This window comes from Perna viridis, chromosome 5 (genome assembly GCF_037379345.1).
Source record: "Perna viridis isolate PV_CMFRI_1.1 ecotype Kerala chromosome 5, ASM3737934v1, whole genome shotgun sequence".
Taxonomy (NCBI): domain Eukaryota; kingdom Metazoa; phylum Mollusca; class Bivalvia; order Mytilida; family Mytilidae; genus Perna; species Perna viridis.
The window spans coordinates 14,434,396-14,487,099 of NC_142449.1; the positions used below are offsets into that span (position 1 = coordinate 14,434,396).

General features: G+C 32.4%; 3 protein-coding genes across 6 annotated transcripts; 2 read left to right on the top strand and 1 right to left on the bottom strand.

Annotated features, from left to right (window-relative positions):
• The first annotated feature begins 8,808 nt into the window (after window positions 1-8,808).
• Window positions 8,809-31,520, top strand: LOC148616160 (sodium-dependent phosphate transport protein 2B-like). 4 transcript variants are annotated; one of them, XM_088582897.1, is made up of 9 exons: window positions 8,809-8,937; window positions 24,815-24,953; window positions 25,208-25,336; window positions 25,566-25,709; window positions 26,669-26,976; window positions 27,382-27,511; window positions 27,924-28,055; window positions 28,536-28,760; window positions 30,516-31,520. In XM_088582897.1, exons 1-9 carry the CDS (start codon window positions 8,929-8,931, stop codon window positions 31,160-31,162), a joined length of 1,863 nt encoding a protein of 620 aa, XP_088439023.1. In that variant the 5' UTR covers window positions 8,809-8,928; the 3' UTR covers window positions 31,163-31,520. The 4 variants fall into 4 exon arrangements, with proteins under 4 accessions (XP_088439023.1, XP_088439022.1, XP_088439025.1 ...); XM_088582896.1 differs by lacking the exon at window positions 8,809-8,937 and adding an exon at window positions 13,629-13,742; XM_088582898.1 differs by lacking the exon at window positions 8,809-8,937 and adding an exon at window positions 18,832-19,051.
• Window positions 11,163-17,197, bottom strand: LOC148616161 (uncharacterized). The gene is made up of 5 exons (XM_088582901.1): window positions 17,077-17,197; window positions 14,885-14,999; window positions 14,134-14,312; window positions 12,665-12,723; window positions 11,163-11,613 (listed from the first exon to the last, which is right to left on the bottom strand). Exons 1-5 carry the CDS (start codon window positions 17,129-17,131, stop codon window positions 11,524-11,526), a joined length of 498 nt encoding a protein of 165 aa, XP_088439027.1. The 5' UTR covers window positions 17,132-17,197; the 3' UTR covers window positions 11,163-11,523.
• Window positions 31,521-38,657: 7,137 nt separating the features above from the next.
• LOC148616162 (uncharacterized) lies at window positions 38,658-51,546 on the top strand. The gene is made up of 8 exons (XM_088582902.1): window positions 38,658-38,784; window positions 43,242-43,289; window positions 43,895-44,275; window positions 48,567-48,674; window positions 49,064-49,219; window positions 49,698-49,841; window positions 50,561-50,653; window positions 51,244-51,546. The coding sequence occupies exons 1-8, from the start codon at window positions 38,760-38,762 to the stop codon at window positions 51,366-51,368; spliced, it is 1,080 nt and encodes a 359-aa protein (XP_088439028.1). The 5' UTR covers window positions 38,658-38,759; the 3' UTR covers window positions 51,369-51,546.
• Window positions 51,547-52,704: the final 1,158 nt, after the last annotated feature.

Consider the following 52,704-nt stretch of genomic DNA (forward strand, 5'->3'; position numbering starts at 1 on the left):
TTTTACACTTTAATTTTCATAAAATACTTTGTTTTCATTCCATTTTTTCTTTAAAAAATCTTAAAAAGTTTGAAATTTTATTCAAATTTTATTTTTTTTTTGTACAATATCATATAAATGTTCTAAACTTTAATTTTTAGAAAATATTTAGTTTTTATTCTCATAAAGTTTCAAATTTTAATCAATTTTAGCATATTTTCCTTTATTCCAATAATAACATATCGGAACTTATTTCTTGTCAATATTTCTGAAGACACCTATTTAGTGCTAAACGAACAACACCTAAATTAACCCAAAACTAAAGTTGGATAAATGGGAATATGCAATTTTCAAACGTTGGATAAATGGAAAAACACCTTTCATTTCTATGAACGATGACTATTTATAATCTCGAAGGGTTTTCATTTCTAGCTAAACATCAAATGGTTTATTATGCGACTAAGAATATCGCATTTGTAGGCAACTTAAATATATCGACATATTTAATATATATAATGAATGGTTTATTCGAGTAAATGCTTAGAAATAAACAGGTACTGGTGAGGTTATAGAGTCAACTATTTTCAATTGGATCGTTGTTAAACCAAATCAATCATCATATTTTAGTTCGCACTATAAGTTGTTTATTTGGTTTGTTTATTAGCGTAAATAGCATAGAATTAAATATGATGTATTAGAAAAACATATAAAGTGGGCCTAACTATCTGCATTTGAACCTTAATAAGGTATGCCAGTGGGACTATTTTCCTGCAGTAGTGTAAAATAATATTCGATGCTAACAGGCTTTACAAATCCAAAGGCTCTGGTGACTGCTATATCAATTCTGATTTTCGATCTAAATTGATAAAAATTAAGTCAGCCTCATATCTTGACCTACTCTTAGAGATCGATGGTAAAGGAAAACTATTGACCAAACTTTACGACAAACGTGATGACTTTTCATTCGGACTTGTCAACTTTTTTTTCATTTGTGGCAACATACCTTCAGCACCTGCGTATGGAGTTTTTATATCACAACTCATACGGTATGTCAGAGCTTGCCGTAACTACGCAGACTTTTTGTATCACGCTACACGTCTTACAATATAGGCTTCTGGAACAGGGTTATGTAACTACAAGATTTAAGTCATCACTACAGAAGTTTTATGGTTTTCGTCATGAACTCGTGGGTCGTTACGGTGTATCCATCGGCACCATGAAAACTGACATGTTCGACGTGTCATAATTTTCCTTTCTTCTTTCGTTTATCTCGGACTTGACTTTTTATGAGCAACTCGGTGGGTGTTTCTAGAAAAGCAGAGGACTCTTGCCGAACCGGTGCACCTGGTCCATGCTCCCAGTTGTGTTTTGTCTGTTTTCCATGTCTGGTCTTTGTTCTTGGGTATATTCTTTTGATATTCGCTAAAATTGTGGCCCTCTTGATTACTTTTTGAAGAGATCAGCGGAAAATAATTATCATGTACGATTCAAAGCAGTAATTAAATCGAAAATCAATGAAAAATAACAATAAAGAGATTACAGTCTCCCTCCCCTTGATTTCCTGTTAAAATCCAACGTAACGGTTAATATTAGGGACAAACATGACAACAGCCATTTACCTTTTCTTACAGAATTTATTTTACTGTTGTTTCACATGCAATGATTAATATAGCTTTTACATAAAAGTGACTCATGTTGGAAAATATTTATTGTTTGTGTTTTTAAAAAACTGGCAATAAGATGTGTCGTAAATTGCTGAAGAAGTTGTGGTAGAACCACATTGTCATTGAAGTATCTTCATCTTTTAATGATAAAAAACTGTGTGGATGACTGTTAAAAACTAAAATTTAAAAACATTCTGACGAGTTAAATCGATATTTTTCGGTCTTTTTGCAAGTGAATTTTTATACTACTTTATATCCGAATTCCACCGGACTTAGTAGATACAACGTTTACGGATAAAGTCATAAAATAATATGTTAAATAACCACATACAATGTAACTACTTTATAAAGTATACATATTAATGTTTTACTCAGTCAGAATTGCCATACCACACTTCATAAAATCTTCAAGTAACAGATAAAACATATTTTTCTGTGAATGAATAACTTTTTTATTTATTTTTATAATTTTGGAATAAAAAACAAGAGGTTCCTATGGGCCTGAATCGTTCACCTGGTTCAACTTTTGCCTTTCAAGGCCAATAACTCCGACAATTTTGACTTTGGTAAGACTTATATCACAAGGATCATTTCAGCGCAATTGAATCTATCTATCTATCTATCTATCTATCTATCTATCTATCATAGTTTTCAAGATATTGGCTGAAAACTAAAAAAGTCATTTCTCACCTTTCAAGTGCAAAACCTCAGCGAATCATCCACTACTTTGATTACTTGCAGATCTATGTAGGCTTTATAATAAGGATCATTTCGGCAGTTGAAATAATTTGGCTAAACCTAACGATTTTGGAGATATATGCGAAAAACTGTCTGAAGTCTATTTTTATTTTAGTAACAGCACCCATGTTACTGGAATTTTTAATCGACAACATATTTGTCCAGTGTAGTGGACGTGTTTTTCGGCATTACAAAGGGAACAAATTGTGCTCCTTTACTTGCTGACCTATTCCTTAACTCTTATGAGGCTGACTTTATAGCTGATCGTTTTATATCGTTTGGCTAGATGCTTCAATCTCAGTTGCCGCTATATAGATCACGTATTATCTTAAAACAATCCTAATTTCGGGGATTTGATACATCGCATCTACCCAAAAGAACTTGAGATAAAGGATACTACAGACACTGTGAAGTCAGCCCCATATCCTGACCTACACTTAGAAATCGATTGCAAAGGAAAACTATTGACCAAAGTTTACGACAAACGTGATGACTTCTCATTCAGAATTGTCAACTTTCCTTCCATCTGTGGCAACATCCCTTCGGCACCTGCGTATGGAGTGTTCATATCACAACTCATACGTTATGCCAGAGCTTGCCGAAACTACGCAGACTTTTTGTATCGCGCAAGAACTCTAACAAATAGGCTTCTGGAACAGGGTTATGTTGCTACAAGATTGAATTCATCACTACAGAAGTTTTATGGTCGTCATCATGAACTCGTGGATCGTTATGGTGTATCCATCGGCACCATGAAAACTGATTTATTCAACGGGTCATAGTTTTCCTTTCTTCGTTTGTCTACCCCGGACTTGACTTTTTATGAGCAACTCGGTGGGTGTTTCTAGAAAAGCAGAGGACGCTTATACTACCGGTGCACCTGGTCCATGCTCCCAGTTTTTAGTGGAGTCCGAGTTGCTCATTTGCTTTTGTTACTTTGTATGTATGATTTTAATTACTTTATGTTCTTTGTGTATGTCTGTTTTCCATGTATGTTCCTTGTCCCTGGATTACATTCTTTTGATTACCGCTATAACCTTGGTTCCTTTGATTACTCTTGCGACGAATAAAAAAATCCTACATTATTTTTATGTAAAATACCCTAAGGAACTGTCACACCAAATATTGTTCTAATTGGTCCTCTAGTGTCAGAGTAGAAGAGTTTTGAAAAATGTTAACGGCGACGGATGACGACGACGGCGGACGCCAAGAGATGGCAACAGCTCACATGTCCTTCGGTCAGGTGAGCTAAAAACGAAACCTGGCTTAGGAAAAAAATGTTTCCGAAAAAACCGTGAATTTGAGTTTTCATTCTATAAATTCAGTACATTATCAATTTGTATAAACATTTCATTCCTTTTATCCTAATTTTCTCCCTTATGATTGAAGTGTTGGTATGTTCTCCCAGATATCCGGACATTCAACGAGTCACTTCATAACTACTACTGCTTTCATCAATCCAATTTTCTAAAGTATAGTGTTGTGCTGAATACGTTAAAATATCGTACCTACATAATCTGCATAGAAGTACATCCGAATATGAATATGAATAAAGATTTGAAATCTTTGATACTGAAGCAAACATTATACCGGTACTTGAAATAAAAAAGTGTTTCTCTTCATAATAAAAAATACTTTTGATGACTTGGTATTAAATTATGTAAGGAAATGGATCATTATTCTTCTCCTGTGATGTTTAACATGTCAACTTCAAAAGTAAAATCTTCAAAGAGTAATCAAGGGAACCAAGATTCTTGCGGTAATCTAAAGAATGTAATCCAGGGACAAAGACCAGATATGGAAAACATACATACACAACAAAGAATATAAAGTAACTAAAATCATATATACAAAGTAACAAAAGCAAATGAGCAACTCGGACTAAAAACTGGGAGCGTGGAGCAGGTGCACCGGTAGAGTAAGCGTCTCAAAATAAACCTTTGCCATATTAGCTTTATTCTATATTATTTTATTCTAATACACGAGTCAAAAGGTGTAGATATACAATGTACATCAAACTGGAAAATCAATTGTTACACACTAACTTATGCTGGGAATTTATAACTACGTACAAAATATACTTTGATTTTGTATAGGTACATTGGTAACCTTAAAATGATACAACAAACCATTGTTATCCTAAGAAAGACACAAACCTTTTTGAGTTTGTAAAAGGTTTGGCATTTTTACATGCACCCGATTTTTTATACTTGTTATCCATGGATTTACTTCCTTCATTAATAGTTTTTCGCACTATAGATAGTTTTCTCTCAAATTAATCAAGATTTGAAAGAGAGGATCCAGAAAGTGTCAAATTTCTCTGCCGTTCATTCCCTGGATGTATACGCTCTACTGCCACTGCCTTAAATTATCTAAATAGTCTTGTTCATTCTCCCCATAATAGAAATCTGTTTTATTTTAGTCTTATTTGTTATTTTCAATATATGAGATTATTAAAAAAATGATTTTTATTATATTGTGAATATGCATTTTTTTTTTTATTGTTGATCTAGTTAGTTTCGTAATTCATATCAAGGGAAGTCTTAATTTCTATATTACTTTAGGTATATTTCAGTTTTTTATATTATGTTATTCTTATAAGTCTATGTATATGTAAAAAGCTTAGTGTACAAATTAAATCAAAGACTGAAGTCTTCAAAGTCGATAATCGTCAAATATTCACTGTCACTGATTTTAGCATACTTGAAACATCCGAAATGGTACAAATGCGATATGTTCTAAGTGAAAATCGGATGACTTCCGCTAAAATATTGGTTCTCTTGATATTATTGCGAACTCTTTCGTAGCCGTTATGACCCGAATGACTATATATAGATTTCGGTGTCCTGATAACATCTATGACCTTTATATAATCAATTGTAACGAACGCCTGTGTTTGAATCGTAAACTGGGTAATATTACATAAACTCAATGCTAACCTTTCATTATCTTTTAATGTAAACTTCCCGTTCTAATACAAGCTAAAAAAAAAAACCACGCGTAGACATGTGTATGATATGTTTAAAAAAGGTACGTTGTAGCGATCTTTTGGGTCGCTCATGATATTGAGAGTGAACCAGATTATGAACCTGATTAAGCAGCTGGCAATGAATATTCATAAATATCGGGCGTGCTAATGTATAGGTCTCAGTCTTGTATTCTTTGCCCCATAGGCTTTTATAGTATATCTTAAATTTTCATGATTTTTTAAAAAGTACACGAGGAGTTTCAATCTAAATTTTAACCATGTTTTTCAATTAAGGAAATGTTAAAAATAATTTTTAGGTCCATTTTAGAAAAAAGGCACGAACGTTGGTACACCAGGACAGGTCAAACTAAAAATAGACTTTTTTCTACTTCACTTTTATTTTGAGTTCATAAAATAGACCCCTTTTCTAAAGCATTATTTTTCATGAAAATACTGTGTTTCCTCAAAAACAAGTTTATTGTGTCATAGCTTGATATTTACGCTGTACTTTTGATGAAAATGATAGCCATTTGCCAAGAATCAAAAACAGGAAAAGGCAAAAAGGAAACGCACTATATTTTTAGCCTCCATGTTTTGACGTACACCCGCTCAGGAATATGCAATACAAGACTGGTACCTATATGACCTATACAGTCTTGTAACGAGCCTCAGTGCCTGAATCGGAAACTGGGTAATGTTTAAAGCTAACCGATCATTTCAGGTAAAGATCCCGTTCTCGTACAAGCCCGAAACACACGTAGAACACAGATGTATAAAACCTAAGAGGTAGATTTTCGTATGAAGCTAGAACTATGACGCTATGGTGGTGAACACGGCGAGGGTCTGCAGCATTCAGTGGCGTACAACTACATATTAATGGAAATCACATGCCAATATTATGAACAAAAAATTCGAGTGCAAAAAGTCACTATCAATATTGGCGACTTAAAATCTAGTATTGCCATTGCGTTGATATCGTGGACTGAAATCATACATCGTAGTTCAGGATAAATGGAACCACCCAAAGAATACAAAAGATATGTGTGGGGTTTATTACGTTGTGACGTATTTTTAATCGTATCTTTGGTTGGTTCTATTCATCGTGAAGAACGTTGTTTGTTTCTAGTATGGGAAGCTCACTTCACGCAATCAACGGCGTGGTCTCACTGAATTTTTTGTTGTTGTTGTTGAAAGATTGATGCAAATCATTATACCGAAGATGTTGTCAAGATGTTTGAAGTTTTGATCACCAACATAAGTGTTCAGTGTAGTGGATGTGTTTTTTTTTTTTTTTTCATAAGAAAGTCGGAATTCCAATTGGAACAAATTGTGCTCCGTTTTTCCTTTGCTCTTATGAGATTGACTATTCGTGAGAAGAACGTTGCTTAGGAACAATCTTACATTCTAGGATTTTATACATCACATCTATCCAACAGAACTTGAGATACTACAGACACTTTGATATCTTTTTCATATCTTTGCCTACTCTTAAAACTCAATAGAAAGGGGGAACTCATGACCAAACTATACGATGAACACCATGACTTCTCATTCCGTATCGTCAGTTTTCCTTCAGCGCCTGCGTAAGGAGTTTCCATATTCCAGCTCATATGTTATGCCAAAATTGGTCGAAACTACGCAGACTTTTTATACCGTGCCTAACTTCTTACAATAAGACTTAGAACAGAATTATGTTGCTACAAGATTAAAGTCACTGCAGGAGTATTGAGACTGTCATGTCATCATAAACCTGTGGATTGTTTTGGAGTATCCATTTGCACCACGAAATCGATTTGTTTACCGTGTCATAGTTTCTTTTTCTCTTTCGTCTACCCCGACGTGACATTGTATGAGCAGCTCGGCAAGTGTTAGTAGAAAAGCAGAGAATGTGTACATTTCCGTTGCACCTGGTATATATGAGTTTTTAGTGGAGTATGTCTATTTTCCTTATCAGGTCGTTATCCTTGGATAAATATTTGGTTCGGATCATGGTTCCCTTGAATATCTTGCTTAAACAAATTATCAAGTCCTTTATTTACAATTTTATCTCTTTGATAGCGTATTCATTAAATATAAAAAAAGATATTGATCCGTTGAAAATTAAAGATGTTCTGTAAATCGCCATAAAGATTTTTTTTATTACTATTCTAATATATAACCTTAATTTTTTTATATCTTCTTCCTGCACTTCATTGCCCGCCTACGTCACCAACAGGCTGATCGACTTGATGCAAATTTCCGCTTTTCAATAATTTTAGGGATTCGAATTGTGCTGTCTAATGTTGTAGTGGTGAATTTAACATGTGGCCTCAAAAAATTCGAATTCAAATTTAGACATTTTTGCATAACAATTCGAATCATGGTACATGCATTTAATTAGAATGGCACTTAACTCAATGGTGTCCTTGGAATCACATTTTGTTTTTTTGTTTTTTTGTTTTTTGTTTATTTGTTTTTTTGTTTTGTTTTTTGTTTTGTTTTGTTTTTTGTTTTTTGTTTTTTGTTTGTTTGTTTGTTATAACCCTTTTTTTCTTAAAATGTCCACCAAAAGGTCGAAATATTAACTTATCTGACTTGCATCAAAATAAATCTCATGAGGTCCGAATGGTACAGAGTCCGTTTGGTTGTTACTAAATATTTAATGGTTTGCTCCTACTCCATCTGTGTTTCCTTTGCTTTGTAGTAAAAAGTCAAAAGTATTTCTGGGATTTTGAATTGTGTTATTACAAATCGTAAACTTCAGCTTGGTTTGATTTTAAAGTAATTAAGCATCAAAGTATTTGAGGAAGGTATCTAATTTTGAGAAAGTGTCTGTTTTTTGTTTAGGAAACTTATTGTTTTAAATTTTTACTTCCAACAGATACAGTATTCACGTTAATACGATACATAAAATATCTTTGGTTTGAATCGTAAAGTAAATGTACAATATGACTATAGATGTGACCACTTTCTGGTTATTTTATAGAACCAAATTATAATCGTTATTATCGATTGGACCAAATCAAACTGCTCAACAAATTCACAAACTTACCTTACTGATTAAGATAATGTTTTTCTATTATTTAATTTTTCACATTTTTTTTTTTTTTTTTTTTTTTTTTTTTTTTTTTTTTTTTGCTTGTTTGTTTTAGATATTTACATCACTATTACGTACTGAATTGTGTAACCATCTTAGGTTTATTATGGTATTGTATCACATTTAAAAAAAAAATCCTCTAATAATCATATCATTTCATAACAACTTAAACATCTACTCATTGTGTATGAACATTCACCAATAAAGAGCAAAGATCAAACTGTAATAAAATGATCTAACGACAATTAATGTGCAATTAGAATAGACTCTTTTACATTCCCCTTGTCATCCATATACCAGACATATATGATTTGACACCTTGTATGTATAAATTGACCCTGGACTACAATATACAAGATAATGATACCTTAGACGTTTATTGTGTACATGTGTTGGTGTTTCCCCCTTTCTGGTTTGCTCTGTCAAACGAAATAAAATTGACAGGATATTATATGCAAACAAGCTTCCTTTTGATAACATATTAACGAAGGAATAACTGCATTATGGATAATGTAAGTAATTACATCTTGGAAGATTTCATTCAATATTTACTAATTTAACTTTATGGCAGTAGAGTTTTTTTTTAAATAACTGCCTTTTCAGAAAATAATGTTGTTGATATCCGCATCGTGCTTTAAACTATTAACAATTTTACGTATTTCCCTTGTATGAAATGCTTTGCTTATATAATGTTAATCACTATATATATATATATATATATATATATATATATATATATATATATATATAAGGGTCTGAAAAATTCCCAACGATGTTAGAACTGTCAAATTTGCGAAGCAAATTTTTGTCGTTCCCTCCGCGGGACTCGAACTCGTACCGCTTTGACATCTATGGCAACACCGCCTGCACAAAGTCCAGCGTCCTAGACCACTCGGCCAGTCACAGCGGTACGAGTTCGAGTCCCGCGGAGGGAACGACAAAAATTTGCTTCGCAAATTTGACAGTTCTAACATCGTTGGGAATTTTTCAGACCCTTCTATAAGTCTACGTTATCTTCCCTGTATCAATTTGATCCGATGGAGCAGTGTAATTATATATATAAATAATTACTGTTGTCAGACAGGGTTATCCATCGAAACACTGCTTGTTAAAACAATATAAATGAAAATATCAATGAATTACATTTATCTTTACTAATATATGGCTTTAATGTCGAACAAATGCATTGAAAATGCGTGTTTAACAAGAAACGTCGTATTAATCTAAATATGTTTAAGTATGCACTAAAGATAATTTATAATACTAGTTCATGTACATATTAGAGACGATCTAAACCAAATTGGTCGTTTCGCGTCATCTTTCATCATTAATCTCCATTGAAATTAACAACTGAATATCAAGAAACATATAAGCATCTTAAATCATCTCAAATGAGAAGGAAAAAAACGAATCTTAAGTCTACACTTTAATTCTAGATGTTGTGGGAATGTCAATGAAAGATTTTTGATGTATACTATATGAACTTTATTAGGGTTTACTAAATAATCAAGTAAATGAACTTGGGCTATTTTTTTTTAATTATGTTTCATTTCATTGTACCCCAATGTGTAGTCTAATATGATGTTCTTGTCACACATGTTTCACACTGTCAACATTATGACGTTAGCTGTCACAATAGTACAAATTAGCCGACATATTTTGTTGGTTAAGCTATGAATAAGGTAATTTACCATAGACATAGTCATAAAGTTACTCGTGTTGTTTACTCTTACCCAGTGCAGGTCCAGGTGTCAAAAGAATTGGCCTGCAGCAGCGCTAAGCTTGTCGTAAAAGGCGACTAAATAGTGCTCAGAAACCTAGCCGGGGGCTAGGGGCTCTGCCCACAGAGTAACTGGGATGTGTGCCCCAGGTGGTGGAATGGGGTACCCCTGGCGTGTTACATGCTGGGGTTGTCAGGCTATAATACGGAAAACCTGACCGCAAACCATAGTGGTGCACCGTGTTGGGAATAATGCCACGTTCCTCGCACGTTAAAGAACCCTGCTGTGGTATTCGATAGGAGTAGGATTTTTTGCGCTCCGCCACAGGAGGCAAAATTGCCCGACCTTACCAATCCCTTCCTTTTATCTTGTGGCAGTCAAAATTTATCGACCTTATTATTCTTGTGTCCCATCCCTTTTTTCATTTCATTATCATTATTTCATGTTCATTTTATCATCCCTTTCATGTTCATCGCCTGAATATAGCTGAAATATTGCTGCTCGGACGTTAAACCCCAACAATCGATCAATCAATCATTACTTTTTTCTTCTTGGTTATCCCTTTGCTTTACTGTCATTTTCTTTTAAACCATGTTTTAAGTCCCAATAAGCAGTGACATAGATGTTTCCGTTGTTAATATGTTCAGTTTTTTCCTCAAATCTTCAATTTCAAGTTATTTAATTGGTCAAAGTTTAGTTGAGAAATAATTTGAGGAAACTATCAATTTCAGATTTTTTAATGAAACCGGGCCACGATTATTACTCATTTTAATTGTATAAAAATACATAATAAAAATAATAATTTACTTTCAGTTGTATTTGCCAGAAGCGTCAGGCTATTGTCAAAACATATCACACCTACCGCTTTTAGTGCACCAACCATTGGCAACTTCCTCCAAGTTATAGTTGTCATATTATTAACAAGCATCAATTTTCTGCTTCGAAAGTTTTATTATGTGCCCGTGTGCATGTGTTCATGTTCTTCGTATTTATTAAAGTGCATGATCAAATACAAGCAGTCTACATGTAATTTAATATGATTGTTCGTACAATAATCGAATACACATCTGGTGATAGCTTCAAACAAAAATTTAAGAGAAAACTTAAATGCAACGCTTGAAGACAGACAATTGTGTTGTACTTTGAGTAATAATTAGTAACTTATCCATTCAATTTATTCGTTTATATTATATAGTATAATACAATGATATAATTGCCCCTTAGTTGTGCAAGAATAAGCTGTGTGGTTACACATCTACATGTCATTACTGATAAAGAAACACGTTTGTGTACTGGGACATGAAATAGAAAAGCCAGTGTCTGTAAATTATCTCCTGTTTCACTTATGACGGCAGATTTTCTTGGACATCTTTAATGTTATGATAATCTATCTACCACAACCATTTTCTCCGGAACAAACGTTTTGACTGGTTCCTTGTTTAGCAGATCACTATATCCGGTATCATTCTGTGGTGGAATTGAAATAACAGTCAAGCTTTTGTATGAAGTAAACAATCTTATAATAAGTACAAACATTGAAACATTAAATTTATCGACTGTATACCAACAATGCTAATCGGTTGGAAGAATGCAAGCAGCTTTTTCGAGTTGTCACCATAGAAATCAAATTTCATTTGTTTTTATCTTGAAAAATTATTAGGAAAAAATGGATTTCGTATTTAAATGTTGCAAATAATATATTGATCATTTAATCACTTTTCTGACAAACTGATCCCAGTTTTCTTTAATTTTCCGGAAAAACGCTACTAACCACGATTAGTCTCCCTTTATCAAGTTCTTGGATAAATTGTAGCAATTAAAGGGTTCATTGTCTACATTGCGTAAAAGGAAACTACATGCTTTCAGTACAGTATAAAAACAGTTGTAATAGAAATTAATTAAGCTATTTGAAACTATTTTAAAAGTACAGTACAAAAAAACATTAAAGACATGTCAATCAAGATAGTAAGTATAGGAGGTAGAAGTTCACGTTATTACATTAATTAATTGATATGATTCAGTAGTGTTATAAATGAGTATTATGTAAGTTTTAATTAAACGTCACTAAATTATATATGATTTATAGCTTTTTAAGAGAACCCTAGATAATTATCATACCTAACTACTTACAATTTTGATAATTGTGGGGGAAAAAAAGAAGATCAAACCGCTAAACTTCCTGTGTAATTATGTGTACTATATTTTGAATTTAAGATTATTATTTGTTACTTAAACGAAACAAACAAGTTAACCCAATTTTGACTCGGAGAGGGGGACGCAAGTAAACCCAATTTTTACTTTGATGGGAGAGGGATTTGTGAATATCTGACTACTGCCCTGGGGTACAAATCAGCATGATCTAGTGGGATTTTTGGCTAATCCGGATGCCCTACGAAGTCCCAACCCTGAATTACAAGTCGTCAACTCAAATTTTCAGCACTATGACCAAAATACTCCTCTTTATAACGGTACCTTATAGATTAAATTTTTCCCTATATTAGTAAGACAATATACTTACTTCTTTGATGTTCCTGGTGTGATAGTAAATGTCCGCATTACCGGAATTAACACCATAACCTACCGAAAGAAGATGGAAATATACGCTACAACAAAAACAAATCATTATTCTTGGACGAAGGAAGACTTTAATGATTATTTTTGTGAGGCTTTATTTGTTTCTCTTTGTAATAATGAATCACTTTGAAGGGAAATGTCGGGAAAAAGTTTGACACATTGTGACGAAATTTTTATGAAGTGTAATCGAGGGAACCATGCAAAGTTCAAGCGGAAATCAAAAGATTCATTTTATTACAATCAAGGGTTAGGATATATATGCTATTAAAGTTTAAATTGGAAACCATCCATCAGTTCCGTACAAATCAAGGGAACTGGTCTTGGTACGATTTCACGGGTACACAATGTACAGGTGTTGCGCTCAGGGAGGTACACCTGTACGTTACAATATTTGATTGCTTTATTTTTTTTTCTGAATATATTTATTTGTGTGATTATTTTCCAATGAGTTACATCAGTGTTTATCCTGCTTGGGTGTCAACTTTAGTTTCTCTTTGTACAGAATGTCTGAAGGATATATGGGGCCTGGGCTAAGATAAAAAAAAAAGGCAACTAGGATAATTTTTTTTTTCAAATGGAAGTCCATGAGAAAAATTAAAAGGCATGATCTTTTTTTCTGTCCTTATTTTGTATTAAAAACATTTCGGCGCTCTACAACAATTTAAATAAACTGTTATTGTTCGATATTGTCAATATAGTGGTGTGTTTGTTGAATATTATTTTTGTGTTGCTTCCAGATTTTGTATAATAATACGAAATTACAAAATTATAATTTTTGTGTTACCACTACAAAATGCACCAGGCGACAGATGAATGAACACTCAAATAAACTTTTCTGGAGGTCATCACAAAATACCTAACCACTTCAGGGAATAAAAAGTGGTCACATGATTACAACATGTTTGATGACTAAATGTATATAATATTATGAAATAGGGAAGGACCGAGAAATAGGAATATCTGACAAATTAAAGATGTGAAAATTCTTCTTAATATAACATGTGATTATGAATGGTAAAACTGTGAGTAGCTGGATTAATTGTTTTTATTGCATCACATTAAGATAGTAGGGATCTAAGTAAAGATGGATACAAATAAAAATATCTACATGAACTATAAGAAACCTTAATGTTGAACTTTTAACATTAAATTGTATTAAGACAGCAAACCAAGGCTGCGGGGGTATATGCATATAATTGGCATGAATACGTGATGCAATGATGGTAATGCATCTGCACACCAAATATCATTGACTTAGCATATATAATAAGGGGTTCATGTTGATATGAACTTATCAGAAAATTAACTTAACATTAAAATTTAACATCATTTTTTTTAAGTCAACAGAACATGACTGCAGGAGTATACGCGTTGAATTGGCATGAATTTGTGTAGCAATAATTGACATCTTACCTTGATTCGGTGCCGAAAGGTCGTGTTTAAAGACATAAGGAACAGAATTAAGAGTACTTGAAAAGTCAGTTAAAATCTTTCTCTGTGATTCTTCAATGGATTTACTATATTTTGATGGTAAACTCTGCACGATGGATTTGACGTTCGTTTCTGGTTTGATGTTATCAGTATCTAGTTCTCTAGAAAAAAATGAAAAAAAAAAACATTTCCTGCAAACCAAACTAATAAATTATCGAACATTTTTATATTATGGTGCTTTTTCCTCCTCTTTCATGTTTGGTTTATGAAGACATAAATAGAGTGATTTAAATTTGTGACACTCAATAAAGCCTTTGTTGTCAATGAGAAATAATTTTTGATGTATTACGAAGTTTTTTTGTGTAGTTGTGTTAACGTTTTTGTACAACTGATTTTCGATTCCCACCAGCACAATGAATTAATATTAGAGGAGACATTGTCTTAGTCTCTAAACCCATTCATCGATAATACATCCTTTCACTATGCAAGAAAACGTACAATTATTTAGTATTGAAATGTTTTATTCGTGATAGTAAATATTAATAGTCCCAGAAATAAACAAACTTCGGACGTTTAATGAACGTTAATTAATGGTTGTCAAGAAAAAAAAGACATTGTGTGAACCAGCAGCCGTGCGTTCTTATAGCTTGGAATTGAAGGTGTTGATCGGCACATTATTATAAAATATTTAAAGCTATTTTTCCACTTTTTCGTGTAGTTATTTATAACTCACCTTAATATTGTTGTAGGTATCTTTCGGATATCAGCGAAGTCTTGAGTCATTAAACGTTCATTTTCTTCTCCATTTGCGACAGAAGTGACATCGCTCTTTGTGTAATTTAGCAAAACTGTTCAAAAGCATATAGATAATAATTACTCTTAAGGCAAAACCTGTTAAGACGACATATAAACTAACCAATAAACGGTTATCACTGAGATGTGTCTCGCTTGTCACACATAGACACTGTTAATCAAATGTTGATAATAACATTGTTGCAGCTGGTATGTATCATGTATCATGGACTATTTCTCATATCCATAAACCCATTAAAGAGGATGTCTATGTAAAAACCAGGCAGTGAGTTGCACATCACAAATTTTTTTTTCACAAAAATTTCATCCATTTTATAGAGTTAATGCACAAAGTTTAATATTGGTTATTGATAAAGAGAAAAAAAATACATGAAAGTATTGAAATTCATTGAAACGGGAGATAAGGCTTTACTTTTATGCAAAATTTCGTTACTTTGTTGGAGAACTTCAAAATCGCTTTCCGAGCCATCGATTTTCGCATTAAAAAACTTTTTACTATTTGACATAAATATGAAATAAACATCACATTGGAACAAATAATTCATTGGAATAAAATTTATCATGTGCCAACCATATCACAAGAACTGCCTGATTGCCTTTTAACACACCAAAGCGTACATATTCCTAAGGAATAGTCTATAAACGACTTAACGAGATTAATACATGATTGTCTGGTAGTGGATGGAGGGCATCAATAAAACATATCCGTCAAATTATAGATATTTATATCCCCTTTCCGTAACGAGAGTGATTCAAATCGGTTGTCTTCATTTACAACCATTGGTAACAAGCACAACTTTCGGCGTTTCAATGTATAGTAATGCAACTGGATTTCATCTCATGTCATTTGCCGGATCTTACAGAACCTAGTTAAAAAATAAAAATCGCTGCTTCTCCACTCACTGCCTTGATTTTAGAAATAGTTGTCGATAAATACGTCCCAGCGATTACATATTCGGTCGATAACCCATTATACGGAACTTACCATAAAGCCATGCAAAAGCCAAATGGACTGATAATAAGAATTAACATTTAAGCAATACAATTAATAAAAATACAGTAAACAAAATTATGCTGGAAGAAGATACTAACTTAATACCCTGAATCCTACAACCAGACTATAAGTCGTACATTAATTGTTAAAGTATTTCAAAGAAAAACTCTAATGTATCACGAATCCTTAAATGGTTTGTGATATTGGCCCCACATTTTGTCAGAATCCAACAGAAATTGACCAACCTCCTTTGTTAGCGTAATTTGTGTATTTGAATGAAAATGTAAACATACAGCAGTGTCGAAGGAATGGAATTCCGTGAAAAGCAACACAAACAGGATTAAGAGCAAAAAGTACTCACAAAAAAAAAAAAAAAAAAAAAAAAAAACGGATAATGTAAAGCAGTTTTGTAGTAACAGACAATATGTTTAACTGGTTACACATGAATATATGGTTAAGGTGCAACTGTTTTTTTCAATAATAAAATGTCTTTTTTGACTCAGTTTTTAAGCACTTTGTCTTTAAAACTATTTGAATAATCCAGTTGAAACTTAACCAAGAGTCTTCCGCACTAGAGTCTGATGGACGGGTCCCTAGTAGATTATACTGGTTTATATTGTTTAGCATTTTTCGAGTTTGTAATAAAACAGAAAAAATAAAAGCATGAAATGAAAACAGTATACAGATAGCTTCAACTCTTGCAAGGCTGACGATTTGTTCAATCACAGTGGCGTGCCCCTATCCAATATATATATGCAGCCTGTCTCATTCATACATACTTAGTTGTGTTACAGTAACCGGATGTTTCCTTTATTCTAAACTTTCCTTTTATTATAATTTTTTTCGTACCAAATATCACATTTCAAGAAATGTCAGATGTAGGAACGACAATCATGATCTATTTATACTTAGTGTTGTTTTTATTCATTTAATCACAGCAAATCACTTCTCTACTGATAGTCAATATGCAGCTACCTAATGAATATACCTAACAACCCACAACATTAATACCCTTGGGAAAAGATATATAGCTAATGGCACCGATGACACCCTGCTACTAACTTAATTCAATTGCTTTAAAGAAGCAGATTCAACATGAGGAGATCATGCAAACAAACCTGTCCTATTGGTGGGTCCAAAAGGATTCTTCAAGAAACTTTCGTAAACATCCATGTTATATCAGGATTGAAATGTATATTGAAAACTATATACTGAACTGTATTCAAACGACTTAATCGACAACCGGTATGATTAGATAATAAAAAGTAGTCACTCAAACTGGTAACGAGTACCGAATAATAAAACAACGCGTTTTCATAAATGTGAGAAGTTTTTTAGATTGTTTTATGGTATATGAAGCATTTCTTTCCTGGTTCGAAAATATAAAAATACATAAATTTAGTTTTAAAATCATGCTATTTTTATCAAAGATGCTTTAATATCACTCGAATGAATAAAATTCTAACAAAAGTTAGCAGTTATATAATCTTAAGTAGATTTTACAGTCTGTTCAGTAAAATCAAATTTCGTAATTTTTGTATTGATCTTATGTTTGTACTTTGGCAATATCTTTTTGGAATGTAACAATTGAGTAGATTATTTTATTCTGATGTGTGGTCGACACAACCTGTTCCTGCCCTGATAAGCTTGTAAAGCTTTGGATGTAATTACGAAGTTTTATTTAATTTAAAGATGTTTTTTTTATCTGAGTAATAAGTCGATGTCCAGTTATTTTGACCTCCTTAGAGTGGTATCGTGCTCGCCTCGGGTACGGGGGTCATTGGTCCAATACCAATCTCACTACTTCTCCGCCGAGGAGATAGTTGGTCCGAAGTCAGAAAAATGTCTAATTAGAGTGAAATGAATACGTGCGGATTGTTCCCTCTTTAACAGGTCGGGAGTTCTACTGTAGAAGGTCATTGGATATATTTACACGTATATGAGATAACCCGGAATGACTTACCGTTCAAGTTAATGAGATACCTGAATACGTCATTATTGCATGTTTACTATCAGTTGTTCTCACGTGTTTGAAAATAATTTTTAATTGATATCGCCGCCTAACAACTTTCATTATAGTTTTTTCTTCGACCTAGAATATTAAATTTATTACAGGAAGTAGTATTTCCATGAACCGATTGACCGTCAGTACATTATTCAGTTGTTTAAGGTAGATCATACCTTATGCTTTCCATATATTTTCTAAAAGATGACATTGAACAAACATACTGTAAAGTTTTCGAGTAATTAATCTTTCTTGTTCTGAACTGCATAATATAACTGTTACAGTAAACCAAAATCAACCTATCAATCCAGTTGCGTTCCTTATTCTGGGATACATCCATTCAGTGGTTGCGTTCCTTATTCGTGGTTACATCCATTCAGTGGTTGCGTTCCTTATTCTGGGTTACATCCATTCAGTGGTTCATTGTTGGATAGGTTTTAAACAGTTAAATACACAGTCTGTTCTTGACCCGAATTGATATATTCAATGCATATGAGTATATAGAAAATTATCCTGTTAAAATAACTGAAGTGACGTTTTTGACGACAGGACTTTTATTTGGTATTCCCTACAGTCTGACAATATGGATGCCGCAAAAAGTGTTGCAAAATCAACTTTTGATTAGTTCATGAAATATGAAAATAAATGCATTTCTCTTCTGGTTGTAGAATCTTCCTGCAAGAAATTATTTTCAGTGCGATTGTCGCTGATTGTGTTGTAGCGACTTTTGAAGCTACCAAGATATCTTAATACGGAGACAAACGCCAATTTAACAAATAATTGAGTTTGGAATTTTTTTTTACGATAATGATGTTATTTTGGTAATTCACTTTACATAACAAAATATACCCGGATGCATGTTTGGGACTTGAAACAGAATTACATAATATGTACTTTAATATTAGAGGTATCCGTATGATTTTAAGTCGCAGCAGAAACGTCTTATCTTAATTCAATAACAAGAATATAATACTGCGGATTGAAACATCTTCATGTTGGTGTTTTGGATAGTACTCCAAAATCTAGAAATAACGAAGGCCTTTATAAATAACTTCAGGAAAAGTTGATAAAATTTTACACGAACAATGGTACGTATATTGTATATTTTTATTTTGATCATGTTAAACCTACTACCACATACAATGTAAGAACGTAGAATTACTTAAAATCATAAGATGAAAAGAATATATATAGAAAAACAGTCGTAGACCAAAATGAAGTCCTTTATATTCACACCCTTTGTCAGAAATCCTAAATGATGATAATGGAAATATCTTTACGCGTCTTTAATCTTAGTGACATTTCAACAGATTTTGTAAAGACAACTTTTGGTTGATATTTAAGAAAAAATAAATACGGAATTATTTCTTATTTTCTTTCAGTAATCCCTCATACATATGAAAGCCAATACGTGCCACAAGAAAAAATACCATGTAGTGTATTATGTGGCATTCATTTTTAGCTATCATTGAAAAATATGTTATTTCTGTAAAGGTTGTTAGGCTATGTTTACTACTACATGTATTATAGACTTATACTTTCAACCCGTTATATATTTATTCCACATGTGAGGATTTGTCTTGTATACTTTGGTATACTTACAAAATAGTCAAGATAAAAGTTTTTTTTAGAAAATTAGAAAAAAATATAGTGAATGACGAAAGTTAACACAATCAAGGTTATAATGCACATAGCTATTGTCCATATTACAGTATTATTGCCTAAGGTTTTCCATATTGGCTTAGATGTTGGTCCGAGGCTAGTCATATTTGACTGAGGCGTAGCCGAAGTCCAATATTTCTAGCCGAGGACCAATCACTCGGCCATTATGGAAAACCTTCCGCAATTATACCTTTATTGAGTTATTAGTCCAATACGCTAGGCCAATATGGATTTTAACCAGTCCAATATGAAGTATTGGACGGATAAATGCCGTATTGGGCGGCTAAATCCCATATTGGACGGCTTTATCCCGTATTGGCATATTTATGTATTTTTTGTATTGGCAGTTTTTATCATATTTAGGCCAATATTCGAACGTTAGTCAATAATACCTTTTTATGATTGCCTTTGATAATGAGTAAACAAAAAATAAATGCTGGTTGTGTAGCTGTGTCCCATAAGATAGAAGACACACATATTCTTACGGCCAAGGCCACGCTTAACCCTTGCGTACACCGAACGTGAACAACCAAGGACGATGGTCATTGTTTACATTCATATCTATAAAGTTTGACATATTGTATATATTTGACCGGACATGACTCTAAATGGTCATGGTGTTAAAGCAACGTGTCACTCTTTTAACTATTATCTGCAATTTAGATTAATTGATTATTGGGGTTTAACAGATTCCTATATTAATATATGTTGATAAATATGTAATTTCACATTGGCCCTGTTATAGGTTTGAGGTCTGGTTATATTGGTCCCGAGGCATCGCCGACGGCCAATACGGCTGTCGAGGCCAATATGATTGACCGAAAACTATAACAGGGCCAATATGAAATAACATATTTATTGACAATTTTATTAACCAACTCAACTAGATAATTTGTAGAACGGTTGTTTTCGTGTTTTACCAAAAACATGTAGGTTTATTGTGCATTAATCAGTCTTATAAATATCTTTTTTTGTATAAAATGGAAGATCTTTTTGAGTTCATGAAATCCAATTCTAACTCAAAATGGCGGTTCCAAACGACCGGTAGTTATGATGCCGTATTGGCCCTGGTTTGATCCATATTGGCCCCGTATAGATGCCCTTTTGAATTCATATCAATTGGTCAGTTTTTGACATATTTTAACTTATTATTGGGTAGTTGGTTAATAATGGCACATAATATAGCTGTGCCGCAAAATACTACGGAATATTTGATTTACGATGCCAAATGAACATTTTTTTATCTTGAACTTATATTTTGAACAATGATTATCATTTTATAAGTTATATGTTTGTTGTCTTCGATCAACTACGTCATGTCGTGAGTAATGGAGATAACAGGAAATTGGACGGAACAGAAATTCACCTTTATTCACGAATGCATATAGAATAATAGTAAAAACACCTTGTAAACAAAATCGTGACTTGAGGCAGTTGCATTAACTATAGTGTGTGTAATACTATGTTTTGGTTTTGAAGTTACATAATGTACATTTAACGTAACAAGAAGCAATGTTTCAGGTCAATTTGTTTCACCACTTCAAAGTAAAACTTAAGTTAACGATAAAATCTTCGAGATTTTTGTTTTGTTTTGTTTTTTGTTTTTATTTCGTTTTGTCTTGTTTTGTCTTGTTTTCTTGGTATATTACTTCATAAAAATACGATATCCTTTCACTAATAGCAATACTTACTTTGTGGGAAAACGGTAAGTCTTCAGTATCTAAGAACATATTGTCTGCGGCAAGTCTTGTAGCGTTATTGGTTATATTGCGACAATAATCACTGAAAAGGTCATATAAATAACATATACCTAGCGGTGACAACGGTTTTTCGGGGTAACAAACTGCTCTATCACCCCCTAAGCTACATGTTATTTATTTTATTATATTCTATTGTCATTCTTTTTCAAAGTTTCTTTTTATGTTTGTCTTACATCTTAATTTTCAATTAAGTTTGCATTCATTTGAAACTGTAAACTATGTGTCACAGCCCTTTAGGTGATGAACCTTTTTTTCTGCTCACAAACAGAAATATCAACAAGATTTTGTTTTGTTTTGTTGTTGTTGTTGTTGTTGTTTTCGTTTTTTTTTTCAAGTTTTCTTGCATATAGTTATTTAATCCAACTGTTGCTGGAGGTCTTTACTGGGCAGAAATAACAACAACAACAATAAAACGAAAACGAAAATGTTAAGAATTCAGCGTAAACCTATGGAGATTTAACAACAATGACATAAATTCTCATTGGAACACTTTCTTTTCCAGTTCCAACATCAGCAACTAGTTTATTTGACAATACAATTAGAAAAGTTTGGGTACAGATTCGTAGTAGATTTGGCATCATAACTACAAAAATATATACGTCTGATGAATTGTATTTATTGAGCGATGTTATATCAGTTATTGATATGGACTCGGCGGGTGTTTCTAGAAAAGCAGAGGACGCTTACCGTACCGGTGCACCTGGTCCATGCTCCCAGTCTTTAGTGGAGTCCGAGTTGCTCATTTGCTTTTGTTATTTTGTATGTATGATTTTATGTTCTTTGTTGTGTATGTCTGTTTTCCATGTCTGGTCTTTGTCCCTGGATTACATTCTTTTAATTACCGCTGTAACCTTGGTTCCCTTGATTACCCTTTGCGCAAATTGATAACTGACTACAATTGAACTGTTATCTAATATTTACTGGAACTAGTTAAGCTTTTCATGAGAGAGTAATTGACGGAAAAAAATATCACCCTCTGAGACATGTGACATAGCAGAATATTACCCTCGTATTGAACCAATCAAAATTCAGCAAATTGACATGAACTGTAATAAAACAATATAACTGGCATATATTAATAGTTTCCCAGTTCACTCTACACGTTCCGTCCGTGCGAGACCCGACAGGGTAGTCAAGGACGTTAAAACCCCGCTTAGTAGTACTATACACGTTGACGTACTCCCAAATAGTTAGAGTGTGGAGACGCTCTCGTACCCACGTGGGTCTGGGAGTAGCCCTGAGCGTCAACAGAGCAGCCCAGCCGCTAGTAGGACATTCTCTGACTGAGCTTTACGGTCAGGCATCCCGAAGACTGGGCTCTGCTACCACCAACTACGAACAGACTTTAAGGATAGTCAAGACCGTAAAACCCCCCAATCATTAGCGTTTCCCAGTTACTCTTCATTTTAAATGTGCACTAACTTCACTCGTGTTTGCCACGGTAAAATTGTCGATTTATTTTGATAGCGCTGAATACACTTGTGACTGATCAGTGATATATTCTTACGCCTTATTTACTGCGATAAGCAGTGTTACAGACGCAAAATATATACAGAATGATTATCTGCTACGCACAATTAATTCTGATAAATAAAAGTGCCACACAATTACTTTGGAACATACTATACTGTTGATAATTAAAAAATCAGGAAAAAATATTACAACTATTATTTACATGCCAGTATTATTCTAATATACATATTTGACACCAACTTTTATTTTCATTCTAGTTTGTGACTTTATATACCATCTGTACACGGCTAAATAATTTATCAAATGTTAAACTATTTAGGTTCATAAATTCTTAACCACTTCAGTCATATATAATCACAAACTTATGTGTAGATCAGTGTCCTTTTCATTTTTCAATCTCGTCTTTTTCTGTTTTATTTTCTAAAAGCGTAATCAAGGGAACTATGACTTTAGCGGAAATAAAAAAAAATATAATCCAGGGACAAAGACCAGACATGGGAAACAGACAAACACAACAAAGAACATAAAGTAACTAAAATAATACATACAAAGCAACAAAAGTAAATGAGCAACTCGGACTAAACTAAAAACTGGGAGCATGGACAAGGTGCACCGGTAGGATAAGCAAACTGTACCTTGAAATATTCGGAAGCGACATCTGAAAGCTGCGATACCTTGTGTCCAAATGATTTTTTCTTATTTTATTACATGTATTCCAACTGACGCACAGTGCCATTTACGAGATTTGCTCCCGCTATATTTGTTACGTCCAATATTATTGAAATTTCGATACATTCGCCAATGCAATCCTCTCAGGACCAGTTTTAAACATTTTAATTGTAATTATCGTACTTTTTAATGAGTTCATTCATCTACCTTGGTCTACCAAAAGTACAATCTACTTAACCATCTCTTTGTTGAATGCTCTTCGGGTACTATATCCCTATAAGCATAAATTTTTATTACTTTTATTATTATTAGTTTCCCTATTGCGTTATTACAGTGGGTTCCACTTTATCCCATACCTGTCCTGCATAGGATCATTTCCTGTCTTATCCATATAAAAAAGCTATAAATAAAAAATTCCTAATAACTGCATTTATTTTTTTTTTATAATTTAGTGAAAATGTTGATCCTTGCCGTGCAAGCTATATATCTACATAGTAATGCATTAGCAAGTAAAATAGTAGAGTGGCTACATCCCATTAGACTCCTTAGTGTAAACATATTTATTCTAGTATACAAGCATAAGTAAATACAGTACACACATTTTCATACAAAACTAATGGTAGGATTCGGAAAGAAGCTTTATAGCATATACAAAGTTCAGTGTTCTTAATAGTAAACTTGCAAGAAGATGCTTATAAATACAATGCATGTGGAATGATTTTGTTAACTGACTAGTAAGTAAGAGCAATAAATTGAAAAAATGGAATTACAAAATTAGTGAAGAAATGCAGAACTTGGAAGTCAAGCATTTATAAACCTTTTACTTCTGATAATAAAGTTCTGCACTTAAAGAAAAACTTCTACATTTTGTTCAGCATTTAGAACATTTGAGCTATACAACAATACGTTTACTGTAATAGGTACATCAAGTGCCATAGAAAATATTATTTCATTTCGTAATAGAGTATATTTGGGACAAAAGAGCAAAAAATGGGAAGTTGATTCGACATGACCTAAGGTACAATTAGGGGACTTTACAAGGTTACGATTGAACAGACGTTCGTTGAGTGAAGCACTGTTCATTCGCAACCTGACATATATATATGTATATATCCTTGGGAATTTTTCAGACCTTTCTTTTTAGAACTGTCAAATTTATATATATATATATATATATATAAGAGAGATACCAGTGTTTCCCCATATGTTAAACGTATTGATGTTCACGTAATCTAAAGCATGTATCTTATTACTAATAGGTATTTTTTTTCTCTCTATTATTTTTAGATACCTCCTGCATACGCAGATGTCGAGCCACTACCGGCCAATGGGGTAAAAACACCCGAAAATGAAAAACCTACCGATGAGGAATACGATCCGTGGTCCATTAATACAAATAGCGATGACGAAGGGCCAGATTGGAAAGGTACATTATGCACTTTGAATTACCAACGTTCAGCTTTCGTCCCTTTTTTTCAATGATTTTACAAACGTAAGAAAAAAAATTAAAATGTATAAGTGCAATGCTCGGTTGGAGGCTGTGCCTGATTCATATTATTTGTGTTGAAGTTTCAATTTTTATTTACGGCATGTTTACACCTGTACATGGCGACGATATCAGAAACCAAAGAATATTCGTGTAGTATGAAAAGATGAAGTATATTTTTGTATATTCCACAGACATAGGTTGCTGTGAAAGGTTTAAAACAGTCATTTCTATACTTCTGAAGATAGTGTTCATCTTTGGTTTCCTATACCTTTTCATCTGTGCCCTTGGATTCCTCAGCGATGCTTTTAAGCTTATTGGAGGTAGTTATTGGCTGCATATATTACTTTGACTTGGGATAAAAAAAGAACGCCTTTGTGTATCTTGCTTAAACATGCTTAATTTTAATTTTCTATATTAATAAGAATATTAATGCGTGCTTATTGGAAATTATTAAAGTATCCTGAGTTTTTATGTTTCTGTGATTTTAAAAATTCATGCGATTTGGTCAAATGTTTAGAGGCGTAGCTTTGTTCACGTTCTTCGTTGTAGGTAAAACAGCTGGAAAAGCGTTCAGAGAGAACCATATACTGACAAACCCTGTAGCTGGGTTGATGATGGGAGTTCTGGTTACTGTTCTGCTTCAGAGTTCGTCTACAACAACCTCCATCATCATTACTATGGTAGGATCAGGAAGTAAGTTATTTCTATTACACTTTTAGAGATTTAAGAGTTAAAGGGTGTATATATATAACACATTTAAAAAAAAAGATAAAATGCAATTAAACTACCTATTCCAAAACTAGACGACTATCATTTTAAGATGCATGCTGTCTATTGAAGATCATAATAATATAATATTGAAACTTAAATTGCAGAGTCTCTATTAACGCAATCTTCTTTGATCTCTCGAATCTGTGCAATATAATATATACTGAATATTACATGTCAAAATCTGCATCACATGCTATTTCAACCAGAGACTCCTATATCATCCCAAGGGCAATCGGCCCGCAGGTTGATATAGGTCGAGGGTTGATACAGCATCTGATACAGATTTTGACATGTCATGTTCATTATATCATAAAGTTTAATCATACTTAAAGTATGGTCTGTGAAGGTTTGTGATATAAGGTATGCAATATAGATCTAGAGGTGTGATGTAGGGTATGGGATATAGGGTAGACGACATATGGTTTAAACATACACTTTTAATGCATATGCACACATTTTTTTTAAAAATCTAAATATATGACATACGCGAATAAATTAATTTGAGATAAATACTGTTATCTAATTGGTTAAAATAATTTTGTTATATCTCAATGGATAAAAAAATATTGACACGCCCCTATTCAGTTAAATTCAGAGCTACTTTTCTCATGTTTAATGATAAAAATATGTTTTAAAATTAATTTATAAGAATTGGCTATGATACAAATTTTGTCTATTGAAAAATAACATAAATTTTCCATGAGCATATTTTGTTTATTGCACTTCGCGTAATAAACAGTATGCACATGGAAAATTTATGCTATTTGTCAATAGACAATTTTTTTATTATTGCCAATTCTTAAATATTGATGAAATACAATAACTAAATATAAGATTTGTGTATGTTTAAAGCTGTATCAAAACATTTCTAAATCTTTCAGTAATTCCGATTAAAACAGCTGTTCCCATGGTGATGGGTGCTAATATCGGGACCTCTGTTACCAACACTATTGTTTCTCTAACCCAGTCTGGTGATCGCGAGGAGTTCCGAAAGGCGTTTGGTGGCGCTACAGTACACGATATGTTTAACTGGTTGTCAGTAATAATATTGCTACCTATTGAGTCAGCCTGTCATTATCTTTATCACCTTACTGATATAATTGTCAATAGTTTAGAGCTGTCCCAGACTGGTAAAAAGAAAGATCTACTTAAAGCCATCACGAAAGATTTTACAGGCCTTATTGTGAAGGTAATTAACATGTAAACTAGTGTCTATTCAAAAGTATAATGGATTTGTTGGATACTGAACGACATTATTCTGAGCCACATAGATTTTTGACCATTATCAACATGACGGCATTACACTCCATATACATTTTTTTCTATTAATGATACTTTCATCTGCTTACTACGAACGTCTTAGGTTGTTCACTCTTACACGGGTTTTACGAGACTTGAATTGTTTTTCATTTATTATGAACTTAGCATTTTTTACGGTTTTGAAAATGTTCATTTTCTTTTGGTTTAATTATGATTTTGTTCCTGTGCCGTAATTGTCATTGTCTGTCTAGGCTGCGGTTTGAAAAACATTATTACCTTAAGTCAATTATCTTATCACTTTATGTGATTTACGCAAATTCAATTTTGTCTACAGGTTGATAAGAGTGTTATCAAAAACATAGCAATAAACAAAGAAGGAGCCGAGGATGGTTCAGTGTTACATCGATGGTGTAAATTCAGAGAGTTACCTTACAACGGTACTGTCAACCATCGTCAACCTTATAGTGAGTCTGATATATCTTTATATCATGTTTGGCGTGCAGAAAAAAAAAACAAGACTGTTAGAAACGCTGGAATCCTCAGTCAACATTTTTTCTTTTGTTTCAGTTTAGTATAGATCCTTTAAGGTATGGTAAGTTGATGAGCATACTCAGTATATACTTCCGAGGTAGGCCTTTGGTGGAAGTGTATATTGAGGAGCTCTTCGATTATTCTACAGTTGGCACAAAAAAGTATTTTTGTGCATCTGTTGTAATTGCATTTTCTCAGAATGGTACAAATGTGGACTTCAGTTGTTTTTTTTTTCATAGAAGGAATCAATTCATAATACGCACGACAAATCAATTCAAAGTTTTCAACCTTCCGTCATGGTGTTTAATTTTTTATAAGATGAAATTTACGCTTTAAAAATTTCAGATTCCAGCTTGATACAAGAACTTGACAACAGTGGAACAATATATTCATTAGAAAATGTTCCTAACAGAAATTCTTCATTCATTAACTGGCAAACAAACGAGACTCTTATTAGAAAAGTCAACGTAGAAAGATGTGAGTTTGATTTCTGCACTTAGTAATTCAGAGGGTCTAAATTGTTTCAAGGTTTTTGATATTGACTTCAAATCATGGCAGTACTCTATTGTTTTCAGAATAAACCTTAATTAATTCTTATTCATATTGGATTTTCCATTCGTGATGTATTTTACTAAATATTTTTCCTCTAAGATACAACTTTGTCACTGTTAATTATTGCTATCAAGCGTGTACAAAGAATTTCCTACAAGTTTGATTTTTTAAAGCAAAGACAATGTGGTAGATTTTTCAAATCGATGAAATTAAAATGTTCATGAAAATTAAGGTAAAAAAATAAAATTCAAAAGCTACATGAATAAGTGAATTATCTTATCACTTTATGAGCCAAGCAGGTGGAATCGACTTATTTATTTGAACAGATTAATGTGTTTATAATAAATATTATTCTTCTTTGGTCATGCAGTGAAGTAAACATACATATATAATCTTTTTCTACAGGCAATAGTCTCTTCGCTCTGACAGATTTGTCGGATTCGACCGTCGGTATACTACTACTTGTCATCTCTCTCCTCCTTATCGTTGTTTCACTAATATTTATGGTGAAACTGCTAAACTCATTATTGCAAGGATCTGTTGCTAAAGTCGTTAAAAGATTCATCAATTCAGATTTTCCTGGAGTCTTCAGATTTCTCACTGGTTATGTCGCTATACTTGTGGGCGCAGGTAAGAATTTATCAACAAAAAAAACCAAACAAACAAATAAACAAACAAATTGATTACAGCAAGTTTGCCCATGATGTTTGAAGGGATTAGAATCACCTGAGAAGTTTATTTCAATTAAGTAAAATACTTGTGGCAGTTTATCGGTTAGTTGTCATTTAATCAAGATTTAATCAAGGGAATATCAATTCGTCGCTAGAAATCATCATTGTACATGTACGTGCTGCAAAGTTTTAGACTAAAGACAGTTACCTGATCAGAATTGTTTAATAATATATAAATAACATAAAGATAAGAGGGTGATAGAGCAGTTTGTTATCCCGAGAAAATCGTTGTCACCCTGAGGTGTAGCCGAGGGTGACAATGTATTTTCAAGGGGTAAAAAACACTCTCTGTCACCCTCTAAGCTATATATTATTTATTTTATTATACTGAATGTTCCATCGTCATTCTTTTTCAAACTAAGCCATAACAATAGTTTTTTTGTTTGTCTTTGGTCATAATTTTCTTCAACAAAAATTTGTGAATTTAGTTTACTTGTATATAGTTATTTAATCAAAATCTTCAAGTTGGTCTTTACTTTCACCATCTGATACCTGTGATAGAGCAGAATATTACCCTCGTATTGCGGTGATCAGAATTCAGTAAATTGACACGAAGTATAATAAACAGCATTGGTATCGATTTAAGGAGTAACATGGAAAACAGACATACACAACAAAGAACATGAAGTAACTAAAATCATACATACAAAATAACAAAAGCAACTCGGACTCCATTAAAAACTGGGAGCATGGACCAGGTGTACTGGTAGGTTAAGCGTCCACTGCTTTTCTTCTAGAAACACCAGCCGAGTTGCTCATAAAAAGTCAAGTCCGGGGTGGACAAACGAGGAAAGGAGAACTATGACCCGTTGAATAAATCAGTTTTCATGGTGCAGATGGATACACCATAACGATCCACGAGTTCATGATGACGACCATAAAACTTCTGTAGTGATGACTTCAATCTTGTAGCAACATAACCCTGTTCCAGAAGCCTATTTGTTAGAGTTCTAGCGCGATACAAAAAGTCTGCGTAGTTTCGGCAAGCTCTCGCATAACGTATGAGTTGTGACATGAACACTCCGTACGCAGGTGCTGAAGGGATGTTGCCACAGATGAATGGAAAGTTGACAATTCTGAATGAAAAGTCATCACGTTTGTCGTAAAGTTTGGTCAATAGTTTTCCTTTACCATTGATTTCTAAGTGTAGGTCAAGATATGAGGCTGACTTCACAGTGTCTGTAGTATCCTTTATCTCAAGTTCTTTGGGGGAAGATGCGATGTATCAAAATTTAGGATTGTTTAAAGATAATACGTCATCTATATAGCGGAAACTGAGATTAAAGCATATTTTTATTTCGAATACTCTTTGTCTTGTCTTGTGTGGGACGTGCAACCGGGTTGTGGAAACAGACATAAAAAGTACTAAAATACATTAAATGTGGTTTTAACAAATTGTATAAAAAGTAGATACTAAAAATGATCATATCTGATTAAATCCAGAATGTTGTTTTACCGATGATGTTGCTTAATTAATGTCTTAAATCAACACACACTGTAGATCTAACCTGTTCATCTAAAAATATTTACAAGCAAGTTTGTTAAGAACAAAAAATACATATACTTGTTTTAGGTTGTGGATTACTGTACAAGTTTCTCGTTCCGAATTTGAAGATGAATTTAATTCCTATTAAGCTGATATGTTAACTTGTAGGAATGACAATGCTGGTGCAAAGTAGTTCCGTATTTACATCGACACTTACTCCTCTGGTAGGTGTAGGAGTTGTCTCTCTTGACCGGATGTTCCCATTAACACTTGGTGCTAACATTGGGACATGCCTTACAGGAATACTTGCCGCTATTGCCAACCCAGCGAAAGCAATTCCCCTTGCACTGCAGATAGCCCTTTGCCATCTGTTCTTCAACTTATCCGGTACTATACTGTTTTATCCGATTCCTCCGATGCGTAAACTGCCTATAAATCTCGCAAAAGGACTTGGTAATATAACAGCAAAATATCGTTGGTTTTCAATTTTATATTTGATTGTCATGTTCATTATTTTACCGGCTTCTGTTTTTGGACTGTCCCTAGCAGGAACCGTTCCTTTCGCCGTCATTGGTGGTACTGTTTTTCTTTTCTTTGTCACAGTAGTTATAATAAATATAATTCAAAGAAAATGTCCAACTTGTCTTCCAAAGATGCTAAGATCATGGGATTTTCTTCCTTTATGGTGTCACTCTTTAAAACCAATGGACACTGTTATTACTAGGGTTATAAACTTAGTCAGATGTAGGAGGAAAAAAGACGATACTATAGATAAGGGACATGAAAACGCTGTTTTTACATTATCATCATTGTAAAATGATATCAAATTAAAGGACCCTTTCCTTTGCATTATTATTTTCAATGAACAATGTATTAGAATACTCTACATAGTAATGAATCTACACTAAACAGGATACCAATTTTAACAGACATTTCTTTTTTATCTTTGTAAATTTTTTGTATTTTTTTTTCGTACATTGTGTTGGCGTGTAAATGTATTTTGTGAGTTTATTGAGGAAACATAATGTTTCGAGTTCAACACTGTCGCATTTGTAAGTATACTCAGATTTTCATTTTCTATCAGTCACTGATGTGACGTAATGAGTGTTCATTGTATAATGTTAAATTATGTTTTAAAAATATGCCAATAAATGAATAAATTCATAAGAATAACGCTTCGTTTTTGGTCTGTCATTTTCGCGCCTGTTGCTTCCTATGCTGTATTATTAGAATCCAAAAGTACCCAACAGCGTTATAAGACCATGTGTATTTTTTTTTTAATGTATTTTTAATTTTTTATTGTTTTCAAGAACTTAGAGATCATAATGACCAAAAATTCCTTAATTTATTATGTAGTATTGTACAAATACGTTTGTCCATATAAAGGGTGGTGACAGAATTACCGGAATTGACAGGTAAATTCTAGGCAACAGTCAAAAAGAATAATCAAAACTGCAATGGGATTTCTTATGGAAATGGTAGGTTAAATCAGGTTTTGTAGAAGGCTATACCACAAGCTGCTATTACGATTAATTGTTTACGGCATATGTATTGCAATACAAGTTGGTAAAATCAGAAGTCAAAAAGTACAGATGATATATTGATGATGATATGAAAATCCATCTTCTGTAATATTTTTATTAGAATCAGAATATTTCTCAATTAGATCTTAATATCGAAAATAGAACTTTTTCAAGCAGTGTATGAGGTGTAGCTTGTATAATCTTGGTCCAAAAGTGTGCCTAATCAACAACGACGCATTTAGAAGTCGGAATATTGGCTACTAGCTGTGAAATACATGGAACTGGGGTGGATGTAGTCGTTTCTATCGGACAATAGTTCCGATCTTTACCTTTTATTTTCTGCAGTCCGTAGAATCATAAAGTCATAAACTAAAACTCTAAAACTGAATATAACACAAATCGACAAAACATATAAATAGTACAGACAGTAAAATTAATACAGATCAAATAAACGACAAATTAAGTAATTATAATGTCTGTAGCAAGTTGTAGCATGTTGAAATCAGTAATAACAATTTTACAACAAAGTGAAATTCCACAGTCAATATGTAAATGCAATTAAAGAGATAAAGGATAATTATAATAGAATTATTTCCGAGTCTTAAACTATACATAAATATAAAAGTTCAAATTCTAAAAATGTCGAAATAAGTAGTCACCGATCTATTTCCATAGGGTTATATACAACTGAGAAGTATAAAAAACCTATTACTGAATATAAAAGGGGAAAATATGATTTAAAAATGAGAAATCGCTTGGTTTGTCATATATTTTTGTACTTAGATGACAATTGTCGCCGAATTAGAGTATGTCGGGGGTTAGGGCGCTCTGCCAACTGACCAACTGGGTTGAGTGCCCCAGGCCCCAGGTGGTGGAATTGGGAACCCCTGGCATGCTACACTGATACACTGATACGTTATCTTCCCTGTATCAATTTGATCCGATGGAGCAATGTAGAGAATAGAGTCGTCACATTCTGAGACGTAGTATAATATTGATTTGTGTGACATGCATTATTAATTTGAACATCTCTCCTACATAATAACACCTAGATGAACTGTTTCGTACTACCATACATCGTGTACTAAGTTACAGCCCTAGATTAATCTTACGAGGAGGAATGACCCGACCAGCGAAAGCTATATTTTATATAGCCTAGCTGGCCGAGTGGTCTAGGGCGCTGGACTTAGTGCAGGCGGTGTTGCCATATATGTCACAGCGGTACGAGTTCGAGTCCCACGGAGGGAACGACCAATAACTTGCTTCGCAAATTTGACAGTTCTAACATCGTTGGGAATTCTTCAGACCTATATATATATATATATACAACGTCTCAGAATGTGACGACTCTATTCGCTACACTGCTCCATCGGATCAAATTGATACAGGGAAGATAACGTAAACTTATAGAAGGGTCTGAAAAATTCCCAAAGATGTTACTGTCCCGTACTACCATACATCGTGTACTAAGTTACAGCCCTAGATTAATCCTACGAGGAGGAATGACCCGGCCAGCGAAAGCTATATTTTTATATAGTCTAGCTGGCCGAGTGGTCTAGGGCAATGGACTTAGTGCAGGCGGTGTTGCCATAGATGTCACAGCGGAGGGAACGACCAAAATTTGCCTCGCAAATTTGACAGTTCTAACATCGTTGGAAATTTTTCAGACCCTTCTATATCTACATATATATATATATATATATATATAGATATATATATGTATATATATATATATATATGTATGTATGTATATGCGTGTGTGTGTGTGTGTGGTATTAATCATTTCAGTTTTGTAGATGGCGCATCAGATAAGGACACATTTGCTAATTTCTTTTAACATGTATGAGGCGGCAAACAGTGTTTCTGAAAATGGGTTTTTAGCTCTGGAACCAGGGTTTCTAGTTATTGATGTTAGCTGTCATGTTCATCACTTGCACATGTTTTTTTCTGATTTACATGAATGTTGGCCACATTTTTTATCTTGGATAAGCCTTCTTAAAAATTAAAGGAGAGGGTTTGACGTCGAAGGGGCAGACTTAAAAGTTGCTATTGGATAGGCTGTAACAAAAATTCGAAACTTAAAGGGATTCGGCAAGACAATAAGATGTTAAAATATCAGTGATATAATAATTGTAAGATATCTATTTCGTTCTTATTTTGTATTAGATATCATTCACAGAAAGGCTTTGTGTTGCGATTCGTTTTCTGCACGTATATTTATCGTTCATTTTTCCCAGAATGTAGAAATGATTCCACGTTTAACTGGTGCAAAATACATGTATTGAATTTAGATGTGGACCACGTTTGTAATTTACTTTGATTTATTTTTCACTAATGGGGACATATAGCGATTACAGTTTTTTCCTGTCCATTGCTGTTCGTTTGGTTTTTTTTTCAGTTCTGATTAATTTAATTAATTTCATCTGTTTTCAAGTTCACTACGCCTCTTTTTTCTTGTTTCCAAGTAATATATATTATTGATGTTTTTCAATTAAATATTTTTGTTATTAACTATTTATTAAAAAAAAAAGCCTTTCCAAGAAAATTGGGTAACTTGTTTTTATGGTGTGGGATTTGCTCTTCATTGAATACCGTGGGGTGATCTGTAGAAGTTTATTTGTTCGTTGCTTTGCATTTGGCGGATGACTCATTGGCAATCATATCACATCTGTAATTTTTTTTATAATTAATAATTTTTAAAAAAATGAGCTTCAAATTGCTGCTTTGTACTGATATTCCATATTTTTACCAACATGTTGGTTGTTGATTTTTTTAAACAGGATATATTTGGTCATCGATATACATTTTGTCATTTGTTTACGGTTATGTGTAGACTATAATTAGCTCATTAATGGTGTGTTTTAACTGAATAATCTGATCGGATGTTAGCCGATGACCAAACTGACGTAGTACACGCCCCGACATTCGATTTGGTTCTTTAAATGATCTTGTGACGTGTAACTTATAATCTTTGGATAATTTCATTCATCGTGAGGTACAATTCAGATTCTACATCTGGGTAACTTACTTCATCCAACAATGTAACGGTCACACTGAATTTTTACATGTTGTAATTTGTCCTGTTTTGTTTTTGTTTTTTTTTTTTTTACAATTGTGTAATCCTCTAAAGCAAGTTATCAATCAAGTGATAGTGGATCTATTAGACGAATTAGAAGGTGTTGTAATCGGAACGAATTTATGTTATTGTTTCCTATTGGTCCCTGTAAATTCTGTCTACTAAAATGTTATCTATCTCATTCCGTAGAGAGGAATAAATAGATGTTATGCAATAATTAAATAATCAATCTCTAGTTACTTGAACATTTTTATGAGAAAATTAGAAAATGGCAATTTTTAATTGACGTTTCGATCTAATATTTTTTACCCAGAAATGTTATATTTATACAAACCACCATTCCTATTGTATGTACATAACATTGTCCTTTTAGAAATTGTAGAATGTCCTTACTTTTGATATTTCTTATGTAAATGTTTTCAAAAAGATCTTATATCATCGTATAGAAACGAACAAAATATAACATAACTGTACCTTTTTCGGTGTCTAAGGGTTATTCACAACCTAAAAGCATGTAAAATATTAACATAAATTTACATGAACCGTACTAAAATACAAACTTACTAACAAATTTTATAGTAAGGATATATTGAAAAAAAAAGTTACAAATACTTGCAAATGTCCCTGAGGTAAGCGATCTGTTTGGCTATAGCAAAAGCAAAATTGTTATATTATCAGACATAAATCTTGCATTCGTCAGTAGAATAAAATATAACGAGTTAAATAAATACAAATTTTGTTTATCCCAGATGCTTACTAAAATGATTGACTACTATGTCTTTGAAAACTGAAAAGTCGTGTCCCGAGGCTCAAAGAAAGGTCGACCATATGAGTAGTTTTTCTTTTTTAACGACAATTGAAACTTAAATGAAAACGAACATTTGGTTAACATCTTAAGCCATTAATATATTGATTATCTGACGTGTAGAATGAGAGATTGTTTCAAGTATCTTCCATTTGCAGTATTTATTACTGTCAACATTTGGTAATAGTAGATAAAATGTAAAGGACTGATTTCCCTTGCCTCAAACTATTGCATGCAAAAAAACATTGCTTATAGATCTGTTCCAGGAATGTACTGATAACTATTACTTGAGATCTAATGAAACTAATCTAAAAAAAAACAACTATGATGAAGCATAAAGTAGAGTACGACCAAACGAAAATATTAATCCGTAAATCTACCTTCGTATAATATTGACGTTTTGTTACTGTAAGATAATGAGACGAAGCTAGGAAGCCAAAGAAACAGTGACGAAATACAAATGAAAAAAAGAACGACACATTAAAACAGGAAACTATTTCTATAAAAGGGAAGTTTTTGCAAGAATCAGGCAAAATGGAAATTATCAGATACATAAATGTCAAAAACCCACTGATCTGATAATTTAATACCATTAAAGGATTCTTTGAAAAAAAATTTATTCTATCTCTGCATCACTGGATTTGGTCAGAATTTTTTTTTATAGAATTTTAGAGAAAAAAAAAGGTTTTTTGGCAGCGATATCTCCCCTTGGAATGTTCAGTCACAGTTTATTTCAATGAAATTATAACTCAATTTACCAAAGTGATATAGAAAATCCTGCCTTCTTTCCTTGATTCAGATGGTGCAGACAGGCAAATTATTTTTTTCAAAATCGGGTTTTTTTTATACCATGTTTTATCCACTGCCTTGTTCTTACAGAGACTGACACTTAAGAATCATTTGGATTCTTTGTCTTCGTCCACAGTATTCATCTATAACCTTGGTTCCCTTGATTAATCTTTCATGCAGTTAACATGTGATGTAATAAAGTAATACCAACGGAAATAAGATTTTTACATGGGCTTTAAGCGTTTTATTTGTACTTGAACAGACGTAGGATTAACCAGGAAGAACTATTTTTGTCCAATACTACATGCAAACTCATTTCATACCAACGAAATAGTAATTATTAAAATAACATCCAAGAAAAATAAGCTATGTGGCATTGAAAGGATGAGTTACACGTTACAGGGTTTTTTACTTGAATTTTATGGTTTTATTTATTTCAATTTCATCAAATTTAATGATTTTCAAAGATTACAATGGTATTTTGTTTCATGCATTTTTATAGCTTTTTAATATAAGTTCTAAATGCTCATTAATTTTGACGTAGTTACTTTTCATGTTTTAATGACCTTGTTCATAATGTACAGAAATAAACATAGTAATACAGTATTGAATATAAAACAAATGCTAGAAAGAAAACTTTTTGTGATCTACATGCATGGGAATTCACGTTTGATTTGCCTTAGTACTCAATAAACGCCAATTTAGCTTAATTTGTATAACTGAAATCTTTTTTTCTGTCACAGTAGAAAGCTTTTATATACGCGAAAAAAAAATTTGTATACAAATTTATTTTAATGTAAGAGAATGATGTAACAGCTTAAATGAGAAGCCTTCAAAATAGTGGTTTTTTTTTTATTCCGTCCATAACAACGATTTTTAATAATGAATTCAATGACCAGTAGCCCCCCTTTTTTTTACGTTTTTGGTTGAATGCTGCCTGTCAATGGGTTGGGATCAATAATTACATTTTCAAAACTTTTGTGATGAAATGAAGGGTTACAACAAAATTGACGAATTGATAACATATAGTCAGTATTAAAATGGAATAGTCAAACAGTCCGTATTACAAATGAAAATAATCAGGGTAAATATCGGAAAGTTGCAAGATCCTGACTTCGTATAGACATTTCCAAAGTGAAATTTGGGTTAAACCAAATTTTAAAGCGCTAAATCTCCGCTTCTATTACGGTTCATTTTTCCGGTATTTCTTAATACAGTTTGGCAGCATGTAATTGCCACCAGTCAAAATCGTTAGAATCAGTAGTCAAACAGTACAGAGGATATAAATAATAAATAAACAATAAAAAACTAGTACAAGCAGTAAATGTAAGACACGAGATTAAAAAATAAATCTTGAACTATGTGTGGAAGGTTTGTCAAGTTCAAAAATGAAATAATAATATATCAGTAAAAACTTCAGAAAAGTTATTTGTTTACATTATGAAAACCCATCATCTATAATCTGCCAAGGCTGACCGATAACAACATGGCGAAGGACAATAGAAAAGGAGATGAAAATGACATGGGGTTAAGTTCTGTCAAAGAAACGTACTGAGTGAAAAGACTGTTTTGAATGTATGCTCGAAGCGAAGAGAATACGTAGGAAGGTATAATCTGTCTATTTTCAATATGATATGAACGTTTTAAAACTTTTTAAGACAGCGTACGAGACGTATTTTCTTTTAACCTTGGTCCAAAAGCCAGTTTTTAATGCAACGATTGCATCTTAAGATAAGCACTGCGTGTATTTTCAAAAAAAAAATAAATCGGATCATTTACTCATAAATCTGACACAAAAATCCATCGAAATTTTAATTTTGATTTGTTTTCTCTGTGAATGGTCTTAATTAAACACATCGATCAATTCTAAAAAAACAAAACAAAAACAAAACAAAAACAAAAACAAAAAAAAAACCAGTAATTAATCCTATATTAGTTTACAGAACCCAGTAATTCTGAACTTTACAGTAGATATTTAAACACGCTTGAAATTCTATAACTGCATTTGGTTGAAGTATTGAAAAATCGAAAGAAACGATGTCTCAATGGACTTTAAAATAAAAAAGACAGGCCTGTCTTGAAAAATATTTACACAAATGACTTTATCACCAGTTTCCACATACAGTTAATCAAACCACACACCTACAAGCTATATCTTACATAGATGGTAAACAAAACAAATAAACAAGAAGGTTGACAAGATAAAAAGTGCATAATTAATGGATCAATCATGGTTAACTATGGGTATGTTTTTATGATTTGTGTTTACAATACATCTTATTACATCGTTTTTATGTGCAGCACGGGGGTGTTTTTTTAAGCAGAGGACGCTTACCCTATCGGTGCACCGGTCCACGAACCCAGTTTTTTAGTGGAGTCCGAGTTGCTCATTTAATTCTGTTGCTTTGTTCGTATTATTTTGGCTATTTTGTGTCATTTGTTGTGTGTATCTATTTTACAGGTTTGGTCTTTGTACGTGGATTACATTCTTTTGATTTCCGCTAGAATCTTGGTTTCCTTGATTACTCTAAGAAGTTACGGGTACGCGTTCCTTGTGCACAATGAAAACTTGTCCGGGTTAAAATCACTTATTCACTATAATAATTTCTATGACATTGTTTCGTTTCGATTGGCTGTGGATTTATTGTTAAAAATAAAAAGCTTTCATCTATGTTCATAGGTTTTACCATTAGTTTCATTTTATCAATTGAAACTATAACAGTTTTCATAATCTAAATAAATGGTCTTTTGTCTTCAGAACAGAAGAATAATTTTATCAAATAACAGTTTTTTCCTATCTACTATTATTCTAACATGCAAGCTAAAACCACAAAAAAAAAAACATGATTTTGTTGTTTCATGGGCATTACCATTGAATTTGACAACCTAGAAATGATAATAATTCCATCAATCAGAAGTTTCTATCCATCTGTACTAGTTATCAAAGATTTACGCTAAAATATCATTGAAGTCGACCAAAGAACTTGCATAATTTACTTTATACTTATTCATGTTGCCACAACGCCTTGTTACAAACGATGGGGGTGACATGTTATGTAATAGCATCTAGAAAATGTCAGAAAGTCTTCCATGCAATAAAATTATTGGAACGACATCATTTACTTCATTGCAGAAGTACGAATCAATGAATATTGAAGCATCGTTATGTAGTTTAATGACAACCAATGCTATTACATATAGTGATTCCCTGCAGTATGCAAGTATGTTGCTTGTCACAACCTCTTATTCATAAATTAATAACTTCATTGACAGAGTGGAAATTTGCTCGTCTAATATAATAACGAACAACTGAGAAATTGAAACTATAATTACCCAAGTAGCAATCAGTCATTATTTTATACAGAGAATGTCCTTATCGGTTTGCTTTTTTCTAGAAAAGCAGAGGACGCTTACCCTACCGGTGCACTTGGTCAATGCTCCCAGTTTGTAATTGAGTCCGAGTTGCTCATTTACTTTTGTTACTTTGTATGTATGATTTTAGTTACTTTATGTTCTTTGTTGTGTATGTCTGTTTTCCATGTCAGGTTTTTGTCCTTGGATTACATTCTTTTGATTACCGCTATAACCTTGGTTCCCTTAATTACTCTTTGACTACCGCTATAACCTTGGTTCCCTTGATTACTCTTTTATTACCGCTATAACATTGGTTCCCTTGATTACTCTTTGACTACCGCTATAACCTTGGTTCCCTTGATTACCCTTTCTGAAACATTCGATTTATTTCTTGCTGTTTTGTTATTGGTCTACGGACAATTTAATATGAAACTTAATATCGTGCTTAAGATTGGATGAACAAGTAAAATAGTTTCCGTGGCTTGAAGCATTCGCTCCGAACTTGTACAGACAAAATGTGAACCAGAAAAAAAGGGTTTCCTGTTCCATCATATTAAAGAGTGTTTATCATGGAGTTTTATACCCGAATAACTTATAACATGTGTAAGAAAGTATATAATTCTCTTAAGAAAGATAAAAAATGATTTATATACATGTGAAATTACATACATGCACTGAATTTAAGTAATACTTCCCTGATTTTGTTAAAGCAGATACTTTTTTTAACAAAACCTGAAAATAGTTTATTTTAAATGGAAATATCATTAGGGATCTATTTTGAAAAGAAACCAATTTTGAAATTAAATCAAAACTTACTGTAGAACAAACTAATGACGAAAACTTTTGAGTACTAAATTTTTATTTATGGAAAAAAAAATATAGCTCGTATATGTAGAATTTACAACTAAAAACACGCGTAATTCTGAAACTTTCCTCTGTTTTAAAGAACAGCTTCCTTTATCTTCCAGACAATTATCAATCATAAAATGGCTCTGATCTTATTCCAGAATTTAAAAGATAAAAAACTGAACACCTAAGCAACGAAATGTGATTTTTTTTTCTATATCAATTTCACTATTATCAAGTAAAGATTCTCGTGATAGAAAAAAAACGGATGTGGTGAAACGTAACAAATGCACCAGCGTATAACTTAAATACATGTACAAAAAATCAAATACTTTCAGCGATCACTAAAAGGTCTTCAGTAAGTGAAAACAGGCCTTTGAGTAAGCTCTGGAAGACCCCGACAACAAAGTTAAAAATTACACTGTAATCTTCAAAAAAGTATTAAAATGACACAAATACACATTAATGACCAAATGTCGTGACTGTGGACAAGCGCATAAAATGTGTGATGGGGTTTCATTAGTTTTATAAGGCTTTAACCATCCGTTTATAATGTAAGGTCCAAAATGAACTGAAACAACAAGCATTCCATAAAATTCATTCAATAATAAATCCCAATTCTCTCCATTGAATACCACAACATTAACCATAGAAACAAATGAGATATCCACTTAAAGAACACTCGCAGTTAGTATAGCTAGCTTAGAACATATTTCAGAATGACAATAGCATCAAAACTATCAGCATTAGAAGTAATGACAGCTGGATAATCACAAATAACAAACATAACTAGTTCTTTCAGTGTTACCATGGTACTGGTCTCACATTAGTTAACCAAAAATCTAATTAAAACCATATATTCTGCTGGAACCCATATCAGAAAGTAATATAACAAGTTCCACTTCACTTATAAGGCTTTATTTGGTGATACTGTCCTTAACCATCCCAGTTTGTTTATTTGTTTATGATGAATTTTCTCTCAACCCATCAGAAATGTATGATTTCGACCTTTAAGTCGATGGCTATTTATATACTATAGTGAATTTCAGTTCTATTTTTAATCGTTACAAATAACATTTTCACTTATTCCAAGACCTTCAGAATCTGATGGCTAGAATAATACGGAGTTTTTGTCTTCAATGTTCTTCATTAATTACAAAGAACGGAGTCAATTCTATTATTCATATGTGGAAATATGATGTCAAATAAGTGTAATGACTGGATGACATGAAGTACAATATAAAAATTACATTGGCTTACATTGAGACGTCTGGACAAAATGAGTGAAGTAATTGTATTTAATTCTTACGGCAAATTACCATGTATATTCGACAAAAGATCCAGTCTTCAATAGTCTTATCAACAGTTGGATTATTGCTTTCTGTTCTGAATTCTTCTGTTTATGTGACTCAAATAATAATCTTTACATTACAAAAAGATGATGTACGTTAGCCATGGGCCTGTCTACTACTTGACACTGCATCGTAAACAAGCTGTTTTTGCTAAACAAAAGGATACATCTTCAACATTTATCTTTTCAATATTGACCTGCCCATTTTCTATGTTTTGAAAACCTCTATGCAGCGGCAGACGTTCGATTCCTCTCTTACTAACCACTTCAGACAGGCCTTTTAAATTCTCGGAATTTTTTCAGATCAAACGTTATTTGACAATTGGACAACTCTTTGTAAAATCATTCACTTTTTCCCAACTTTGCAAGATTTTGCATTTCCTGAGAGGGCTGGTTGTAGCCTCTAGAGTGAATTTTGAAATCAGACGTTATTCGGAGCTTGATGTTTTGTCTTGTCATCGAAATTACGGTAAAATTGGACCACTTTTCATTAAAATTGACATTAGTAAAACCATTAAGATATAAAACTCAAAAACTGTAAATTATCTTATAATCATCTTTACACTCCATGGGAGCACAGGAAATAAGTTAACTTTAAACACTATCAGGAGAAGCATACACAGACATCTTCAGATATAACTCAATAGAAAATGGAAAAGTGTTGTCAGTGAGAAAATGAAGTGCTTTAAATGTCAATGAAATGCTGAAATGTTAAAATGAAAAATTCATTACGATTCAGATGGAACTTCAGATATAATTTTATTACGTATGCAATCATGTTTAAACTGCTGCATGATAATCGATTAAAAAATATGATGTCATGCAGTATTGTATGGTATTTATCACATCAAACACTAAACAGTTTTGTTCTAACTCAATAGATTCCCATCGCCAAAGACAGATAGAATTATAAACTTCCTACAAACATCGCCTGAACCATCCACCTCCACCAAGCTGGCATTTTTGTATGCTCCATAAATTCATTGTATTGACTTAGCGATTTTTCATTCAATTGTATTATATCGTATTAAGGATGTTGACTGTTTCTAAGTGACACTGTTCTGTCAGGGAGGAATTAGTCAATTGTCTGATGGCTTATCATTCAGATTGATAATTGGAACTGATATGAATAATTACTTTTGTTTTCCAGTTCCTTCGACGTTAGTATTTGTTGGAGTTTTATCTTTTGTACAAAGTGGTAAGTAAAAATATATTTCCCTTTCCGACCTTATTTTAAGTTTCTGTCTATAAGTGAAAGTAAAAAAAAACTATGTTATATATTAAATTTCATATGTTTCAGTCGTTGCTAAACAGTTTTATTGGTAATGGAAATTTTTATCTTTCAACTTTCAACATTCTAGAAACTTTTGCTTACTATAATAATGTTAGTCATTTGACTTGGTAGAAGCATAAGCTAGAAATTGTGACAATAACTGAAAATCTAAATACCATTTTTTATCATCAGGCGCGGATCAAAGGAAAAGTGTGCCGGGCGTATGAATCCCCAACCTAAAATTGGGATTTTTTTGCATGAAATCTTGATTTTCCACATATTCTTCCCAAAATATTATCTTGCCTCGCTTCGCTCGGCCTGTTTCTTCCCCAAAACCCGCAATCCTGAATGTGACCCGATAATTGTATCCTTCGTGTGCGTTTCTTAGAATGACAATGTAAATTTTAGAAAGCTGTGGTAGTTTACGTTCATCTTTCAACAAACTATTATTTAATATAGATGAGATGAAACACAAACTTGTTTTATAAAAGCAGATAGATACAAATAAATAAATGTTGCTTTTGTTTCAGACGTGTCTAAAACTTGTGAGAACCAGGAAGTTATTCCTAATGGCAGTACCTACATGTTGGAATTTACATCAGGAAACCTTGGCGCCGACATATTTTCACATCAATTTTCATCTTCTTGTAAAATTTTCCTAACACAACGAGGACTCCGTTTGCGTGCAAGTATCCTATATAAGCCATCTGAGCCAGGATGTGACAATGGGTATCTTAGTATCGGAAATGATAAACATCATTTAGACAAAAACTCCTTGACAGCATATCAGTTCTGTGACCACACTGAGGACGAAGAAATTGTATCTAGATCAGATATACTTTGGATAGTAATTAAAAGACATTTTAATCATAACGTTTCCGGATATATAAAGATAGAGTCTAAACCGACAGGTAATGTCTACATTATGCCAATTAAAAAATGAAAAAAAAATACCAAGGAAATGCCACCACAGCATGCATAAATCTGCTAAAAACATGGCCATAAATATAACACTATAACCTTAAATGGCATACGTATTGATTAAACAGTAGATAAACGAGTCCCAAATGGTCCAAAATCATCATGAATTTTAAGGTAGTTTGGATTCATATAAATATAAAATTCTCAAGAAACCCATTTATTGCTCCCTGTATTAACTATAGCTAAAATGATTATCAGTTATCTTCCAGTGAGTACATGAAATTGCACTAGTTATCATTCCACTTTTAAGTACCTTTATGAATATTAAACAGAGGTGACTTCGTGTACGTCACAAACCCACCAACTTTAATTTCAATTCTTATTCAGAAACAGTTACATACGGCGTAACAAGATACCAAGTCTTAGTATTGCACTTTTGAGATAAAAATTACATAGAATATATATATAGATGGAAATGGCACTTTGCAAGAAAGAGCATAATTGTTATTGATTTATTTGATCATAGAACGAGAAGAGTGAATGTTGTTCTCCAAAATACAAATATACATACAACGAGGAATATATTAATGTAAATATGGCGTATGGAGATTGAAAAAAAAACACTGCTTATTGCTGTTTTCCTCTCTACCATTTTCGTCTCTTCCATTTTCATTGTCTGGATTCGATATGTATTGGAACTTCACTGAATACGTTCGTTTTCTTCTTGGTGATGGATTTGACTTCCTACTTCTGTAGTTTTGATTTTGACTATTTCTTGTATATAATTATTTTATGTGTTTAGATCTTCCTATATATTTTATTTCAATGCTGCTGATGAAAGGTTATTCATTAAAATACGTTTAAAACATATCGAAATGCGCAATGTAAATGTATATAACTATCTGATTGGTATTTTGTATTTATCATTACTTTCTGAAGATTATTTGCTGTTTACAGTTGCTTCTCCTCAACAACTTATTGTTGAAATTTTATTTGAAACAAGTTTTTGATTGGTTGGTTTCCTTGAGTATACAAGTTTGTCTTTGTATAACCGAACCTGGTACTATGACGTCATTAACATCGATTGGTCCGCATTAACGTGTGGAGAACGAATTGATTATTCACTGTCTTTCATTAGAAATGAAATTATAAAGCTGTTTTTTTCAGATACGTGATACACAATAACATGGCTTGGGTCATTATATATATTATGTGAATTTGTGTTTTTTTTTTCAAGAACAGTTCGCAGTATTGTGTAGTGAGACTGGATGTTCAGGCATATATATTTAAACATTATTAACAAAATTATATAAATGGACAAATTAAGACAAAACATTGTTATTCAATGGGGCAATTATGTTTTTGTCCATTAATATATTTTCATTATCACAATTACATGAAGTATTTCTTTATTTCTTATCACCATATTACATAGGTACAGACATATTATGCGTAATATGTACAATATGTACAGTATTTACAACATAGTGCATGTGTTTCGCCAGGAGGGCACACATTCTTAATAATAACACGTATAAACTTACATATTTGGATCAATTGATTTTTGTTATGTGAGGACATCAATTCATTAAACAACAAAACATTCGGTCTAGTATAAAATGTCCTATGGATAAACTTTTTTCGATACTCTAGAAAAAGGAACATGTCATTACATAGTGTACATTACCTATTTTCTTTTAAAATGTTGTTCAATCGACCTTGTTCTGGCAGTCTAGTTAGTGGTTCGAAATTGGCAAAATAAAAAATAATCTTCAACATCCAAAATATCAAAGTATTTCTCAATTACAACATCTCCCCTAAAAATTCAATAATTTACAGCTTTAGCACTTTTATGAACCGTATAATTCCACTTTTTTTTGTTGAAATTGATCCAATAAACATGTTTTCACCGCCGCCTTTTACCAAGCATCACAACAAAAAGTCTGAGTAATCCATACATAAGAAAGATCAAGTAACTTTTTAACATAAAGAAGCCATAGAAATGAAATACCACGGTTTGATTGTGTCTTGTACTATACTGTAATGTACGAATATTTTGTTTGCCTTCCAGAAACAAGACTTGTCCAGTATGTTACCATTCTATGTTTTACATCTAAAAGTAATGGATGACGACCCAATTCACTATAAACCATAACACTTGGAGTTGAAGACTTTAAACGTAGCAAAATTTTGTTAAATTTTAGATGAACTTTTTCCATTGGTTCAGTATTTTCGAAGCCCCTAACTTCTGAGCCATATCATAATATAGGTTTTACAACCTTATCAAACAGACCTAGTTGACAAGAAATCGATAGGTTATGTTGTCTACCTCTCTTGAGTATCTTATAGATAGCCTTCAGTCCCTTTTCTGCCTGTGAGTGTACTGCTTTCGCAAATTGTCCACTCTTTGAAAGGAGAACACCTAAGTAATTGAAATCTTTGACAATATCGATATTTTGGTTATTGAAATTAAATGTTAGATTGTTGGGCAATCTACCATTACAAAAACAAAGAATCTTAGTCTTGTTGACATTAACTTTAAGTCTCTAAGTTTCACAGTACTAGATATCTAATTGATTTTGTAGGTCTTTTGGCGTTTCAGCCATCAGAGCTGAGGCATCTTCATATAATAAAATAAAAAAAATTCATATATAAATTTAACTCATTTTCTATCTCATCACATATTGTTGACAACCATAGTGCATCATGTCTACCAGTAAAATCTTCTACATCATTGTGAAAAAAGCAAACAAAAAATGAAATAGATTTTCACCCTGTCTGACTCCCATTTCATATCGGAAATATTCAAATGCACCTTTGTTATAAGTAATATTGGATTTAATATTCTTATACATATTTTTTATAACATCTAACATTTTACCATTTATACTATTAAGAATACATTTATACCAAAGACCGTTTCTCCAAACTTTATTGAACACCTTCTCAAAATCAATAAATGCTCAATATAATTTTCTCTTTTTTTTTGTCTTAAAAATTTCGAAAAATGAATGTAAAGTAAATATGTTATCAAAGGTAGAACTTTTTTTTGTCTAAAGCCTGTCTGGTTCTCATTCAATATCAGAAATGTATCTGAAAAAGTGTTCAGGCGTTCGCTTAGTATAGCCGTAAAAAGTTTACCCAAACAGCTTACAATTGTATTGGGTCTAAAGTTTTTAGGGTCATTGCTATCTCCCTTATTCTTGTATATTGGAATAATATTACCAATTAACTAGGTCTCTGGCATAGAACATGTATCAAAATTCAGATTAAATAACTTTTCATAAACATCTATAAATTTCGCTGAAGTGCATTTTATATACTCATTAATATCATCTTCATCACAAGTTTTGTTATTTTTCAGCTTGTTAATACATTTCAAAATTTCCTCATTTTCTATATATTTATTTAAATCGTAGCTAATTTGAATGAATTCATCATTTTGATCATTTGCAAACAAGGGAGTGGAATCCTCATCATTTTCAAGTAAAAGTAATTGTATTAAATGTCTCTTTATTTGACAGATTGTTGCATAGCTTGTTACTTTTTCGACCGAAGCAAAGATGGAAAACGCTTCGAACTATTCAGTGATCCTAAAAAGATCGGTTGTATAAAAGCAGGTCAAAATTGTGTGCGTTTTTGTTGTTTTGTTGTTTTTTTTTTTTTTTTATTATTATTATTCTTTTCTTTAATTGTTTTAGTGGTCCATAGCCTTAATACTATTTCTTAAATAGGATCCACATACAATTGAATTATTTTCTTTGTTATTTTTCACAAGTTTTCTTTTTTAAATCACATATCAATGTTATACTCCCATCTGAAAAATCTTAAATACCAATCCACACAAAATCCAGACACTGCCTATGGTAGAAGTGATTCATGATGCATTAATATCGACGATGCAAAAAAAAACGATGCTTTTTGGGACTACATTTGTCTTATTTTATGGAACTATAGTCATTTATGCATACGACTCTTGCAAGGTGCCTCTTTCACACACAATCTGTAAATATTTCTCAAAAGCGCAACATCCGAAACTTTGATTGATTATGTGATCTGTAACTGCTTCTGAATTAGAAATAAAAGTAAATTTGACGGGTTATTGACATACATGAATCCCTTCCTGTCTGATTTTTTATATATATATATAATTACAGCTACTTATCACTCGAGTGAGCAAAACTGGCAATTAGATAAAAAAGACTCTTTTCAGGCCCAATAAATGTAAACTATAGTCTTTTACATCAGTTATTTTTACGTGGAAACAATATTTTTTTTCAGTTGTATGTAATTCCACACAGTTCCGTTGTTCACCGATACAATGTGTTTCAGCAAAATCTGTATGCGATGACGTCAGAGATTGTGAAAATGGACGAGACGAGTACTGTGGTAAACGATATATTTATTTCCTAATAAGAATAGTGACTTAAACTATATCTTATACTTATTTGTTCATACAGGGCATGTGTCTTTGTTGTGAGGCATTTTATTTATAAAACATATTCTATTTAAAGACATTTTTTAAAGACAATTTTCCGAAAATAATAAATTGTATACCAAGAAATTCACTAACTGAATGTCTTATACATAAAACAAAAAAAAAAGAACACAAACCAAAACAAACAAAAAACAAAAACAAAAACAAAAAAACAAAAAAAAAACAAAAAAAAAACAAAAAAAAACGTCTTTTACAATATTGTAATTATTTTATTTGGTTTGTCTGTGTAAATAGATATGGCTCTGTCGCCGCCCTAGTTGTCTTTTCTATATTTCTGTAGGTTCTTCTAATAGCGATGCTAGATGCTTTCTTTGTGATGATGGAAGTGCCTGCATCTCACCAAAACTTTCAAAATATGATTATAAATGGGGTAAACCTTTATGGTACATATGTGATGGATTTCCACATTGTTCCGACAGCAGTGATGAACAGTCAGGTATTCATATTTTAGACTGATTTTTTTTAAATTTAAAATCAAAATGAATATCATTAAGATGAACAAAATATTTTTCGAATACTGAAATATAATTTAAATTGATACAGAATCAGATGAATTATTATATGGACAATTGGGAAATTGTCAATACTACTGTCATCTTGACTTTGATGGTTTATTTATTTAATAATTGATGCTTGGTTTGAATTTATTGTTGACGAAAGTCTTTTAAATTTTTAAAATATGGATAAAACAAGAATGAAAACATTTTACAGTACTTTGGGGATTTTCTGTACCAATATAGTAGGTGCAAGCCCGTGTGCAATAAAAGATTTGTAAGTTTGATGACTGAAAAAGTATATAAACTTCAACCTTCATCACTGAAGAGCGTTATTTGTTTGTTTATGGTCTAATGTATTCATATTTCATTGATTTATCATCATTCTGACATAGTCAGCATTTGAGAATAGAATTTCAGATAAATGTGAATTACCGTGGCGTTTGGAACATGACTTGATTTCCTGCTCAACCCAATTAGGAAGAAAGATTCTGACATGGAAAACTGATAGATGTAATGAACTTAGTTGCTCAAATAAAACTATCTGTCTAACAGAGGAATCAGGTATACAACTGAGTGCAAACATTAAATATACCTCAAATCTAATTTATATAGCTAGGGCTATACAGTAATATGGTTTTGAATTATGTCAGGTCCTGTTTAATAATATAATGATAAACACTTGCATAGTATTTTAAGACATTTTGATGTTTGCCTTTCTGCTTCCTTACCTTGTAATTAGGTTATGCGATACTAATTTTTAGATATTTATTAACTGTTCATCAGTTAAAATCTTTTTTTTTTCATTCTAGCGCAACGTTGTCAAATTATATATATATATAACTTTTCTGAACAGTTCTGTTAAGTGTAAATGTTTGTAAGAATCAGGCATAATGGGAAAAATCAGAATCATGCAAACGATCTGACAACATAATATCACTCAAGAATACTTTCTTCTATTTGAAAAGACCATTATTTGATCTCTGCATCACTGGCTTTGCTCAGAAATTGTTCAACAGAATGTTAGAAAAATGTGGTTTTTGACAGACTTATCTGCCCTTGAAATGTTCATTTTCAGTGCATTTCAATAAATTTATAACTCAATACACCAACATATGGACAGTATTGTATTTTTTCCTTGTTCTGACGGTGCAAATAATCCAATTATAACATCAAAATGATGTTTTTTTTCATACCATGTTTCACCAACTGCTTGATTCTTACAGAGACTGACACTTAATAAATATTGAAATTAAAATCTTGTCTGTTGTTTTTCCTTTCAGATCGAAACAAATTTTATAATTCTTCTTTTATCATACCTGCCTGTGCCTTAATTTGCGTGGCCGCTGGTGCACTTTGTTTCTTCGTCCATATTGGTAAGCACATATATATTTCAATATTATGGTAGGAAATCAGATTTATTTATATGAGTAATCAAGGGAACCGAGCAAAAGAATGCAATCCAGGGACAATGACTAGACAGGAAAAACAGAAACACACAACGAAGAACATGAAATAACCAAAAGTATCACTGTTTCTGTTTTTTATAACAATCCTATTTGATATGTTATCTTTCCATTAAAAGATTGATGATGATGAACACTACTCTCTACTTTTCGACACTTCCCACTTTCAAAATTATGTGATTAAAGTTCTAACAAAAGTTTCAAGGATCCTACAATGCTGAAATAGTAATTAAATAATCACGAAGTTTGGGTTTCATTTGTTTTATCTAAATCATTTTTTAAAATATATTTCAACTCAGTTTCCTTCACTTTTAAAGTCAAACCAAATGGGAGTTTTATAAACAAGTAGAAATATCGATTGATTTCATATTGTATTGAATTACACATATAAAACAGCGGCAAGTTCCGGGGGGAAATGATCGTTTATCATCAAAAACAAATATTCGTTCGTTAGTATCTACTTTTAGACATACACTGATTTATTGTTTCTGTAATTTAAGGAAAAAGGAAGAGAAGAAGAAAACGAAAACCTGAAATCATCACCAGGACATGCCAGCTTTACAGAGATACACATGGGAATGAGACAGTTACACGACTTCGCTCACATGAGGACCAATTATTGTGATTATTTGGAATATTATAGATCAGTATATAACCATACATGTATCAGAAGCATCAGTGGATAAAAAGGATACGTGTATTTCATAGTCATTCTAATATTCAAGTCCTCCCAGTTTTTAATCTGCCATATATTCTATATCTAATTAATAACCTCTTATTAATAAATATTAGTGGAAATGTTATTATCATATTTCAGACGTTTCTTTGTCACCACGCCATATTCTTATTTTTCCAAAATTAAAAAGTTGGCTAAAAATCATTAGCCTGGTATAACCTTGTTTGAACAGATCAAGCAACAAATAAGATTGCCATTTTACACAAATTGTTGTAAATAGATAGTATAAACTGGTCAGAAACTCGATCGTCTAATTGATGCTTGATGAGGCAGCAAATGTCGATGCCTTAATAATTGGGTAAAATATGGACAAGCAAGCAAACAAACAAAATAATGTATTGCCAATTAAAGGCGCCCGTGAAGGCAGGACAATTAACAAAAAAATCACATATTGATTACATTAGTACATTAGTATGTGGGCTGAGATAACCCCCTGTGCAACCCCCCCCCCAAACTCATCAACCAAAATATGATTTTGAGGTACCCTTATAACTCCCATTTACGAATCTTTTCGTCGCCAAAAAATAAACTGAAGCATTTATGTAATTTTTTTTGGCTACGTTGAGACAAAAATCTTTTTATTTTTATGTTTTATTTTTTATTCTAGGAACTTTTTCCTTCTACAAAACAAAGTAAACTTTACAATGGTACCAAGAAAGTTGCGGTAACACTTAAGCGAAAAATGGGATTTTCGATTTTTCAGTAAAAAAATCACATAAATTCGTCTCTTCAAGTTATTGATCAACTAAAACGTCTCAAATTTGGTATCATTCGATAGACAATTTAATTTCCTACATAAATAAAGCATGAGAAACTATTTGTCAATAATGAATTTTCAAAAAAATGTAATAAACATTACCCCACCCCTAGAAAAATTGGTCCCATTATCAAATAGAATTCTCATTTACAGCATACCGACACCGTAAAACTCATAATTTAGGCATTTATAAAGGACAGTGATGTACCTAATATAGCTGATCAATATAGGCTAAGGAGGAAAATTTGAAAATCTAAAAAAGAATGTTTAAATGTCCGAAACACATTCTACACATTATAAGCGTCTTAACCTGTAACTACGTTGGCAGAAATGCCAACAAAAAAACCTCTTGCCATTTTATAACCCGCAAAAAGTGGAAGGTATATAATGATCATGGTGTCCGTTCGTCCATCTCCAATTTTCTCTACAACTTCCTTTTAAATCTTCACACTCGTTTTTTTTTTCTTA

What these genes read in the sequence shown, in the direction of transcription:
- LOC148616162 (XM_088582902.1), top strand. Translation starts at nt 38,760, where the DNA reads ATGGATCAATCATGGTTAACTATGG. An exon ending in GATAGAGTCTAAACCGACAG is followed by an intron (nt 44,276 to 48,566) that starts GTAATGTCTACA and finishes ATTTTTTTTCAG; the next exon opens with TTGTATGTAATTCCACACAG. An exon ending in CAGCAGTGATGAACAGTCAG is followed by an intron (nt 49,220 to 49,697) that starts GTATTCATATTT and finishes ATAGAATTTCAG; the next exon opens with ATAAATGTGAATTACCGTGG.
- LOC148616160 (XM_088582896.1), top strand. An exon ending in CAACCATCGTCAACCTTATA is followed by an intron (nt 27,512 to 27,923) that starts GTGAGTCTGATA and finishes TAAAAATTTCAG; the next exon opens with ATTCCAGCTTGATACAAGAA. An exon ending in CGCTATACTTGTGGGCGCAG is followed by an intron (nt 28,761 to 30,515) that starts GTAAGAATTTAT and finishes GTTAACTTGTAG; the next exon opens with GAATGACAATGCTGGTGCAA.
- LOC148616161 (XM_088582901.1), bottom strand. Translation starts at nt 17,131, where the DNA reads ATGGATGTTTACGAAAGTTTCTTGAAGAATCCTTTTGGACCCACCAAT. An exon ending in TGGACCCACCAATAGGACAG is followed by an intron (nt 15,000 to 17,076) that starts GTTTGTTTGCAT and finishes GCTTTTGAACAG; the next exon opens with TTTTGCTAAATTACACAAAG. An exon ending in ACACCAGGAACATCAAAGAA is followed by an intron (nt 11,614 to 12,664) that starts GTAAGTATATTG and finishes ATTCCACCACAG; the next exon opens with AATGATACCGGATATAGTGA.